Source organism: Tachypleus tridentatus, chromosome 8 (genome assembly GCF_004210375.1).
Source record: "Tachypleus tridentatus isolate NWPU-2018 chromosome 8, ASM421037v1, whole genome shotgun sequence".
NCBI classification, from domain to species: Eukaryota; Metazoa; Arthropoda; class Merostomata; order Xiphosura; family Limulidae; genus Tachypleus; species Tachypleus tridentatus.
In genome coordinates this window covers 941,395-1,013,483 of record NC_134832.1, presented here as the reverse complement: position 1 = coordinate 1,013,483, position 72,089 = coordinate 941,395, and the positions used below count along the sequence as shown (strand labels likewise).

The window sequence follows — 72,089 nt, the reverse complement described above, 5'->3', positions numbered from 1 at the left end:
TCCTTAGGACTCAGCACATGAAACAAAACAAAAACTCAACATACTAAGAAACCAAATAAACACAGCCATAAAACTATGCTCACCAGATAAAATTAACGATGAATTAGACAAAATAAAACAATACTTCACCAACATCAATAAGTTTCCTCCACAAACCGTAGAAAACATTATACGCACACACCTAGACAGAAAGCAAAATCAACCAACTAAAGTAAATACAGCTCACGAATCAAGAAACTACGAAACCATATACTGCTGTATACCATATATTCCGGACATCAGCAAACAAATAACCAACATTTGGCAAAAATTAGTAACAAAATATGACATTCCAATTAATACCAAATTTATTCAAAAACCCGGCACAAAACTGAGGTCTATACTATGTAAAAACTACACTGACAAACACCACACCAACATTATTTATAAAATACAATGTGATAACTGCCACGACTTCTATATTGAGAAACAAGTAGAAAAATGGAAACCAGATTCAAAGAACATAAAAAGTCACCTTCACACGTTTTCGAACACTGCAAGTCAAATAAACACAACATAACCATAGAAAACACTCAAATACTAAATAAAGAAACAAACATAAACAAACGCAAAATTAAAGAAGCCTTACTTATACAACAACTTAAACCCAAAATAAACCAATATAAAGGAACGCCTTTATACCTATATTAATAAAATAAAATAAATAAAATTATATATTCAAACATCTAATACCGCCCTCTACATTTCGACACACAGTTACACAACCCCTTTCAAACATGTGGTCAGCTTCCGGTCAGTTACCTCTTTCTTTGTGAACCTGACGATAACCGAAGAAGGTCGAAACGTTGTTCGCTCTTCTATGTAAAAGTGTTTTCTCAGCCCAAACGAGCCGTTTTTGCATATAAACTGAAAACTTTTAATCTCTCGCGCTATTAACTAAGCATTATGAATCAGAAAATCTAATCTATCCTGCACCCGTGACCACTACTGTTTTACCATGCATCGTTGCAGAGTTCTACTGCTTTATCAAGTTATTTAGTTTAGCAGGTCATTTCAACAATAAAACCTAATCGAGACACCAATAGATAATGATGGAAAATGTCATAGTTTGAAATAATTTTCAAGGTGAATGAATGGAGTAATGAATAACAAACTATTCCTCATGCTACAGAACCAACTTTAACAACATTAAGTAATTTTCTAACAGTCATAACAGCTACAAGGCAGCATTAATGACCGTTTTATTAAATAGATTTGTATCCTTGTATCGCAAGGAAGTTTCTAAAATAAAGATGAAAGAGAAAGGAAGAAACCTCATTAGCCCAACCAATTTATAAATGCCACAGTGGATGAGTATATGCAAATTAGGTTATAGCGAAGCAGATGTAAGTCTTTAAAGGGATCTGTCCAGTTAGCGATGGAACTTGAATCTATCAAAGTTGTAGGCAAAGTACTAAAAGTACCAACCAAATATTAGGGAAACATAAGTTTCCTCTAATGAAATACGAGAAGAGTGAAAGAACTCAGAGGATTAATTAGGCAACTGATTACTCAGAATGAAAGAAATGAAAGCTGATGTTTCAACTTGTACTTAAAGGGACATACTATCATGAAATACAGACAAAATAATTTTTCTTAATAGGTAACAGAAAAGGATCTTATTTGCTTTAAATTTCGCACAAAGCACGATACACAAAGGCTATCTGCACTAGCCATCCCTAATTTAGCAACGATACACTCAACACCACTCGTCGCCAACTCTTGGGCTACTCTTTTGCTAATGAATAGTAGAGTTGACCGTACACAATAACGTTACCAGGGCTGAAAGCGCAAGCATGTTGATGTGACGGGAATTCGAATTCGCGACAGAAAAGGAAAACTGTAATAACTATTGAAAGCGTGGACATTACAAAAAGTGATTATAATCTGAGGAGATGATGCACTGAGGATGAGTTCCAAGAAAGGAATAACAAAATTTTAACCAGATATCGGGAGACAAGAAGTACTGGACTTGAGAAGCCAAGTTTAGATGAGAAAATTCGATCTCTCTCAATAGACATGAAAAGTTGATTATTTAAATGAATAAATCCAATAGTCAAATTGATGGAGAGTCTTGCAACACATTGATTGACAATATTTTTACAGTTACCATTGTTTAATCTAATATGGTAATAAAGTTAAACTTCTAGTAACAAAAAGAATAGTATACCACCAAGAAGTGGAATAAGTATACCATGATTTAATAGAACAACTTTAGATATATTGACTAGAGCATAACAGAACAGTTTAAGCTAACTAATCATGAGAAAAGAGGACTCTGTAGCATCTACATTTTTGTTTGAATATATCTTGGAGCATAGTCCACTTTTTCTGATACCATTTTTACTCCTCACAATGATCTTAACATCCTACAACATTGAATTAAATATAAGAAGATATTAACTCCTCCTCGAATAATTTATAAAAACTTCTAAATGTAAATACATTTAGTAAAAAGATAAGAAAAAATTGTATTGGCATTGAGGCAAATAATAAATTACTCAAGGGATCGAGGTAGTACACAATTGTAGGATGTGTTCATGCTAGAGCTATTTCTATACAACTCACCAGTTAAGTCTCACTATGAATGCCGTGTACAGTTTGGTCTCCTCATCTAAGAAAGGGTATGAACTCTTAACGATGATTAGTAAGATGTTTATGGGTATGAGAAAGTTATCTTACAGAGGTAAATTTAAACATCTCCAGATCTTATTTCTGCTTGTTTATTGGTTGTTAATTGTAAACATACACAAACCGAATGACAAAGAGCTATCTATGTTCTGTCTACTTCAGTTATCGAAACCTCACTTTTCAAGAATTATAAGCTGAAATTCTCAAACAAAACAGTAAAGGTATTGGCCTGGGTTAAGTGGACCTGTTTTGGAAAAGAAAAAAACCTACTTGTAAACATAAAAAACGAAAAGCAGCCCAAAATAATTCCCAGCACTAGTATGCCCTAAAATTGCGTATCCCAAACTTTCTCGGTTCACTTTAGTGTCTCAGCAATTTCTTCACGGCGCCCCTAGGCAAAAAAAAAAACATAACAGTTCCTTTTATTAAATAGTTAGGTCCAAACAACTTACATTTCATAAGTATTTATGCCCTAACAACTTAGTAACCGTTTAAAAGAATAATACATGTCAAGTGAAAGTAAAAACAATATTTTTATTTCATTTTTAAATAATTACAATTACTAATGGGATGTGTGCGCCTGTTGGGCACTGCACAGCTTCTCAAAATTTGGAATCAGATTGAACATTCCCACCGTCATTTCTTGCTCCCCACTGATTTTCGCGCCGTACTTGCTTATTATCACAGCAACCGCCGGAAACCAAGAGATATTACGTCGCAAATGGTATTAGAATTCGCTGAGCTCTAGCACTTAGCAGCGAATATTCATCTTTTACTGATATTCAAAACTCAGTTCCATGTTATCAAAATTTGTTTTAAAAGTATTGTCATAAGACAGCTTAATACGAATTTTCTTCTTCTCCAGAGGTAAATTCAGATTTGACCTTGGCCTTGAATGGGTTTTGGATCCATGCAAACTTCTCCAAATCTTCTGAAAAGTAATTTTTAATCTAGTTCACAGAGCTGTGTTTGGTGCTCCTCAAAAATAGATTTTAGTTCGTGGGTCAAATCAACTTCATTGGATGTAACAAACCGCTGCAACAGGAAGAAACAGTCTTTACCACCATCTTCATTCATTTTTCTTCTCCATATTATTAACTTTTACTAAAGGCTGAAACTTCTCTGCGAGTTTCAGAATATGCGTGTTGCTTCTCTGCAAAGAGAGTTTCAACGCATTCAGTTTCTCAAAAAGATCATACAGGTAAGGTAATTTTGAAAAAAAAAAAAAAAAATCAGTATCCAAGAAGTGTTTAGCATATATTCATATTCTTCTTATTCGACACAGGAGTAGAATTCCTGTCGTAATTCGAACACATGGGACAGTACATTCTCATGGGAGAGCCATCGCGAGCTACAGTAGTACAACAAAGATGTGTGCTCAGATCCCATGTCCTCACACAGTTTTCTAAAAACCTTGCCTTCTGTGGCCGAGTTTTTATAAAGTTTACCATTTTCAACACACTTTCCAGGACTACGTTCAGCGGAGGACTCATGTGCTTGAATGCAAAGGATTATGTGGATTATGCAATGGGTCCAGAGAGCATCAAAAGCTTTCCTTCATATGAATGCTCGCAATCCTCCATAACAGTTAGGCATACAGCTACCACCATCGGTACAGACGCCAAGGCACTTAGTCCAGTCTAAGTTGTTTACATACATAAAAATGTCAAGGATCTCTGACAAGTCTTGAGCCTTTGTACCTGCAATGATACTTAAAGTATAAGTTCCAGTACTCAGTACCAACAGGATTTTATCCCTGCAGGGGACAAACGTGATCTTATTGAAGTTTTCTATTAATTTCTTTTTTCTTTGTGTTGAATTGTGAAAAATGAAGTGAGAACACAAGCATGTAAATGATATCAAAACTCCAGTTAAAGGTTTTGTTTGTCTAACGGGGTGATTAGCTTAAGAAAAGTGTTGTCATGTGCAATAAGTGTAATAGACAGAGCATAGATAGCTTTTTGTGCAGCTTTATGCTTAACAAGATAAAACTTTTTTTTTCTACTGAAGATGGGATATCAACTGATTATGTTCTATCTACATGAAAAACGAAAAGTTAATTATTTATATTACTATTATTTGAGAGACTAAAAGCTGGTGAAAGGGATGATGTATGTAAAAATTGTAATAGTTTAACTTCTTTCCAGAAAGATAATTTTAATCGGCACAATCTAGGTCATTGTATTCTAATTACCTGAAAACATCTTCATGCAATGCAAATTAAATCTCTGGTGTATTTCAAGACACAGCCCCTCGCTAGTACAGCGGTAAGTCTACGGATTTACAAGGGGTTCGATTCCCCTCGGTGGGCTCAGTAGATAGCCTGATGTGGCTTTGCTATAAGAAAAACACACACATTTCAAGACACCGGCCCGGCATAGCGAGGTGGGTTAAGACGTTCGACTCGTAATCCGACGATCGCGGGTACGAATTCCCGTCGCACCAAATGCGCTTGTCCGTTCAGCCGTTGGGGCGTTATAAAGTTACGGTCAATCCCATTATTCGTCGGTAAAATAGTAACCCAAAAGTTAGCGGTGGATGGTGTTGACTAGCTGCCTTCCTTCTACTCTTACACTCCTATATTAGGGACGGCTAGCGCAGATAGCCCTCGAGTAGCTTTGCGCGAAATTCAAAAAATGTATTTCAGGACGGCTGGTATGGGTCCTAAGATAACCGTCCTAAGATACATCTTTATTTCAGGTAGGTTTCTCGTCATCACAAATATCTTTGGTGGTTTTTTTCACATTTCTTTTTGTAAAAGTATAAGAGAAAAGCATTATGACTCAAAATGTTGTATAAATGTTTCAATTATATAATGATTCTTACGATATAGCTGCTAAAACTCTACAATAATAATTAAGATTAATTTTCAATAGGCTTAATTCTGAATAACATGTATTTTGTAAATTAATGATATCAGAAAAACACGTAGGTTAAAGAAGATACAAAAATCCTAAAAATATTCTATGCCTAATCTGCCAAAATCATCAGTTGATTATTTGGGCTTAAAATGGCCAAGTAATTAGGATGCTCTACTTGCAATGTGAAAGTCACGGGTTCGATTCTCCCGTCCCACCAAACATGCTCGATCTTTCAACCCTGGAGACGTTATAATTTGACGGTCATTCGTGATGACGAGATTTACTTGAAGTAAAAATGTAACTCCAAACGGTTGCCATGGGTATCAACACTTTTACTAATAAAGCATAGAACAACGTTTCGACCTTCTTAGGTCATCTTCAGGCTAGCAAAGAAAGAGTTTGCAGCTGACCGTTGCCGGGCGCATGTCTTAGGGACGAGAGTGTAAATGGGTACGGGATTGTAAGGGGCGTTGCAATTAGATGGTAGGTTATTAATTAGTATAGGTATTCCTTTATATATTTGTTAAGGTGTTCCTTTATATTGATTTAATATTGGTTTTAGTTGTTGTATAAGTAGAGCTTCTTTGATTTTGCGTTTGTTTATATTTGTTTCCCTTCTTACTATTTGGGTGTTTTCTATGGTTATGTTGTGTTTATTTGATTTGCAGTGTTCAAAAACGTTTGAAGTTGGTTTGTGTATGTGTGTGTGTGTTTTATTTGAATCTAGTTTCCATTTTTCTGCTTGTTTTTCCAATATAAAAGTCGTGGCAGTTGCAGCATTGTATTTTATAAATTATATTGCTGGTGAGCATAGTTTTGTGGCTGTATTTATTTGGTTTCTTAATATGTTGAGGCTTTGTTTTGTTTCATGTGCTGAGTCCCAGGGAATACATAGTCCATTATGGGTGATTTTTCTGTAGATTTCTGTTTCGAATGATATATCGATTCTTGTAATCTTGAGGTTATGAAATGCTATTTGGTTAATTTTTTTTTCCTGTTCATAGGTGAACTTCATGTTGGGATGTGTAGAGTTGACGTGGTTGAAGAAAACTAAATGTGTGTTCTGTAGATGTGAATCTAGCAGTTGTATCATTAACATACTTGTACCAGCATAGTGATGGATGCAAGGCTGAATTGATTGCTTGAGATACAATATGTCATGAAAATGTTGGCTAGAACTGGTGACATTGTATTCCCCATACTTAAGCAATTTATTTGTAGGTAGTTTTGGTCATTAAACATAAAGTTACTTTTGGTGGTAGTGATTTCCATGAGGATTGCTAATTGGTTGCTGCGGATGTGTATCAATTGGTTGGGGTCTTGGATATAAAGTTCTAAAGCTATCTTGCAGGCTTCAGTGGTTGGGACTTCTGTGAAGAGGGATATTACATCAAAACTGGTCATTAAGGCTTTATGATTTAGTTGATTAAGAATATATTTAAAGTTAGAAAGAGTTTTTAAAAAAGGAGCCGGCTGATGTTACATATTTAGAAAATGCTCACGCTACGTATGTACCGAGGTTGTGGTTAAATGATTCATTGGTCTACATTATAGGTCGTAGTGGACAATCGGGTTTGTGAGATCTGCGAGTTCCTTATAGTTGTACTGTGCATGAGCCGGTCAATCGTAAGTAAGAATAAAGGTTTTCTAATATTGTGTTGGTTTATTCCTTTGTAGTAGTATCTGTATTAATCTAAACTTGTTTACAACTAATAAGATGTTCATATTTTGAATGTATTCACTTTTGTTCTTTATAACTGTAACATTGTCTTTATCTGCTTTTAGAATTTTGATGCTGTTATCTTGTTTTAAGTTGTTTATAGAATTGATATATTTTCTTGTGAGGTTGTTTTTGGTTTTCTTTTTTGTGAAATTATGTTGATAGTTTTGCGTGAAAATTCTTTGAAAAAGTGTTTTAAGATAGTGTTTTGAGGTGTTTCGGGGAAATAGATGTTTTCAGTTCTACCTGGAAAGACAGGTTGTTAGTTGTCGGTGGAATTGTTATCGACGTTGTCTTCTTTCTGGTGGTTGTTTTCCGTTGTTTGCTGGTGTTTTCAGCTTGTGTAGAATGGATCACCAGTCTTCTAGCTAGGTCTTTGAGACAGGCTTCAATTTCGACGGATGGAAGAATATTTCTAGGTGTTACTGCGAAGTTGAGTCCTTTGTTGAGTAGATGTACCTCTTCATTGCTTAATGGTGGGTCGGATCTGTTAATTACGAGATTTGTTGGTGGTTTGTCGTGTTGGCGTCTTTTTTTGTTATTGACACTTTATTTTATCTAGTTACTGTTGCGGCTGACCTTCTTTTTCTTGTCGTTTTTACCATTGATTTGACTGATTTGTTTTGTTTGTTTGTTTATTTGTTTGTTTTTAATTTCGCGCAAAGCTACCTGAAGGCTATCTGCGCTAGCCGTCCCTAACTTAGCAGTGTAAGACTAGAGGGAAAGCAGCTAGTACCACATGGTTAAGAAAAAGTTATCTTTGAACAATGAAAAGTTACTTCTTTTATATGTAATTGTAATTAAGCACAAAGCTATATAATGGGCTATCTATGGTCTGCCCACAATGGATAATAAAACCCGGTTTCTATCTGTTAAGTCTGCAGATATACGCTGTGGTACTGGTAGGCTTCAAGTTTGAAATATGTTGATTCGTAATGAAAACTTTGAGCAGTTTTGGCACTTCCTAAAATCTACTTTAAAAATAAAGATACCACCTATATTTTACTCTGAAAAATCTGATATACAATTATTTTTACTTCAAACTGCTATTATTAATTAGTTTGATTTGTATGTTTGCAGAAATTGGGCTATTTTATCCGCGTTACTCTTTAACTGAATATGGCTTTCAACAATCTTATTTACAAAAATTTGTGACTTTCGTCCAACTTTTGCCCTCAGTTTTAAGTCTGTAGGCTAAAAACGCGAAAGAAAAACAAAACACGGTGGTGGATAAAGTACACACAACCCATTGTGCAACTATGCACTTAACAAAACAACAACCAAAACAAACAAATCAACCAAAATGTTTATACTGGTAATCTTTTTTATTTAACGTCCCGCTGTGGATCAGTGGTACGTCTGAAGATCTGTAATGCTACAATTTGGAATTCTATTCCCACGGTAGACAAAACACAGATAGCTCATTGTAATAATTTGAATAGCTTTGTGCTTAACACCAAAGAAGTTATGTTTTCTTGCAGCAAAGCCACATTGGGCTGTCTGCTGAGTCCACCGGGGGGAAACGTAGCACTGATTTTAGCATTGTAAATCCGCAAACTTACTGCTGTACCAGCGGGGGACAACACCAAAGAAAATCGTTATTTATAATACTGGTTATAAATATTTTCTTGAAACTATTTCAAGTTTTGTGCTGAGAATTTTACACTTAAAATAATTTCGGCTTTCGAAATGTGTAGTGCATACAGGATAGGTTTACACATTTTGATAAAAGGATTAGAAAAATGATCTTTATACTCTTTATACTTTTTATTTTAACCAACATTCCGCCTTTATGGTGTGGTTTGTTGTTAATTTCGCGCAAAGCTACACGAGGGCTATCTGTGCTAGCCGTCCCTAATTTAGCAGTATAAGACTAGAGGGAATGCGACTAGTCGTCACCACCCACCGCCATCTCTTGGGCTACTCTTTTACCAAAGAACAGTGGGATTGACCGTGACAGTGTAACGCCCCCACGCCTGAGAGGGCGAGCGTGTTTGGTGTGAGGGGGATTCGAACTCGCGACCCTAGGAGTCGAGTGCCTTAACTACCTGGCCATCCACCTTTATGGCACCTCAGAGTTGATATATGTAACTGTTTGGTATTAGAAACGTTGGTTGAAATAAAAGTTCTTTTATAATTATTTAGAGTATAAAGATCGTACTTTCTTATCTTCTTATCAAAATTAATTTAATTTTGCTGTAATATGTTTTTTACTCTAATAACCTAACAGTTTGTAGTTGCAATTTTGTTCACACTTTGGGTTGCTATTTTGAATTTTCAAATAATATTTGAAATTAGTTTAGAAATATCGCCCTGTAGGTAAAGCATGTCTGAATAAATTCAGCAAATATTTAATTCATGCTTGATGTTTAAATTTTTAATTGCATGTTTTCTTTCGGTCTTAGGCTTATAGTTGGTAAAAGGTATCTTCGAATACAAGTATGTTTTACTTCTGTATTTGTGTAGAAAGTTTAATAACAAATTACTCCTAGTTAATTTGACCAGAGTCCATTGATGTAGTTATTTTAAATATTCAGATATCAATGATAATGTGTATATATATATATTTATATATTGCTGTTAATAACGTTAGGCTTGTCAGTGTCACTGCACAAGCTAGTGTACGTCAAATGAGTGCTATAAATTAATTACTGCTGTTAAAATTCTCAATAATAAAAAACGAGTTTCAGTACACTTATTAGTGCTTGTTGGTTGCCTCTCTACAAATAACAAATTAAAGTTTATAATTAATTAGACTTTTTTTTTAACAGTTAGATGCTCAAATTGACAGTTTTTATATTTATCATGTTCTTAAAAGCATTTACAGACATTGCCTGTACAATATTTCTATCGTAATTGATTAGTTCATTCCATTTGTTTATTACTCTTGTCTTATTTCCTTCTTACAATATTTTTGTTCATTTATTCCTGGCTCCCTCATTTTAAATAATTCTTTAGCATTTTTTAAATCACATGATAATCTTAAAGGTCTATTATGTCACCTCTATGCCTCCTTTTCTCCAGTGTAGCTAGATTTAATCTCTTCAGTCTCTCTTTGTGTACTTCAGTTTTTTAACTTGGGAACCAGTTTCGTATTTGTTTCTGTTTTTTTTATTATGTTGTTTTTTGTACTATTTCTGTAGCATCTGGCCCGGCATGGTCAGGTGGGTTAAGGCATTCAACTCGTAATCTGAGGGTCACGGGTTTGAATCCCCATCACATGGAATATGCTTGCCCTTTCAGCTGTGGGGCATTATATATGATGGTCAATCCCACTATTTGTTGGTAAAAGAGTGGTCCAAGAGTTGGTGGTGGGTGGTGATGACTAGCTGCCTTCCATCTTGTCTTACACTCCTAAATTAGGGACAGCTAGTGCAGGTAGTCCTCGTGTAGCTTTGTGCAAAAGTTCAAAATAAACAATAGTATCAATATATTCTTTTTGGTATAGTTACGAAGAGTGTACAACATGCTCCAAATATGATTTTATGTAGATTTTATATAATATCAAAAATGTCTCAGCTTCCTGAAATTCAAAGCAAAATCTTATGATTCTGATACTTTGGTTGGCCTCGCTGGACTTTTGAGTCTGAAGAATGTAAATTCTCTAAATCCTTCTCAATATCTGTAACAATTAGCATAACACCATTTGTGAGATAATCTTGCTTGCTATTACTTATTCCTAAGTGCATAACCTTAAACTTTTAATTATTAGTATCCACAACATCCACTCCTTTGACCACTTTGTTGATATCATGAAATCAGACCTGAATTATTCAACCTGCTCTTTAGTTCTTATTCAGTTATATATTGTATATATTTTACAATTGTCAACAAAACGTTTTACATGATGATATTCTTGGGTACATCATTAACAAACAAACAAGATTGGTCTGAGCATCAAGTCCAAGGAAATGCCACTAATAGCCTTCTTCCACCCAAATTTTACTCCAATGACTAAAACACATTGAAAACTAATAATGAGATACACTTAAATTCTATTATATACATTTCCTATAATACCATACTCTTTTAAATTAAGTAGTAAACTTTCATGAGGTACAGAATCAAGAAGTTTACTAAGTCTAAGAACTATGACATTAAATTGTGCATTCATCATATAATGATGTCCAGTCTTATTAAATTAATAAGAAATGATCTTCTCAGTACATAACTATGTTGCAAGTCTGAAATTATGTTTAATCATTCAGGTTGGTCCATTTCCCTACTTTTAATAACTTTCTTCAATAATTTAACCACCTGTGAAGTAAGACAAATTGGTTTATAATTTGGTGTTTCTTGTCTCCCTTTAGATGAATTGCAGTCAAAATAGCAGATCTTCAGCCATACAATTGTTTTATTTAATCTAGATACTTATGAAAAATTATTGTTAAGGGCTATGCTATTTAATCTGCTGTGAATTTTGGTATTTTTCAATGGATATTATCAGGTCCCATGGTTTAGAATTAATTTATCAGCTTCATCATCTGAAACACCTCATCTTTGTTTATGACCAAATCTAAAATATCATTTTGGTTGTAACTGTCATCATTTACATCGTGTCATCAGTTATCCCAAACAAAGACTATGCAGCCTAACTAAAAATTAAAACATCTGCATCCAATTCTTTTTTAAACACAAATATAAAATATTTATTAAACACATGTGCTGTTTCCTCACTATTTTGTGTTCAATCTTTAATAATGTTGACAGGTTTTATGTTTTTTATGTTTACATATTTGTAAAAAATATCTCTGATTAGTCTTTATATCTTTAACAATGTTTTTTTCTTCAAATTTGCATTTTTTTTATTCCTGTAATTCTTGCTGACTTAATTTTCTGTTTTACATTTTCCTTATAGTTTCTTCTAGATTTCTTAAACTTAAATCTTTCCAAGCACAGTTCTTGTCCCTGACAAGCTTTAGCAACCTCTCTTTTGAACCATAGAGGGTTCATTTTTTTCATCATTATTGCAGTTACACTTCAGTACACTTATATTGACACAATTATAATGTTTGTTACTAAAAATAGTCCATGCTTCTTTTATGTTTTTATCTGTAAGCAGTGTATCCCAGTCTAAATCTAGCATTAATTTTATATTATCTTCATTACATTTGTAATAATTTGGTTGTTTATTTGCAGGGATGTCAACTTTAGCCCAACTTATGCCTTAATCAAGAACAGTCATTACATGGTCATTCTCCCTTAAGGGTTTCAAAATATTTAAATTATTTATTTCTGCATAGTTCTTTTGTATCACTAAATCCAGGCTGGGAATATTACTTCCTGAGCTTGTAAAAATTCATGTACATGCTTATACAAATATCCAATGTCCCAGTTTATATTTGGAATGTTAAAGTTTCCAATGGTCATGCATGTTCAGAATTTAAAGATGCCACTTTGTTCATCTGCTCAAACAGTAAGTTACCATCGTCAACTCCATCCAAATCACATCTGTAAATCAAATGAAAGACCACTGTATTACCATCTAAGCTGAGTCCGCCAGAAAGACTCATCAAATAAGGGGTTATTCAAGTAATCAGTTACCTCAAAGCTAATATTCTCTTACATATATAACTAATCACCTACCCATAATTTGGTGCCATCTTTCCACAATACTCAGTTTCATTACAAAAATCTTCAGATTAGATGCATGTCTAGACCTAACCCTAACTGTTTCTCTTCTGTTCTTTCTGTTGTATTCATTACAGAGTTTGTTAGTTAGTCGAGTTTTTTTCTCATTTTTATTGTCTACATTACGCTTCACCATTTTCCCAACATTAGGAAATCAGATAACCTTCAATTCCATGAACCTGGTAACAACAACAATGCCGTAGTAATAGCACAAAACTAAAAACCAACTACAATTATTTATACTATAGTGTAGAATAAGTATTTAGTAAAGAAACTTCAAGGTGATAGTTCTACCAGCAAACATAGTAACAGATAGTCTAGCCTAGCCTTTACTTTTAAACTTATAGTGTCCAAATGAATACAAATACTCAAAGCTTCAACAAGTTAAAAAAAAAAAAGCAGTCTGCAAAGTCAGATTAGAGTTACCAGATGTCTTAATAAAACTAACTGTGACTGTCCTACTTTCTCTGTACTTCAGTATGTGTTTTTAATCTATATGCATGTTAAAATTTTAATATTGTGTGGACTGACCTCTCTTCCATTTTAATTGTATTTGTTAGTTGTAGCATTAATGAAGTAGTATCATTATTTGTCTGTTGCTTTTTATACTTTAGTGAATAGGAAAAGATAATGTTTTGTTTTTTTTATGATTTCAGTTGTTTACAAGAACGATGAAATTTGCTGTACTTCAGCAGGGGCCTGAAGAGAGTCGATTAGGAAACTTAAGTGAATTTTGGAAAGATTCAGAAAAAATTGAAGACTTTGAAACACCTCTCTGTTTGCTTTACTCAAGAGCTGGAAGTATTCCACACTTGACCAATGAAGTGTTGCAGTATTTAAACAAACCAGTAACTCCAGTTGTGTTCCCACTTCCATCAGTAGTTGATTTATTTGAGCCAGTCAAAAAGTATGGGCATGGTATTGGCAAATTTGTAGGACTTGAAGAATACCCCATATGCATATCTGTTCAAGACCCAGTTGAACCAGCACCATCAGGGTACAATGATAAGGCTGGTATTTCAGTATGGAACACTAGGGGAAGAGCTCATCTTGACGTGGACAAGTTTATGGCAGTTGTGGAATCATTTGAGCCTGCTTTCTATCAAGCACTCTGTGATAGCGATACACCACAAGGTTCTTCCAGAAAACGATTGACACATTCTGTGGAAAGGTCACTCATACATTTAGATAAGTGTTTAGAAAAACATCTAACATCTGATAAATTAAAAAATACTGCAATTTTCGGATCTGTGGTTGGAGGATTTTCTCCAGATGCTAGAAAAAGGTCTGCAATGCAAACAGTTTTAAGACCCGTTGATGGTTTTGTTATTGATGGGTTCCACTTGGATAACTCAGACCCAGATCTTTTGAGTACATTCAAACAAATGTTTCCAATATTAAAAGAAACAATTGCTCTTTTACCTTTAGATAAACCTAGAGTTTTACATGGTGCTTTATCACCTGATATGGTCCTCAAAGCAATAAAATGTGGCATTGATCTATTTGATGCATCCTATGCATTTGCTGTGACTGAACAAGGAAGAGCTCTTGTGACCCCTGTCAGTACAGGTAATTCACCTGTAAACATTTTAGTAAAGGATGGCTTGAAGCTGCTGAATTCCCATTTCAAATATGAAATTGATTTGAAAAATGAAATTTATCGAGAAGATTTCTCATCTCTCTTAGAAGGCTGTACATGCTACACGTGCTGTCAGTTCTCCAAGGCTTATATACATCATTTGTTAAATACATCTGAAATGTTGGCATTTGTGTTGCTAATGCTTCACAATTTACATAATTTTTTAAGTTTTTTTTCATTTGCCAGAGAATTAATATCTAAAGGAGAATTAGATAAATTACAGTTTTAAAACTATAGGAGAATTATATAAATTACAGTTTTAAAACAATAGGAGAATTATATAAATTACAGTTTTAAAACTATAGGAGAATTAGATAAATTACATTGTAAACAAGTTTTTATTCCACAGACTTTCATCTTAAATTATCATGTCAAACTATTAATGTAAAAACATAATAAGACAAAATTTTGTTAAAAAATCATTTTAGTACAATCAATGAGAACTCATTGTGGAATGCTTGTGTTTGTTTATTTTCTAAACAAAAACATTCATTTTATGCCATAATCAGTTTAACATCAATATTTTTTTTATTGATTCTACACTATGTGTGTTAGTTGTTTCATTTGCATAATACTTCAGATAAAGAGTAGGACAATTGTTTCTCTGTCAGTCAGCTAAAATGAATTAATTTTTGTTACAATTACAGTAAAAACTTAAGGCCTGATGGTTAAAGCACTCACAATAGGAGGGTCACAAGTTCAAATCCCCATCACCGAACATGTTTGCACTTTTAACTTGGAGGGGGGATATTACAATGTAATGCTCAGTAATATTCACTTTAATTCAAACCATTGAAAATTGAAAAGTATTTATCAATTTCTATTGATTTTGTCTTTAAGTTGAAAAACTTTATTACAAAACAAACAAGAGAAGAAAAACAGTCAGTCTTATGCTTTGATGGTAAAAGAGTAGCTCAAGAATTGGAGATTTATGATAACCAGCTGCTGATTTAGGAATGGCTAAGCTAAAACAGATACCCTTTGAGTAGCTTTTGAAGAAATTTGAAACAAACCAATTAACCAATACTAATATATTTTTCAAGCTTGAAGATCAAAATATTACAGTAATCAAAGAGTTAAAATTTCTATCTCAAAACTTTAAATCACTTTCATTTTTTTCATTTGCTTTTTCAGTTTATTTTTACTTGAGAGATTTTTCTCCTTAAATCAAATCCTTATGCATTGTTTTAATATTCCATTTACTCTACGAGCCCGGCATGGCCAAGCGTGTTAAGGCATGCGACTCGTAATCCGAGGGTCGCGGGTTTGCATCCCCGTCGCACCAAACATGCTCGCCCTTTCAGCCGTGGGGGCATTATAATGTGACGGTCAATCACACTATATGTTGGTAAAAGAGTAGCCCAAGAGTTGGCGGTGGGTAGTAATGACTAGTTGCTTTCCCTCTAGTCTTACACTACTAAATTAAGGATGACTAGCCCAGATAGCCCTCGAATAACTTTGTGCGAAATTCAAAAAACAAACAAAACAAACAGCTATCATAGTTGTAAAAGACAACTTTCTCTTCACATCAAAAGTTAAGATTAATAAAAACAGTTGTCTGCTGAGATATTATTCTTTTTTCATCCTAACTGATTTATTAAGGGACTTGCACTTCTAAATTAGGGACGGCTAGCACAGATACCCTCGAGTAGCTTTGTGTGAAATTTCAAAAAACAAACAAACCATTTACTCTACAGTTTGTTATTTACATTACTAATGTTTTAAATTTCACTCACTACACCTCATCTGTTTCTGAATCTATAAGTTGTACAGTTGTCACTTTATGTGAATAATGTTGATCTTAAGTGACATTGTATGTTCTTTTAAATCTTTTCAAATCATATTTTCCCCTTTTTTTATATATTGAATAAAACCCCACTTTCCAAAAGTATGTAATATAGAACTCAAGCAAAGATGGCATAATACATGTATATTTATGATGTTAGGGGCAAACCAGGAATTCATATGCTTCATGCACATCAAATTTATCTATTCCACATTCTGTGTAGTTGTGCAATACACAGTGATTAGAAAGAACTCATACATTCTAGTTGCATGGAAAGGTTGCCCTCTGGTTTTCTGTCTTCTAAGCACACCTTTCAAGTTTTAAATAAGGAACATTATTTAAAATATAAAGTTTAAATTTTTAAGTGTGTAAAAGTTACATTGAAATAAAGAAAAATGTTGTATTACTAAATTATTTTTCAAGATCACAGAAAGGAATGCAGTTCATGAACTCTGGACAGTTTTATAGGATATTTAACTCGGTTTTTAAAGGAAGGTGTGTGAAATTTCAAAACTTTAAATCTAATGTACTGTAACAACCAAAGGAAGCATATAATTAGCCTTGTATAATTTAAGCCTAATCTTTCCTAGGTGGCTTAACCAAGCAGTATGAAACCCATCACTAGGCAAATATTTTATACCAAGAAGTTATCAGTGGTTTACAGAAGAAACTAACTGGTTGGTTCAGTTATTGATCTGACTTTGATAAGTTTATTTACAAACTCATGAGATGGTGGAGATAAGGAAACAGTATCCAAAGCCACTTCCTATTTGGCTTTTTTGTCAGCTGTTTCACAGCTAGGGTTTCCTGATAATCTGAAATCCTCATTACCCACTTTCAAAAATACCTTAACCTAACAAATGTATTTAAAAACTGCAATGCACAAAAAATCAAAACTTTGCACAGTTAGCATAAACCTTGTCTATTATGTAATAGTCAAAAATAGCTCAGTAGCGACAACCTGAATTTACAGACTTTCACATAATTGTGAAACTGAAAACTGTTGTGTGGTTTCACAATTATAGCTACACCTAAACTACTACCAGTTGGATCATATAATCCATTTTTAGAAGATGTGGATAGAATTAGGTAAGGCCAAGTGTTTTCACTCAAGAAAAACAGACAAAATTGGAAAGTTGACAAAGGAGGAATAAAGAAACTAAGACAACAAAAAAACTTTGAGAAGCAAGTTGGGTTGTATGGGAAAGTTAATGGAATCAAATTGAAATAGTATTGATTTCCTAAAAATAATGAAACACCATACTTTTAAGTCATAGTGTGATATCCCATAATCCTTAATTCACATAAATCAAAAACTATTCCAAATAACATGAAAAAGGCAAAGAACCCCCTTCTCATATAAGTATCTTTGTCATTCATTGATGTGCGATTACACCACTTAAAGGACTAATTGTGGCCAAGGTGGTACAGTTTCTATGGGTCAGTCACTATAGTATGTAACCATTACCTAAACACGAGTTTTAAGTTCATTTTCGTCCTTTGTACACCAGATTTATAAAGAAGTTATTAATTTAATGTTGAATACCTGCATGAAAATTTTTCTAAACATAGTTGAATAAGGAGATATTCTACAATCTCGGCCATTCTTCAGGTAGGTGGCAGAGAGGGTCAAATGCATGTTCAAAAGAAAAGGATTTATTTTTGTTGGTCAAACAAAGGTGTAAAATACCATAAGAATGTACAGAAAGAGGGTTAGTGAAGCACCACATTTAATTGAAAAAGGTTATCATTGCTCACACACAAAATTATGGCCAATAACATCTAACAAGTTCATAATGTGTAAACAATATTATTTAAAAGAAGTGGCCCAAGACACATTTTTCAGTGTAACTGTACATATATATATGTTTCCTTATACCAGGACATCTAAGATGTTTACACTTCCTGCATAGGAAGTTAAATAACTTAAACTCCTGTATCTATATATAAATGTACTGCTATACTTTAAATACAAATAGGTAGATACAGGAGTTTAAGTTATTTAACTTCCTATGCAGGAAGTGTAAACATCCTGGATGTCCTGGTATAAGGAAACATAAAACCAAAAAGTTCTTAAGAAGGGGTTAGAAAAATATATACATCAAAGATGATTATTAAAAATTTGAAACAAATGTGTACCCCAAAAATATGTGAAATGAATGGTCCACTGTCTACACTAGTTAAAGAATATGATGATTTTTATTGCACTGACAGCCTTTTCTACTTTACCTGTGATTGTTCTATGGATATAAATATCTGCTGATTTCAATAAGAGCAAGTTCCATCTTTTTCTCTCTTCAACTGTTATTTAGATATTAAAACAAATGATCATGTTGTTCCTGTTAGATGCTCTAGGTTTCAGTCACTTGATCTTTGAGGAACTATTGTCACTTCCCCTTTTTTTAAAAAAAAATCTGGACACATTTTACATAAAATTTAAGGACACAAGAAAGCTGTTGATTCATCTAGATCATTCCATCTACTAATTTAAACTTTAAAAAATAAAAAGCTACTCCTTTATTGTTCAAATATTTATTGAGCCTACCATACAATTTACTGCTTTTACCACATCTAAAGGCAACCCATTACAAAAACCAACCACCTGTTGGAAAATAACTTATTTTTTGTCTTCTACCATTAAACTGAAAAAATATGACTTATTGATACAGACAATTTGATTAACAATCTTAAACATTCAGTTAGATTCCCTCTAAATGTTTACAAACTACAGTGTTAAAAATATATATAATAGGCCAAATAATAATGTAGTATGACAAGTACAGTTAATTATAATCATGCTTTGCCAGTTTGGAAAGGGTGTTGGCATCATAAAAAAATTATCTTTACTATTTAATGAGTTCCAAGACATTTACAGAAATGTCTCTTAAGTAGCATTGCATATAACAAATATCTCGATATGAATCCTTCTTTATCTGAGATGTATCATTTGTTTTTGCACAATATGCTATTTTTAAAAATGAGTTTATCAAAAACATAGCTGAAGAATGAGTTCATTAAACTTGTTTAAAAAAATATTAACTTGGGGATACTTCATTTTTAGGTGACCTTAAAGAGTCAAGTTTGTGTATATATATATATGTGTGTGTGTGTGATAATGTAGGCTACTGAAATGTTATGGAAGATGGTTAATATCTGTTCTGGTAAAAGTTATTAAATAACATTTTTATTTGGCATTTTTTAAAATCTTGAAATAAAAGATACTCTTTGGTATTTGGTTCAAATCTATTTGTACTAACACTAACTTAAGACTGGTGATTGTATCAGCCACATCTTAGAAATGTATGCATATGGATTAATGATTGTAAGAGTGTACTCTGTTTTGGAGATGCTTCAGACTGTAGTAATAAAACATTTATGTATTTCTTACTTTTTTCACCTTTTTCTTTCTTATATTAGTAAATTACTAATTTTTCATTTCCATGTAGTAACAGTTTCACTTACATTTTATTTGACCCAGCTACACTGTTTGATTTTGTACAAGTAGAAAATGAAAAATAGAAAAACAAATAATCATGGTAAAAGTAAGTTTAAACTATAGGTAATTTGATGACAATATATACAGTACTTATCATACATCTGATATACAACATTTCAAGCAAATGGCCATCCTTAGGTAAAAGTCAGTAATTAGTACTCAGAATCTAACTGTTTTGTTCATATGTAACTGACTTTGTTATATTAATATTCCTCAGTTTTACTCATAAATTCAGCTTCTTTTTTAAATATAAATCTGATTTAATTCAGTCTAATGTTCTGACAATGGTATACCTGAAAATCGGTCACAACACAATTAATCATTTGAGGGTTACATTGACTGTGTACAAAAATGTATGACTCTTACACTATTACCAAAATCTGTGTGATTGTAACTTTCTTGCTCATAAGACATATGAATGGTATATGCTGTGAAATTTGTAATATTTATAACAGAGATAGTAAATAATCTATAACAATGTATGATATTGAAGAGAAAAGTGAACACTTATTTTGGAAGAGTGTAATAAATATTGAAATTTTTATTGTAATATTTTTCATGTTCTTTATAGGGTCTCCCACATATTCTCACATGAATTTAGGAAAAAAGTCACAACTTGAAATATTTATGTTCATAATTTTTTAAGTTTATTTAATTATTCCACTTGTTTATGTTAAGGTTAATTTCATATATGTCTGAAAAGTGTGCATGATTGCATTATATATAAATATACATGTCAAGTTAACAGACTACTAGTAGAGTGCTCTTTAACCAAAAACCATAACATTGTGAATCTTAATGAAGAAAGAAATGTTCAGATGGTGTGTCAGTAAATTCAATTTATAATATATAAAATGTCAGAGTTGACATCCAGGATCATAACCTGGACTTAGCTCACATGTGGATAGGCACCATGTTCCTCAAGTCAGATGTAAGACTGTATCTCAGGGCAGCTGGTATGGGTATTAACACTTTTGCTAATAAAGCAGAGAACAATGTTTCAACCTTCTTAGGTCATCTTCAGGTTAACAAACATCACAAAATGTGAGGCTGTGTTTTTCAGGTAATGGGAAGCCAGACAAGTAGCATTGTTCCTTCTTTTCTTTTATATATATATTTCCCTGTACAACAGTTATGTAAGTTGTGTTAATTGTGTGTGTATGTCATGTAATTTCATCTAGTGTTACCTGTCATACATCATATATTTGTTGTGTTACTTTACATTATATTTGAGTATTTAAAACATTTGTGACTTTATTTCCAGCCACCAGTAAAGTAGAACTAAACTTTAAATGGTTCATTAGACGATTAGGGGTAGATACATAATGGTCTAATTTAAATTTAAACATCAGTCTTCTCATATAGATGCACATTTAAATGCTTCATATGTTTTTAATATTCACTTCCCTCTTTCTCTTTACAACAGCCTTACCAACAAGAAATTTTCAGATTGTGTACCGTATGTTAACTACCTTCTCAATACTGAAACTTTTGCTTTGTTCCTAGCATGATTTAAGAACCTTCTCTTCATCTTCTGCTTTTCCCAATAATTATGTGTTAAGCAAGTTTGTGTGAGAAACTCATAACTCTCATTTATCCACTTAAAAACTGTCACCCTCTGCTTTCAATGGGTAAACCTGTTTTCTAATCAATTTCAATAAAACCATATCATTCCAAGCATAGAGATCTTGTTGTTAATTAACATTTCTATAGTACTATCTCAAACACAAAACAGTTAACAAAACAACTGAGTATGTGGAAGATATACTTTATCTTCTGCATCAAGTGGTGGATCTCTTCTTTAAATTTGGGCTTTTCACCTTAAATTGGCTTTTCCATCAGTTATTGATAATATTCTAGTGTCACAACTAAAATAAGAACAAGAAAAGTATGTAGAAACCAAGTTTTTATGTTTTGTAAACATTTGCCAGTAATGTTCACTTTAATTCAAACCATTAGAAACTGAAAAATATTTATCAATTTCTATTGATTTTTTGTCTTTAAGTTGAAAAACTTTATTACAAGACAAAAAAATCAAAGGTTGAAAGACACTGGCATATGGATAACAAAAATACTTACATTTGAAAGATTTATCCATAATATAATATTTAACTGATATGAATTTAGTTAATAAAATTTAAGGATGAAAAATAAACTTGTGGGTAACAAAGGCAGTTTAAAAGAATTTATTTCCTGTGATTTTATGACCTTATTAATTAACAACTCATATTTGTTTTATTTCTTTTAAAAAGTAATGAAAAATTTAGAAGTTAACTGATTTTGTGTAGTTCATTAGAAATAAATTGAAGGAATTTTCCAAATTAAAAATTTAACAAGAACAATATTAATTCATGTTTATTTTTAATAGACTATATTCTAAGATTGTAGCACACAGTTTATAATAATTGAAGCATTATTTTGAAAATCTTACTAGAATTCTTGCATGTATTTTATTCATAAAGATTCTTTTAAGGACCCATTCTTAATAATTTTGAATAAAATCCTGGTACAAATAATCACGAGTAAATTTGACGAGTTCATAATGTGACTATGATATTTGAAGATAAAAAAAATATTACATCAAATGCAAGCCATATATTTTTGCTTATGAGTTTAATTTTTTTTTAGGTTAGCAACTAGTATTTTTAGAATTAGGAAAGTTTAGCCTATCATCACTCTGACTGTTGATCAGAGATTTTGTAATTCATTAGAAGAAGCAAAAAAAAAATGTTTATGAACTTTTCAAATGTTGCCAGTCAACAGAAGAGAAACTGAAACAAAAAAAACTCTTTTGTCTGGATTATCCTTCGCTACTGGAGATTATGTGAAAATGAAAGATATAGAAAACAAGGTGTGATATATTGAAACTTATCAATAAAGACAAGGATGAAAAAAAATGACATTTACACCAACAGGTAAAAGAGAGTCAAAAAGGTATTTTGTTAAACAGCTAAGCCTCTTCTTGAAACAATTTAAACCGAGTTAATAATTAAGCTGTTAGTAATACAGTTTTCTATTCAATGGCTTCCCATTATTGTTCAACACTTGCTATTAAACCTTACTGTTCTGTTTATTCTTTCTTGTTATTTGTTTGTTTTGTACATGTACACATATTTATATATATATATATATATTTTTTTTTTTAGCCTATGTATGTAATTTTCTTTCTCTTTTTTTACCCTTGTTTTTATTACTGCTACATAAGATGTGCTATAAGTAATCAAAATACAAAGGTTATAATGAAGAAATATATCTGTCTGACAATTTTAAATGGTTATGAGATTAGACATGAATGTATCTTTGTCTTTTCATTGGTGGCAGTTTCATTGTTGTGTATATACTTAATTATAAGTACAATAATTCATTAAAGGAAAATAAACATTTATGTTATTCTGTTGGTTTTAACATATTTGGATAAAGGCTAATTGTTATTTTGCCTAAAATATAAGTAATGTTAATCTTGGAGTTAGTAAATTATCTTTCTTCCATTTTTAACACTTTTCAACTTACGTCCACTTAATCGTATGGGTTGTTTGTATGATAAAAAGGCATAAAACCTAGCAACCAGTAATCACTCATAAAATGGATACATTTTTGCTCAGTTTTCAAAATTTGAGTAAAACAAGTATAAATGAGTGAGACAAATTAATTAGCATATACAACTGCTAAATTAAGGTTAACACTCTGAGATTTCAACTGTTATATCAATAGTTGATAAGAGACAAAGTTATGTGTAAAGAAAACATATTCAGCATCTGGTTCTTCCAAAAGAAATGTTGCTGCCTTTGATACAGAAAAGAGGATTTAAAACTAAGGAAGATACTGATGGAGTTTCTTTATTTTATGAGCTGTTGCCATACTCTTACCCATCACAATCATGTGTATGTGTTGGGAAGAACCAGTTTATAACCTTAAAACACTAAACAATTGCTAATGGTAGAAGTGATAAGTATGTGAAATAATAAAAAAGTCGAGAGAAATATCAGTACTGGATATTTTAGCATTGTAATAGGTACGTGTATAACATTTTTCCATAGGAACTGTTGTTCGCTTTATACTATGAATTTTTCCTTCTGACAACTGTGTAAATTTATTTGTTTTGTACATGTAGGCATCAGTTCACATATAAACTAGAATTTGGCAGTTAATGTTTTTTTGTGAATTGATTGTGCTGTTAATTGCCTACATTTGATTATTTATCAATTAGAACAGTGTTTCTTGAATCATAGTATGTTAAAAGGGCAGGTATGGTATCTAGGTGTCTGTTCATTACTTTTGTAAAGAACCAGTATTGTTAAAAATCCAGGTATTTTACTGCTTTTATAAAGAATTGATATTTTCAAATAAGGGACTTATAATTTTCAGCTGGCTGTTCACTGTTATTGTAAAGAACCAGTATTGTAAAAAGCTAGATATGGTATCCATAGCTTCTGGAAATAGCTAGTGTTGTTAAAGTCCTGGAACAAGTATCTAAACATCATTCAAAATATGCTTGGAACAAAAAATAATCCACTGCTGAATCTTTATATTACAAGCTTACAAGACATCAGTAGACAGCACATGTACAGCTTTCCACTACAAACAACTATAGTTAAGTAATATTCTGTTATCTGTAATAAAGGTTTAGAGTGTATATGATACTTGACACCTCTCCATGATAAAAGGAATAACACATGTTGTTGAATGTATTGGTAATAGATGTTAATGCATATTTTATTTAAAAAGTAAAGCACTTTATACAGTATAACATTTTTGATGAAAGGTGTTTGATAAATGTAAACTTGTTACTTTGTGAAATGCTTTATTAAAGGCATTTAAGTTTTTAAGTAGGACAGTAGTATGCAGTACTAATATAAAATGTCCTATGAAACATGGTTTTTTTCACTGTATATAATGTATGTTTTTATTTATATGCAGGAGGAGTATAATATCTGAGTATTTTCTGGGACTGATGGAAGTATACTCAGATTCTACTATTTATGAATGAGATATTTAACTACAAGGATTCTACAGGTAAAAATACTGAATTCAGGGTTAATATTAATAGTCTTTTATTACTAAATGATTTCATTTCACCCTTTGTACATGTGTTTATTGGTGACCAACTTACTTCAATAAGTCTAATTATAAATTTGTTTTGTACAGAAAAAAACATTTGTTTCAAATCATTTTGGTGGGTAACAAATTACATATAATTTAACAACTAATCACCACTTGAAACTGTTGTATATTAGTCAATTTAATGTGTCATTGAGGATATTTTTGTATGTGTCAAGGCCAACACATACACATTGAATGTGTTTTTAAAGGCTCACTGGACAATGATATCTTTGTATAATTGCATTAAACACAGAACATAATCTTTTTCATAATGATTTTATAATAAAGTATGTTTTTCCTTGAAAGTTTCTACAAGGCTGCTAATTGTAGATAATGAAAATCACATTTTGTTACTATACTGAGAGAAAAAGTTTCTTCTTAAAAGTAAACCAAAAACATAAACTGAACTTATTATCTTGTATCTGATTTTTTTTCTTAATATAATTTTTTTTTCCACCAAAACGTTAATCATGGGTGAAACATTGGTACCACTGGCACTGGACATATAGAAAGGTTAGTGACCTAATGAAGCATTGGACCCATAGAAAGAAAAATATCAAGTTTGTTTTCAACTGAAAGGTATAGTTGAAGCAATGTCTACATTACCATAAGAAAAAAGAATAAAAATGTCAGTAATAAAGTAATTTATATCAGAAATAATAAACTGTCTTTGTGAGTATTGAGTTACTAATGTAACAGATAATGGTTTGTTTAATTATAGAACTACAAATTAGTCATAGAATTTATTAATACATTTAACAGTACTTCCACAGGTCAGACACCCAAGGTTGTGCAAAACCTAATTTTTCAAGTCACTCTTGATTATTTGTTTATCGGCTAACATTTTTTACGAAAATCTGATTAACAAAGAGCAGGTGATTGCCACACCCTTTGTGAAAACCAGATTCATGGTTGGCTATAAAACAGATATTAACTTTCAGTAAGTGTACTGATATTGTAATAATAAAGCAAAGTTAATACAGGAAAAGAAGTAAATGGCTTGTAAGTGCAAAATGCATGTGTGTGGTACTTGTTAGAAATGCCCTCAATGTCAGTATGGATGCAGTGATTTAGACCCAGAGGTCAAAAAAGGCACATAAAGGTAGGAAACAGCCACAGAGCAAGTTAAAGGCATGAAGAAGAAAAAAGACAAAGGGGGGTGATTACACTATTCCATTGAAGAGTGGTGAAGATGAAATGTCTAGCAATACTTCTGAGGATCCCTTGAATTTCATGACAATACCCAAGAAATGACATAGATAATCAAAGAACTCAAGGCATTCAAGACGTTGTATTACTCTGACAGTATGCTAGAATGATGTCTATTCAATTTAGCATTTCATTGGTATCAAGTCCACAATGGCATCAGACTTTCCAAATGAAGAAACTCAACAGAAGGCATCAAGTTTCAGTGATCTTAGCAAGAACAATCAACTGGTTGCATTCTGCATGCAAGGATTCTATGCACCATGTTTCTCCCAGGAGATCCAGATGGTCTCATGAACGTGATTGGAAACGACATTTGTAAGAAATCTGATGAATACAAAACTATTCTCATCTGCTAATGATGTGCAACAATATCTGCCCAAGAAAAGTATTCAAATAAAAGTTGTACTTGCACTTCTACATTAATCCCTGACACTCAGAGAAGTGAAAGAGATATTGAAGATTGGAGAACAAGCTACTGAAGTAGCAAGATGGCACTTTCATCGTCTGAAATCTGGGTCTCCACTAGAATCTATAATACGATCGTACGAGCATTACTGTAAGCAAGCTACACTAAAAACGATAGAGTTGCATTGATCATAATGATGAGAACTATTCCACTGATGCTGAGGTCAAGGTCTTTTTATTTATTCTGAAAACAAAGAACGAGAACAAATAGACAAGAACACAACAAACTGTACATGGCCTTAGCTAAGAAGCACCATTCGTGCATCTTCTAAATTTACTACTGTGTACTATGGAAGTCAAAAACTTGTAATAGGATCACTAAACTTTTCATAAAACTTTGTGTGAAATTTTAGGTCAACCTCAAAATGTTAAAAACAAAGTTTTAGCTCATACCAGAATTATGTTATATGTTAAGGTCTGCCATATAGTCCATTATAGGATAGTAGTAGCTTTGTCTAAATCTTAACTCTACTTGCTCTGATGGGCTAGAAAGGTTGCTTCTGCTTCTTTCTTATGTTTTAATATCATCATCCGTATTACCGTGCTATATTTCTCTATTTAATGCATCACATTTCAATTATCCAACAGCTTTTCTTTCAATCTGAAAACAAAAAACCACCACCACCCTTAAACTCAGTACTGGAATAATTTAGTGTGGTGATGTTCAGCTTACTTATAAGAATATCTCACTCCACTAACAAAAAAAACCAGCTTTGCCACAAACAGTTGAGAGTCAGGTGTGTAAAGTTTGTGCTACATACTCAGCAAGACATGCATAAGATTTGATCATTTGTTTAACCTACAGTTTTGTCAATAAAGACATCACTTTTTGGTACAAAGAACAAAAATACCAATTAACTTTCCCAGTTTAAGAATTTCAGTGACATGCCTTTAATTCTTTATGTATGTTATTTCTGTTTCATGAGGTAAGTGATACAAGTTTGATCAAACTGAAAATAATTTAACCAAGTTATATCTTTGAATGCATAAAAACATTTAGAGATTTAAAAACTGATTGGAAATTGCTTGCTCACTGATAAGTTAAGACTTATTATTTGGTTGTATTTATACACATTGAAAGTAAAATGATGTGTATCACTAAAAAATGTTTCTTTAACTGTAAATAGTTTATGGATGTGGTACAGAAAAATGCTGTTGACTGTAACTGTTCAGAGCAAAATCTTTAATTACCCATCACTTCACAGCTTTAATAATGTTTAACTCACAGTTTTAATCTACTTAAAGTTCTTAAGCCAGCAGTAATAGTTTTAAGTATATGGCAGATCTGCCCTTAGAATAAGAAACCTTTCAAATATGTCTTAAAATTTGTTTTACAATGGTTTTTGTAAAATGTAGTCCAGATTCACTAGATGAATGTAGCAACTTGTTTGTGAAAAGCTCTTACAAGTCACTATGAATAATGCCAAGTAAACTACACTTAATAATAGCAAGAAATTAGCATTATTTGGTATGGAATTTTACATACTAAGTATCACTATCAGTCTAGAAGCCAATTTGACTGTTATGTAGTCTTGCAAAATGGTGGATATCTCTTAAATTATGTTTAAATATACAATATGTATCAAAACTTAAAAATGCAAGTTCAAGTAATTTTTAACATTTTACAAAATAAAATATTTGATAATAATTTTGATAACAAATCCCAATATTATTTTTTTAGTACACATGGTAGTTTCAATTTTTAATACAGTTATTTCGTCTTTAGAGATTAATTACAAACAAATGTATTTCTTTAGGTTAATACTTGTTTGGAAAACATTTATAGTATAAAAACAGAGAATGTTCCTTGTCACAACTGAGATAATTTCAAATATGGCTTCATCAGATGCACCAAGTTTTATATCTGGGGTGCTTGATTGAAAACAAGTTCTTATGTAAGGGTACTGGTTTCAATTGTAGAGCTTAGGGAAGTACATTGTCCTCTCTCAGAAATTTCTGTTTCTGGCTCCGGTTGTGGGGATAAAGAGATACAACATCGTCTCTCAGACATTTTTGGAACTTATGATCGAGATTAGAGCTATTCTGATCTATGGTTGTGAGGATTGAAGAAGTACACTGTTCTCCCCCAGAAGTTTTTGGAACTGGTAGTGGAGATAAAAAATTTATGCTGACAAACCATGATCCATCTTCAGAACCTTTATTTGGGTAAAATTGTTCAAAAATGCTCAGAGTAATAGCAGTTAGTGCATGCTCAGATAACATAGACACTGACTATAATCAGACTATACCACCAATCATATAAGTTACACAAAAATATTCAGTATTGTAGGTTTACCTATTACTCTTGGACTGGTTGGTTGTTGGAATAAACACTGACCACATGATGATGGCTATGGAATCAGAGGAAGTTTTTTGGAAATTGGATATATCCAAGGTGCCCAAACTGATAAAACAGTGTTTTATGATTACAATAAAATGAGAATGTAAGAACAATTTATTTATTTAGATGTTTTTATTGATCAAAACTAAATATCAGGATTTGACATCTAAAAACATTACCAGTATGAAGAATGCAAATTTAGAAAAAAATTGGTAATTCTATATTATCTTTTGTGTTCTTTAAAACATTATGAAATAAACTGATTTTCTTGTGGTGAACTAGTATTACTCTAGTTTAAAATAACATCTTGGAGAATATGAAGTTTAATCTTTTGACCTGACATTAGAATTTAAAGTTAATTATGTATTTGAAAATACCATTTTTAATTTTACTATTCCTTATTCACTTCTCTTCAAATATTAAAAAAAAAATTCATAATACATTTGTAAGAATGGAATGTTTTGATTGCTGTAAATTATAATTTTTTTGTTATATAAGACAAAACAGTTTGAGAATAACAGAACGTTTGAGTCTTAAATTTTTTATGCTACACTTGCAGTGTAAAACCATGAGTGTTAATCATTTTTGATTGCTTAAAATAATTTACATTCAATTATTCAAATTTTCCAAACTGCAGTTTTTAGAGTTTACCATAAATAAACTGTAGGTTTGTTTCAAATTGAGATTATAGATTTTTGATACTATTACATCTCGTGTTATTCAAAGGTTTAATGCACTAATTTAAAATGTTTTCATTAGAATAGCACCAAGAGCTTAACAAAAGGGGTCAAATCACTCTCATTTAAAGTTACTTTTGAGCATAAAGCCATACTCAGTACTTACTTCTCAACATACAGGAGGGTAAATACTGAAATTACTTTAAATGCATTTCTCTTCTGAGTATAAATGTTTATGGCAAAATATATCATTAACAGAAAGGGTACCCAACTTATGAAAAAAGTGCATTTTAATCTTTACAAGTGAAAACATAACAGTATATTTAATTAGCTGATCACATTTCTGAGCATATTTATGGTTCAGATCAATATAGATAGCTTGCTTTAATCAAAAGTTGACATTAACAGGTACTAGTTGAATAGATTTTTAATAATTCTAGAGAAAACATTTTCCCACACTTCTATTATTCACTATTACTGATCAGTCAGTTAAAGTAGTTTTTAATTGGTCTTGTATTTTGTGAAAATGTAATCTTAAAATGAGAAAATATATATCTGGAATTGTAGGTGCAGTAGCATATTATGTTTCTGACAGAAAACCAACGACATCTATACATAGTCATTCAAGATGTTTCAACTTAAATATTTGACAATTTTCCACATTTTCAAAAGAAAACCATGGGACAATCATGGAACCAAAATTATTTGAAAATTGTAGAGTTTGAAAAAAAAACAACCTCTGTATTGTCAGTCCTTACCATTCCTTAATATTAAAGTTAGATAAATTTAAGTAACTGAGAACTTTGAGTTTTGTCTTAATTAATTGTCAGACAATCTACTTGTACATTTAATGAAGACAACAAAATATATGAATGAACTGTTTATCAGTAAATCTAAGTTTTTTTGTATTATTTTGAATATTCTTTTATGGCTTCATCACTGTCAAATAATAAAAAATTAAATTTTACTATCTCTGTAGTACCTTACAGTGTATCACAATGCACACATATTACTTCTTTATTAAATTCCTTAACTTTAAACAGAAACACCTGAAAGTTCCTGACAATAAAACTCATCAACAAAGCTGCAATGAAGTTCAGTTACAAGATTTATGAAATAATGAATTGATTTTTATATTCAATAAAAATTATTAGTAAAACTAGAATTTTTTTCAAAATACTATGTACCTATTAAAAGTGAGTCACTAGAATGTTGGTTTTATGGTCAAGTTATGAAATGTAATTCTACATTGGAGAAACAAGTAGAAAAATGGAAACCAGATTCAAAGAACACAAAAAGTCACCTTCACACATTTTCAAACACTGCAAATCAAATAAACACAACATAACCATAGAAAACACCCAAACACTAAATAAAGAAACAATCATAAACAAACGCAAATATAAAGAAGCCTTATTTATACAACAACTCAAGCCCAAAATAAACCAATACAATGGAACACCTTTATACCTATATTAATAAATATAATCAAACATCTAAGCATGCCGCATTCCTACACTCAGTTACACAACCCCTTCAAACATGTGGTCAGCTATTGGTGAGTTACCTCTTTCTTTCTTTGTGAATCTGACGATGACCGAAGAAGGTAGAAACATTGTTCGCTCCTCTGGATAAAAAATTTTCTCAACCCAAACCAGCCGTTTTTACATATACATTTTTCTCTACAAGTAGGTTTTCTCATCATCACTGAAATATAATTCAAATCTCCAAAGTTTCAATTCATGTTTCTGTATTGTTTTGAGAAAAACATGGTTTATTAGTTTCTATCTTTAATTATTGTTTATTTATTGCAACTTGTGTGCATGTAAAGTACTGAACTCAAGCTAGTGGTTCTAGAATGGTTCGTTTTTTCCCAGCAAGTATGTATGGAAAAAGAGTACTATTTTTTTTCAAACTATTGTACACACTGTCTACAGGCTTTACATTTCCTAATGTTTATATCTTGAGTTGTGCATTAAGTGGCCCACAGGCTAGATCTTGCTTATCATTACTAGTTGGGCAGTGGATTAAAATGTCCATAGACTGCACATTTTCTGTTATTATTAGTTGAGCTGTGGATTAAAGTGTCCACAGCCTGGACATTGCTTGGTATTAGTGTGTATTCAAGTGTCCACAGGTACTACAAAATTGGTCTTCTTCCATAGAATAAAATGACTAGTTCAGTTTAAATATAAATGACAAATTTTTAGATGAACAGACTGAACTTAGTGGTTAGTGTGCTTATACTGTGAATCTGATTATTTACTTCCTATTACCATACAAAGAAAAAACTATTTTCGGCCATGAGTATGCTACGAAAGTGATGGTTAAATCCTACTGTTCAATCATACAAGAGTAGCCCATGTCTTGGTAGTAGATTATATTGTCTGGGTGCTTTTCCCCTAGTCCATTCTTTTAAAATTTGGCCATGAGGACGGAATTTCCATGAATGATTTTAAAAAAAAAAACATATTTTAACATACCCCAAAACTCCAGCTTTTCTTCTATTATTCTTCAAAAGTAAAAACAAAAATCAAAATTTGGGAGTGTCATCCAACCACTACTCTTTGTGTAAAACTTCTGAAACAAGCATTTCGTAAATTGAAGCCTTGTAGGATTAAAACATAAATACAGTTTTAAAAAAATCCAATAGCTCGAATTCGTTTGAAACATAAGCCTTTCATATTCAGAAATGTAAAGAAATAAGTATAAAAACGTTAACACTGTCATTGTAAGTAACTTACACGACAGCCCTTCCTGAGAATGTAGATAATTTGATTTTGAAAGAATGCTTGTTGGTAAATGCCATTAAATGTACAAGTTCGAATAGACGTATTCTTTGGTATATTACTTGTGCAAAAAAATAGTTCATCTATTTTCAATTTATTATATCGTAGTAATTTACTTGGCTTGTACGTAAGTAATGCTCGACACAAGTGAATTAGTTATTCACGACGTCAATGTTTTGATAGCCTTTATATTTTCATTTTAAACATTACTTAAAAGTTTTAATTTATTATATTTATTTGAATAGAATTTTGTTAAATGGCATTCACATTTTGGGATATTCAGTGCCAGTACAAAATACCTATTACCAATTTCACCAAAGGAAGTTAAACGTAGTATCGTCTTTTCAATTAGCGTAAATCGATCACAAACTATCTTCAGTTTTAAACATGTCATGAAAACGTTTTAATACCATGATAATAGTATGTGCTATAAAATCAATATAACGGTTATTATCACAGAACAGAATAATATCTGTTATAAACTTTGTTTAACAGGAAAAAAGAAGAAGAACCGAAAAAATACAGATTTTATAAACATACTTTACATTAACACAACTAATTTGTGCTTCTTTTACTTCCTCTTTCTCATTTTAATTAACTACACTGCATGATCTTTATAGTCACTTTGTAATGACGACCTTCCCTATTTTTTAACCTCTAAACTCACTAGATAGCTTTATTGTAACTACTAGGCCTGGCATGGCCGAGCGCGATAAGGCAAGCGCTCGGAATCTGAGGGTCGCGGGTTCGCATCCGAGTCGCGCTAAACATGCTCGCCCTCCCAGCCGTGGGGGCGTTATAATGTGACGGTCAATCCCACTTTTCGTTGGTAAAAGAGTAGCCCAAGAGTTGGCGGTGGGTGGTGATGACTAGCTGCCTTCCCTCTAGTCTTACACTACTAAGTTAGGGACGGCTAGCACAGATAGCCCTCGAGTAGCTTTGTGCGAATTTCAAAACAAACGAAAAACAATGTAACTACTCATTCAAAATCATACAAAATTGCTTGCGAAAGACATGATTTATTTATTCATAAACTAGAAATATCATAGTTCTCTTATGTCAGTAATATTTTTGCAGATACTAAAAAAATTACTTTCTCAGTAGTATTAACAAAAATTGTTATTATTCAACACTTATTTTCAACAGTACTAACGAAGAATATAGAAAAAGTATTTGTTTTCTCAGAATCATTAACACAGTTTTTCTCGGTAATGTTGGCAGAGACATTAGGGTCAATTCTGGATGTTCAATAGGTATAACAGCACCTCCCATTTTTGTCTTGCAGGTGCGAATTATTTTTGGCGCTTCCAGTATTTCAATTGTATCCGTAGGAATTTCTGGTTGGTAGTAGGCTCACCCCACCCCATAAGAATGCCCTACAGTTCCTCCATCTTACATTAGATTGACCAGTATTTGACGAAGCAGTTTCAGAGCAGAAATTTAGACTACTGAAATAATAAGTCACAAATAATTATTACACATCTTAAACCAATAAAATCCTGACAGATTGCACCGGGTAACAACAACAAAAATGTCCGGTACTAGAAAAAATGCAACTGTTTCTGAGTAATTTTACAATACTGATTCTAAAAACTCGTGTTTAAATTACTAATCACTTATAGTTTTCGAGTTATGATGGATTTACTCAAAATATTTTTATATATTGTGAAAATAAAGTTTTATTCAGTAACATTATTTATTCATTGAAAATTGCATTTAGGAATATTAGAAATATATATATTATAGCAATATCTTTTTTTTTAAAAAAAAAGCCATGAGTATCATGAAATTATATACCGAAAATACATTAATGCTCTGTTTAAAACTTTTATCATGGGATTACTTTTTGTTACAAAATATCTGCTGAACTTGTTATGCCTTTTGTGTATATCCTCAGTTTCATGCTGTAAAAACCAACAGCATTCTCCCATCATTGCAGGAATTCATCGTCTTTAATGCCACTGCTCCATTGTAGAAGTATCTTGGTGGAAGTGCTCATCGCTCATTGCACCTATAGCATTTGGAAAGAATTATGAATGGGAATGTCAGAAACGAGTCTTCAGTGACAACGTATACCTCATTTTCCAGTAGTTCTCGAGTCTATCATCATGGCATATTTCTCATCACTTAATAATTGTTTGACAGTCAGTTTGAATTATTTCCAAGCATCAAGTTCTTTTTGATTGAGTACTGTTTAAAATTCAGAATCCATCAGCATTTCCGAAATCTGTGGCCCAAGAAACGTAGCACGTGATTCTCTGTTGCAGCAGGTAAGCACGGGAATGAATCAAAAATGGTACAGCTTCTCTACAATTATATCGAGAAAAAACAGCATATGTGAACAATATATTTGGGATTTTACACCAATACATACAGCCATTGTTAGAATTTATCAAAGCTGTATGGTTTATACCCATTAAACAGTCCATGTAAACTAAATTTCACAACATAAATTTATTGCACTAAGTTGGTGGCCTGGCATGGCCAGGTGGTGAGAGCACTCGACTCATAATCTGAGGGTCGTGGGTTCGAATCCCCGACACAACAAACATGTTCGTCCTTTCAGCCGTAGTGGCATAATAAGGTGACTGTCAATCCCAGTATTCTTTGGTAAAGGAGTTTGTTTGTTTGTTTTTTGAATTTCGCACAAAGCTACTTGAGGGCTATCTGTGCTAGCCGTCCCTAATTTACCAGTGTAAAACTAGAGGGAAGGCAGCTAGTCATCACCACCCACCGCCAACTCTTGGGTTACTCTTTTACCAACCAATAGTGGGATTGACTGTCACATTATAACGCTCCCACGGCTGAAAGGGCAAGCATGTTTGGCGCGACGAGGATGCGAATCCGCGACCCTCAGATTACGAGTCGCACGCCTTAACACGCTTGGCCATGCCGGGTTTTTTAAAAATGTCATCATCACCCGGTATTCCCAGGTGGTCACCCTCCTAAGTATTAACGGGGCCCGACGTTGCTTAGCGTCGGTGATCGAACGATAACCGGTGCTTTCAACGTGGTATGAACAATTACAGGTAAAAGAGTAGCCCGAGAGTTGGCGGTGAATGGTGATGACTAGCTGTCTTCTCTCTATTTTCAGGCCCGGCATGGCGAGATGGTTAAGGCACTTGACTCGTAATTCGAGGGTCGCGGGTCGAATCCCTGTCACACCAAACATGCTCGCCCCTTTTAGCCGTCGGGGCGTTATAATGTTACGGTCAATCTCACTATTTGTTGGTAAAAGAGTTGGCGGTGGATGGTAATGACTAGCTGTCTTCCCTCTGGTCTTACACTGCTAAATTAGGAACAGCTAGCGCAGATAGCCTTCGCGTTGCTTTGCACGAAATTCAAAACAAACCAAACCCTCTAGTCTTACACTGCTAAATTAGAAACTGCAAGCATAGACAGCTTTGCGCGAAATTCATAAAACAAATGTACTGAACTGACTGCATGGTATTTTATGTAGTGCTGATAAAATATGGAGATATTACAATAACTCAACATTTAGAGGTGATAGACAAATCCTGACTGCAATTTTGAAGTAAGCACATCAAACTCCCCCCGAATCACTTGAATTTTCTACAGTAGCAATTTTGTGTTGTTGTTCAGTGTTGTCATACCAGAAGCGGCGAGTAATTTAGGATCTGTATAATCTTAGAATAATTCATGCATTTCTATCGTGCTAGCAATTACCTCTCCTATCCGCTAGGAATTTATTTAAATAAGTAGTGTTTAAATTAAAACATATTAAACTTTGAATTATTAACAACATTTTAATGTCAAGTTTATTGAGACACACTTGAATAAGGTTATTCAATTTAATTTTTAATATAACTCTGTAAAAAGCCTTGGCATTTGCATATTTACCAACCTATGTTCATAGAGTTAAGTTATATGCCGTGACAAATAGTTCTACAGTGCCGCTTTCGAGACTATAAACAATAACTTTTGTATGCATTTGAAGAGAATTTTCAACAAAAAAAGTAGGCACGAAAATATAATGAATATTCAGAGAAAGAAATTGCACAAATTATTGTGGGAGGAACAACTGATAGAATTGTTATCAGCAAAGGAAAAAAAAAAAAAAAGGTGCTCGAACCGTCATCAACAAACCCAACTAAAACAGCCTCAAAACAGTGAAAAGACAACCATAAACAGGTTTCAGATTCTTCGTATTCAACTCTAAGGTCCATTTCCAGTAATAAATAAAAGTAAATTTCAAGAAATATCAACTAGAACAAATGAAGCTTTCTCAAAAATAACGTTAAATCTTATATTAAAGCCACTGAATTGATGCAAGGCCAGGAGAAAGCTCAGACTCACAAAGATGAATTGTACAAGCTAAAATGTGTGGTTTTCAATAGAAACATTCTATCTTAGCTTCGTGTCCACCATCAAACAAAATGCGTTACTGAAATTTTTGCAACATTCTAATATGTAACTAGATACGGCATTGCCATCCATGGACGTTACAATGATGTTTCTAACTTCAAGCAACTGCTGAAACTCAAGACAAGAGACAATTCCGAGTTGTCCAACTGGTTAGAACTTAAAACAACATAAAAGGAAATCTAGAACAATTTTTTCTACTTGTATCAAATTCACTCCTGCAAAAATTATCGTATTTGGTGGTGAGAATGCACAAATCTCACCAACCGAGTTTCTATGCATTATCATACAAACAATGTCGGGCATATTGCAAACAGAAGGAATAGTTATCGGTTGACTGCTGTGATGTAGAAATTATCTAAAACATCATTATAAGCGCCTTGAAAAGGTTTAATTTAGATGTACTCATTATCAGAAGACAGTGTTACAATGGGCTGCAGCTATGAGCAGACAACGTTCTCGAGTTGCTGCATTTTTGTGCTGAATTTAAAGTCAGAATGTGTACGTTTATTGTCAGGTGCATAATCTTAATCTAATCACAGAAGAGAGTGCACGTTGGTAGATCTCATGTCACATTTCTCCAAAACGATGCAACATCATATAGTTAATTCTATTCGCTCTGTGTACAAAGCATACTAAACTTGATAACTTCAATTCTATCTGCACTTAATGAGATAGAAAAAGGCGCAAAATACATCAACGTGAGATCCACTATAAGAGGATTTTTATGGCATTTAAATGACTGTGAGTTCAAGCATTGTTTTATTCAATCTCATAACACACTTAAAGTTACAAAATGCCTAAGCAGACAGCTACATAGCTATACAAGTTAATGAAGGCAAGCATAGCTAAAATGTCCCCCCAGCCACAGTGGTATGTTTACGGACTTGTACTGCTAGAAATAAGTTTTCGGTAGTTTACTGTGAATAGCTTTGTGCATAATAACAAAACAAACAAACAAACAGCTAAAATGAGGAAAAGGTATTACTCTGACATTTTGTGGGATCAGGCCACCAATCTGGCAGATCCACTGTATACCAATCCTTTAAAATAACCAAGGCCAAGAAAGAGACCATAAGATGTAAAGGCTCCAGTTATTGGTTTATCAAACCAAAATATTGCCATCGGTTGATTTTTTTCACAGTATCAATGGTGCCACTGGATGCTTAACGATAAGGCTGCATCGATTGTGTCATCTATCAAGCATCTTTTATCCACTGCATAGGCTGACAAAAGTATCTGAAGCTAATCTGTAAACGTACAGGTTGAGTTAATTATTACACTGGAAAACCTACAAAAAGAGGATGGTCCATTTGATGCAGCAGATAAAGCAAATAATTAGATGAAGACCACTTAAAAAAGATGGTACCATAAATGATGTGACTGGTCACCTTGTACGGAATAAGTCCTGTTTCCAAAGCAACATGTGAACGGTCGTTTTTTTCAACCGAGATGCTTGGAGACGTAGAATAATGGCACAGAAGAAACTAAAAGATCCTATGTTGGCAAAGTTCAAGTAAAAAGTATACACATTTGGTATTTTGGATTTGGTAGGGTTGTTGCTTTCTGTATAATTTCCAAATCTAAAACATAAAGTTGAAGTACCAGCCAAAACATAAATCTTATGAATCGTGAGAGTTCTGCAGTTGAATGACCAATATGACAATACAATCTACTTATAAATCTAGATATAGCATGAATACTGTTTGCACTTCAGAAACCCGAAAACAAATCTTCACACATTGGTGAACATAACGCAGAAAAAAAAAATGTAGCTTTTGTAGTGAAATGCTATAAAATATAGTAGTTTGCAAAAGTGTTACGACAGAGTCAAAAATTAGATTTTAGGCTACTTTCAAAGAGCATTGAAAAGTAAATAACAAGTAAAACGTCAGAATTTTGTTAAGTTTAGTATTTAATACAACAAATACTGAGTGAAGGTGCTTGAATTCAGTAAACAGTTAATATTTTGTGTGTCACCCTTTTACTTTAACCTACGCTTTGAACTAAAAAACCTCAAACTTGGACTCATCCCTTTTCCAATAATCAACAATCCAGTTTATGTATTTTTTAGCAGCTTTTATTTTATCGTCAATATTTGGAAATCGAACTAAATGGTTTAAACTGCTACACGACCAAATATTCCATCATATTTAAGTCTTCTTGATATTGTAGATGTGGACACTTTTCTCATTTGGTACATGGTCGTTTATCTCATGCTTGAGATCAATAACAGTCTTCTTCTTGTCCTTAGGCTGCATAAACGATGATACTTATCATCAGTATCATTGAGTGCAGGTGTTTTGTCTCTTCCTTTCCTATTTCAAAGTTACCTATCTCGGTCTCACGATTTAGGGTGTACTTGACAGTGTTTGGAGAGCACTTCAACTCTGCAGCAATTTATCAGAGTTCAACCAGCATCATGTAAAGCTTTTATGTAAACTTTCTGCTCTACTGTCAATTTTCTACGTTCTTTTTTGGCCGTGACATGATAACAAAACTAAATATATAGTGTTAAACATTGTTTTTACCAAGATTTATTTGCGGAGTACAATTAAACTGATTTTTTTCTAGCATATACTGGTATATATCATATGCTAGCTCCTTCTATATAGTTAAGACACTACCTAGGGTACAATGGTTGTTATTTTAGGTCCTAAATTTTAGCAGTGTGTTCGTTGAAGTAGAACCCTTATAATATGTCCTTGGTACAGGTATATGGAAATTCTGAATAGTGATAAGTATTTTCACGCTAACTCATTCAGTTGAAACAGGGATCAGTGAAGCATTACCAAAATTTTAAAATTTCATTCTATAATTGCATGGAAGAATTAGCCTCATAAAATGGAAAGAATGATAAAATATTCCCTTGTTCTAAACTTTTTGAACAGTACTGTATATAAGAAGATAAGGCTTTATTGATGCCAATTTTAATTGTAGGTTACTCAGTTACACAATAATCATTTTTCTCAAATTCGTCAGTCTGCAAGTAAAAAATTGATAAATTAATAATCGTGTCCTTAATAAGTTAAGAATCGCATAGAGGTATATTATTCCTTTACTTAATGACTTAATTTTCTAGTATATGAAACGCAATATAATTAGCTCAGCATTTGTATTCTCAAGATAGCTGGTATGGGTATTAGAACTTTAATTAAAATAAAGTACAGAATAATCTTTCGATCTTCTTAGGTTATCTCTAAGTTAACGAAGAACATCTTTGCTAACCTGAAGACGACCTAAAAAGGTCGAAGCGTTGTTCTGTACTTTATTTTAATTTAAGATTTAATACCCGTACCAGCTGTCTTGAGAATACATTTTGACTACAAGTAGGTTTCTCGTCATCATGAATAACTCACTTACACGGATGTGTATTAAGTTATTCCTTGGTGCTAAAAAGTTTCTTCTTTCCAGTTTATTCACATTGGGATGGATCAGTCAACATTTTCATTATATTGTACACCGGCTATAAAAACGCTTTAGAAGTTACAAAAGGTGTAGCTTATATTGCCTTTGACTTTTATATTTGACCCCCATTAGCACAGCTGTAAGTCTCCGGAATTACAACGCTAAAATCAGGGGTTCGATTCCCCTCGGTGAACTCAGAAGATGTGGCTTTGCTATAAGAAAACACACACGACTTTTATATTTAATATTTTACAGTTCTTTCACCTCATCACAGTTATGTCCTACATGATTACCCAAAACAAAAGTACCGAAACAGCATCGACCACAATGTGAATAAAAGTCAAATTAAATTTAAATGACGTGAAAAGTATATGGAAAGTAATTCTTATTAATATTTGTATATTTTCGAATGAGAAAAAACAAATAAACAAGATTTTGGTTTTCTTCTCTTTTCTTATGTGAATAAAGAGTTTGTAAAAACATCTGAGTACCCTGTGTGTTTTATTGAAAAATACTGAATTCTCACGTAGAATAACAGTAAACACAATAATACAGTATGCTTCAAACGTTCTTTCTCACACATACGCAATCCCGCCCGTCGAGGCGCCAATGATAATATGACCATTTGACCATATATTATGGTGACATCACGCATGGATATACATCACTGTTTTTTGTTGCTTGTTTTTTTTTTAATTATGAAACAAGTATACTTCAGCATCATCAGGAAAGATGCATGATAAAACCCCTCTTGGGCCTGCATGGCCAGATGGGTTAAGGCGTTCGACTCGTAATCCGAGGGTCGCGAGTTCGAATCCCCGTCGCACCAAACATGCTCGCCCTTTCATCCGTGGGGGCGTTATAATGTGACGGTCAATCCCACTATTCATTGGTAAAAGAGTAGCCCAAGAGTTGACGTTGAATGATGATGACTAGCTGCCTTCCCTCTAGTCTTACACTGCTAAAGTAGGGACGGCTAGCGCAGATAGCCCTCGTGTAGCTTTGCGCGAAATTCAAAAAACAAACAAACAGAATCCCTCTACATTTATTCATCTTAAACTAGGACACTAATTGAATAGTAAAGCGATAGTTCGAAAAAAACAAAACGTTAGAGCTATATCTTATAATATTGAAGAAGAGGCTGATAGTAACTGTTAATTTTAAAAAATCTGATTATCAAATTACCCATTAGATTTTGTATACCGTTTAAAAGATTATGATTATTTCAAGGCTGCTTCCTGTGCTATTCATAGCAAAAAATAATCTTCTATATAATCAGTTAAAATACTTATATACCAACAGAAAATTTAATATTTGTTTACTAAAATATTTTCTTTCCAAAATGTAGTTTACAACGACAGAGAGACTCTGGTTATCTTGATGTTATGAGCACTCGCCCCACGTTCAAAGGTTTTAATTAGTTATTTGTTTTAAATTTCTTGCAAAGCTACTCGAGGGCTATCTGCGCTAGCCGTCCCTAATTTAGCAGTGTAAGACTAGGGGGAAAGCAGCTAGTCATCATCACTCAACGCTAACTCTTGGGCTATTCTTTTACCAACGAATAGTGGGATTGACCGTCACATTATACACCCCCACAGCTGGGAGGGCGAGCATGTTTAGTGCGACGCGGGCGCGAACCCGCGACCCTCGGATTACGAGTCGCACGCCTTACGCGCTTGGCCATGCCAGCCCGTAAACTCATTTGAAAGACAGAAACAAAACCACTGATTTAAATGAAATCTCTCAAGAAATTTCTCAAAATCAGAGGGTTATCTTAGTAATTTTACACAAAGCAACACAATGGTTATCTAGGCTAGCCTCCCCTAGTTTCAAAGTACTAGAGGAAAAGCAATTAGTCAAAACAACTCACCGCCAACTCTTGGGTTACTTTTGTTAAATCGAACAATAGGATTTTACCATCATCCACCCACGATCCCTAAGTATGGAGCGCGACTTTTCTTATCTTTTGTTTGGGGGAAGGGGTAGCAGGGCGCAAACATAGAACCTAATTTCCATAAACCAGCATACTAACCACTGGCGGCACTCGGACCTCATATAAATCTAGTAACTTACAACATGAGTTATTAAATCAAAGAGTTGAACAAATAAGCAAGTTCTCATAAATTCAATATAGTTCACAATATCAACAAAAATTGATAATTAGAATATTGACTTGGGTTTCAGTACACGTGGTAGATGTGTGAGTGTATGTGTACTTTTTTCTTCTTATCAAAGCTATGTCCTTGCTACTATGAGGTTACACCAAGGCCACGAATTTTTTTTAAGTGTTATTTCCCCAGTCCTGCAATATCACGTGGGCTTGGCTGTCTTTGCTTAACGAAGGTCGCAGACTTTCTACATTTCTTAAAATCAGAACTGCTCTGTCAGTAGAATAATCTTAAGTAAGATTTCGTCACAAGAACTGGTAAAGGTGACAGCTTGTTTGTAGTTAGGCTTGTAAAAACAGTTTCGTCATGACGTTAAATAATAGCGTATAGAAGACAAGTATACATGACTGATTTATGTATTACCGAAACAATGTCTCAGCTTTAAGAAAATCTATATGTAAAATCTGTAATTCTGTGTTTTAATGATTCTGTAGTCCGAAAACAAATATATAAACTTTTTTTCGTTATTGTGTCAAACCCCTCAAGTATAAGGAAAACACTACATATGTTATTTGAAAAATGCGAAACGTTTCTTTCACTTTTAGTTTAGAATGGTGAGCATTTATTGTTCATAGTTTGGTGCATTGGTGCCTCAAACATACCAAGGCCTTTTTCTTTTTTAACTTGTTCAGAATCTCGAACATTTCTTGTTAATCAAAATCTACAAAATCTTTCTCATTGATATCTTATTAAGATATAACTGGTTTTGTACCATATTGCCCTTATTCTTGTGCTAATTATAATTCACTCTTAGTACTTCTAGATTTTCTCACAGAATCTTTCGTTGGAAAATTAATTTAGGCTTCTGTTAATACATTCTCTGGTCTTCCATCAGTTGTGCAAAGGCTTAGAAATGCTTGAATACTTTGTCTAATTTATTCTGTTAATGACGTGACCAAGTGACATGAATATGGCTCTCACCACATCAGCCATCCATACCGATAAACATAGCCCTCACCAGATCAGAGTAGCACACACACAGACCTCCGGTAGGTCACTTGATATTAAAATTTAACACCACTGAGTACATCATTTCTAACGTGATTTTATTATTCTTATACTCAAGTAAAATGTCAAAAGGTTGTATTACCTGTTGAGAAGTTTTAAAAAGTGTAATTTTATTTTACCATGTTTTGTAAATAATTAATAAATTTGAAGTACAAAAAATTACGTAGTTATTCACATACACAGTTTTAAACGTAAATCTGACGTGCTAGAAAGTCTAAGGATAAGCCGATGCTTTGTACAGCAACAAATTATGTTATACAATGTAGACGTTGCCACGTGTGTGTATGCAGAAGTTACGGCAACTGATTTCTTACGTGTTTGAAAATATGTAATCCATGTAATCATATACAACGATAAAAGGTAGTAGTGTCAAAAGTATAACTGTAAAACCATGAATGATGCATCTTTCTTAAAGCTTCAAAGTGCTTGAAATGTAAAGATTAAAGATACTGTCCTGTTATACTTCGCACAAGGTTACTATATTTTTGCTATATGTCCTCAACATGTGTGTGAAGTATTTACAATTAATGATCTTTTTATGATGTGTTTTGTCAAAGTTTGGCTTGTTTTGAATTTTGTGCAAATATATGAGCTAGCCGTTCCCAATTTAGCAATGATAAATAAGGGAGAAGGCTGGTCAACACCATCCACCGCCAACTCTTGAGCTACTCTTTGACCAACGACTATTAAGATTGATCAATACATTAAAATGCCCCCACGGCTGACAGAACAAGTATGTTCGGGAATGAGGATTCGATCCTCCAACTCTCAGATTGCGAGTTGAGCATCTTAATCACCAGATTATGCCACGTCTTAATGTATTGCTTTCAGATACATGATGTTATTCAAGTAAATTTATTGTTAAAGTGAACATGGCACGCACAACGTGGCATTTATGTTAGAATGTCATTTGCAAACATGACCTATAAACTACAAAGTTTGCAAGCCCATAAAAAAAACGTTAAGAAATAAATAAATCACATTAATATTGTTACAGGGACTGGTGCCTGATTCCTTTTTACCAGATAATTTAAAAGAGCACCACTGCAAACAAAAAAAAACAAAAAACGCTTTAATAGTATCTTAAAATCAATAAGTGTTAAAAGGAAAAATTTAGAATGAATATTTGCTGGTCACTTTTGTACAGACATATATATATATTATCTAATTTTGGGAACTTTGTCCTTAGCTTGTAAGGAAATTAAATATTTCATTTTTTATAACTCATTTTGCATATTTATTGCTTTCCCTAAACTCGACTCTCATGGGTGCTTACGGTATAGGAATGTATCAATATTCGTGCTTATGAGAAAAATGAAAATGTGGTTGGATAATGCTAGGTAATGAAAGTGTGATAACAAAGAACTGACAGTAAATTCCTTACTGTATCACTTTATTCATTATTCTCCTGTCAAAAACAAAACAAGATGTGTCCATAGTTTATCTATTTAAGAATTATTTAGGCCTTAATAAGCCTCAAAACAGTAATGGAGTCTATTAGAATCATAAAATTGGATTTTATAGTAAAAACTGTGGATAAAGAAGTATATTTTTAATTTAGTTTTCTTCACCCAGCCAGAGAAAAGTCTCACTACACATAAGAGTAAAAGATAATTATCAAATACGAATGTCACTTTACCAAATACTGGAAACTCGGCGCATCTTTTTAACTGTTTAAGTGTTGTGACATAGGAAACTGTTCAGCTGATGTAAGGATATGATACAACAAATACACCGTTTCGCTCGTGGGCGACATCCTTACTTTTATTAAAATTAATTTTTAAAGTTAGAGAAGTTTGTGGGATTGTAATTAAGCACAAAGTTACACAATGGGTTATACTATGTAACACAAATTTTGTTCGTGGATAGAATGTGTTATTTCTTAATTGCTTATGTTGTAAAAGTACAGAAAATGGCCATAATTCCCTTTAAACTTTGCTTTTGTGACCTGGATAATGAAATTTAAAAATTAACCTATTTTCTACGTAAAAATGGGCAAATTTGCACATTTTCCTATACATAAGGTCTGAATAAAAGAACATATGAATCAAGATTTACATGTATTTATACTAAGTTATACAAAAATGTTTAGAAGTGAGTAGTTTGTCGTGATTTACGACTGTAATGTAAATCACTTTCACGTATCAGCCCCCAAATATAGTCTCCCATCATGTTATCGTTGTACGCTTTTTGGTAGCGGTGTTCAAAGTCCAGTATATCTTGGTGGAAGCGCTCGCCTTGCTCCTCTGAGTATGCTCCCATGTTCTCCTTGAATTTATCAAGATGAGCGTCAAGCATATGGATTTTTGCAGCCCATTTTGCCGTAGTTCTTCACCAGAGCCTCAACCAATTCCACATAATTTTCAACCTTGTGATTGCCTAAGAAGCCCTGAACCACTGGGACAAAGCTGCTCCAAGATTTTTTCCTTCCTAATGAGCTTCTTGGGGAATTCTGTGCAGTCCAGGATCTTCTTTATTTGTAGTCCAACGAAAACACCAGCTTTTACCTTTGCCTCAGACAGTTTAGGGAAGAAGTCTCGAAGGTACTTAAAAGCTGCAGACTCCTTATCAAGAGCTGTGGCAAATTGTTTCATAAGACCCAATTTTATGTGCAATGGTGGGAACAACATCTTTTGGAGGTCCACTAGTGGCTCACACTTGACATTGTGCTTCCCCCCTAAAGAACTCGGTCCGTTGCGGCCAGTGCTTCCTCTTGTAGTGTGTTGCGGTGTCCCTGTTGTTCCAAAAAGCAAAGATAACAGGACTACTTGGTAAAGCCTCCTTGGAGACCCATCAAGAATGCCATCATTTTGAAGTCTCTGATAACTTCCAAGCCATACTCATCATGCTTCAAGGTTTCTAGTAAGGTCTTGACGCTGTTGTATTCCTCTCTGATGTGCGCTGAATGAGCCAGGGGAAGAGATGGATACTTATTTCAGTTATGGAGCAGCACAGCTTTGAGGCTTCTGGATGAGTTATCAATGAAGAGGCGCCACTCGTTCGGGTTACAGGCAATTCCAATTGCCTCACACAGACAGGATACATTGTGGCAGAAGCAGAGCCCATCTTGACGAGTGAAGAAGCTTGAAAATGTTGGTGATGCTTTCTCTGACTTACGACTTGCACACTTACATCTAACAAATCACACTCCTTGAACCTAGATGTCAAAAGCTCGGCATCCGACTTTGTTAGACCACGATCTCTGATCAAGTCGTTGAGGTCTCTCTGGTTGGAGTAGTATGGGTTTCTCTCACCAGCTGCAACTCTGAAATTGTAATCTGGATCTTCAACGTCTACTTCCTCTTCTGACTTGCTGCTCTCTTCTGAGGATGGTTGCTTTCTCTCTGGCGAAGTGAGTACAGGGAGCTCAGAACAGTGTGGAACTGGGTCGATGGATGATGGAAGGTCCGTATACATGATAGCAGATGCATTCTTGCCAGCCTGACGTTTGTAAGGGTCCACCATGCAGAAGTAGCTCTCTTTTCCCCTCTGTACCATTCTACAAAAGAGCAAAATAAAATTGTTATTATGAAGAATAAATTTACTTCATCCACAACTAATGTGTAAGAGGTTCATGCAAAATATTTTATGTGTGATCTTTTTTCTACACTATTGGAAATTTAAAAAAATTAAAAGATATTTAAATTTTAAAAGGTCTAAAATTTGTATAATATAAAATCTTACTATTCAAGCAAGGAAAAATTGTCTGTTTTAGTTTTTAGAATTTTTTTGCAGTGCTCGCAGGTAAAATGAGGTGCCCAGGGTTTGTCTTGATCCCCAACAGGCATGTTGAAATTTGCCTTGTAGGCTTCACACACTTTAGCAGATGCTGTCACAGAGTACTTTTTCGCTCTTGTCTTGATAAATTGGCCACATACATAGCAGAATGCGTCTGGAGAATGCTTGCAGCTTCTTGATGCCATCTCTGATAAAATCAAATTGGTCTGCGTGTGCACGTAGGCAGCTAAAACTAAATTGAAGTGGTGAGTGGTGGGCCCCTGTATATATATTACTATGGAAAGTTCTAGAAAATTCTAAAAGGTTATTTTCCATTTACGTTAGGCATAAGCATTTGGGAAATAACACTTTCAGCCCAGTAACAAGAAAAAGTAAAAATTTTGTTACCTAATGTTATCTGTGTTCTGCCCACCAGGGATATCGAAATTCGGTTTCTAGCGATGTAACTCTGCAGTTAGAGAAGATATGCTGGCCCGAAAGTAACAGAAAGAAGGGAGTTGGTTAGAAAAATAACAGTTATTTCATTTCATTTTAGTTCAGAAATATAAGTATTTACTAATTCACGAATATTTTTCATATTTAAGCGTGAGGGCACGTGTGTGACGATATAGCACATGCACAATGTGTAGAAAAAATCAGTCTTGAACTGTGTTGACCTTATTCTTATTGTAGTCACGTCGTCTCCAAGATCACTTTTTTCTTTGGTATGTTTAGATGTCTTTTTCAAAATAATTATTTGGGTCTTTTTCTAATGAGTTTTCTGGATATTAAAGTGCAAAGGGCTTTGTGGATCCTAACTACGAAAGGTAGGTTCCCTAAATCAACGTAGTTTTTTTTTAACATTTTATGTGGGCAACTAAGATTACTGTTTGTTTTTGTGTATCAGAACGTTATTGTCTAACCCTATCTCTTGCTGCAATTGTGTCAATTCAGATAAGACTTCGAAAATTATTTCTCACAAACCTGTATGTATTTGTACTCACTTATCTTACTGGTCATTTATCATATAGCCAGTCACATTACAGTATATTTAGTTGTATTAGTATTCCCATATTTTACCCTTCTTAACTAGTATAAATTATATATTTTTGTGACGTTGTTTTCTTAAATTTTCATGCAGGTGTTCTCGTATTTATTAAGTCTCCTAACAAACTGAAGTGGTAAACATACAGCAGTCTTCTTGTTCAGGTAAGGGTTACATCAAACAATAAATAACATAACGACTTGAAGTCGCTGAAAGTGGCATTTTTCAAGGGTTATTGCTTGTTTGTTTGTTTTTGAATTTCGCACAAAGCTACTCGAGGGCTATCTGTGCTAGCCGTCCCTAATTTAGCAGTGTAAAACTAGAGGGAAGGCAGCTAATCATCACCACCCACCGCCAACTCTTGAGCTACTCTTTTACCAACGAATAGTGGGATAGACCGTCACATTATAACGCCCCCACGGCTGAAAAGGCGAGCATGTTTGGCGCGACGGGGATGCGAACCCGCGACCCTCAGATTACGAGTCGCACGCCTTAACTCGCTTGGCCATGCCGGGCCTTCAAGGGTTATATAGACACTTGTAAACTTAGTATGAGCATGGGATTCTCCCTATTAAATATATCTGTGAGGAATGATCGCTGACAAAGTAATATGAGGGATTGTAGAATACAGCACTGGTACTTCCGTTGACGTAACAGTGGAGTTTCTCTTGTCGTCTTTTTGTCACAAAACCATTTTATTTCGTGATGCGTTCTATCGCATCTGGTGTAAACGTCTGAAGCATTCTCTACGCTGAAGTCATATACTGTAAAATAAAAATAAGTGTATTATTTGTGTGTAGCAAGTGAAAGCTTGTTTGTATGTAGAATTGTATATTTGCATTTCCTTTGTTCTGAGTGTTTGAAATATTACTCTGTATACCATTCCAGAAACACATATTTCGCGGATAGCTAACTTCTTTCTGGTGAATATCAAAAAATTCTCGAGTTTATTCTCGTAAGGTTTTTATAATTGTAATAGCAATCTTCTTGAATGTTAGTGTTTGACCTATTATATATCGTTTAAAAAAACACGTATGTCTCATAACCTTTCGTTTCAAGGACACTTCAAACCTTAAATAAAGTACTGTTCACTAGTTTCAGTTCATAACTTTTGTTTATTTTACTCACAACGTTTTACCGGTATCATCAGGTTGGATACAAGAACTGAGGGTAACACAACTTAATTTAAAAAAAGGAATCACCTAAATCTGTTTTTTTATTAATTTCGCGCAAAAATACACGAGAGCTATCTGCGCTAGCCGTCCCTAATTTATCAGTGAAAGACAAGAGAGAAAGCAGCTAGTCATCACCACCCACCGCCAATTTTTTGCTATTCTTTTACTAACGAATAGTGGGACTTACCATAACATTATAACGCTCCCACGACTGAAAGAATGATGTTGGTGTGTCTGAGCTTCGAACCCCCTATTAATCCCACTATTCGTTGTTAAAAGAGAGTTTGTGGTGGGTAGTGATGACTAGCTGCCTTCCCTCTGTCCTTGCGCAGATAGCCTTCGTGAAGCTTTGCGTGAAATTCAAAAACAAGCAACACTCTCACCAGACTATGGGGCCCATTGTTGATCACTAGGTTTTGTCTTGTCTGATCTGTTTTTATCCGTGATGCTCGGCCCCATGTTTCGAAATAAAATATACGAAAGTATATTACGTGTCATAATCAGATGCATACATACAAGCGGTGCTATGTATTTACACAGTAATGAAATCATTTGATCTAAAAAGAACATAAAAAATAAGTTACATAGTTTCAGGTTATTGACCTCCACACATTTTATTGACTCTGAGTCATTTTTTCTTTCTGTTTTACTTATTTACTTACACAGAGAAATGGTACTACTCATTTTTTTCAGTTACAGAGGGAGAAAATCTTGTGATCTCAGTGTGACCTGTATCGAGTGACATATTCATCGAACTCACGCAATACCTTCGTTTAATGTACAGATAGTGAAGAACGAAATGTAAAAGCAGTAAATATTTATCAGTTATCAAAACAAACATATATTTTACGAAAGTCAGTATCTAAAAAAATGTAATATTGTCTAGCAGATGGTCCTAGATTTTCTGAAGTATGTTGCTTGTTTTTTATCCCCGGAAAAACTATAGTAACGAAAACAAAGACGGAGTTAATGTCTTATTGTGAAACCCAAACTTTTAACATCGTATATTTAGCTAAATGGTCACTAATTCGTGTACGTTAATCACGAATGTTTAAGCATGAAAATAGTAAAACACAAAAACAATAACTTACTTCCACGAGTTACACCATGAAAAATAGGGAACTGGGAGAAAAAAGAGAAACACATATTCTTTATATTCTGTGTTATTAAAGGTGAATTTTACAGAAAAAAAGAAAACTTTGCAGTCAAAAGAACTACTCATACTGAATAATTTTGCATAAATAATAAATGTGCTAATAAATGAAACATAGAACCTGGTGCAGAAAGAGCCTTTTCCGAGCGGCAATCCGAACGTTTTAGTTTTTACGTTTGCCGCTAGGAAAAGTACTGTGACGTAATAGTTGCCAAACAAACCACCAACGCCAGCACGTTGAATGCAAGTAAACATGACCAGTGCATACGAAGAAACAGAGCCCGAGTCTGTTTTGACTTTGTGTTCTGCAGTGTCGAGTAGCGCCATATCAATTCGAACCTACTCTGAACGAACCTAGAACAGTTACTTTTGACACAGATCTGACAAGTTCTAGTGATGAGGACAGTTCCACGAGCGAGAGTAGTGGAACTGTGAGTGATACTAATAGCGTTCAGGCCGGTTGCGAGTCGGTCATTCCTCCAGTGGAAGAATGGTAAGCCTAAGTCATGATGACAACAAATATGGTCTGTATTATTTCACGTGCAATTTTAAGCATCTCGAAACCTGTCCGGTGTTTATAAATTATTGGTATCACAGACTGGGTTTTTTGGTGTTTATACTTTGCCGACTATGGTAACTAATACTTGGTCCTTCCACAATCATTGTACTGGGTATTTATGACTTGTAACAAAATGAATTTCAATTATACATCATAATTCTGTCTATAAAATCAAATTAGATGTAGCAATCTGAATAGTTAATTTATCTTGAAATGTTAAATTTGAAAAATGGAATTCTTAAAACTTTTCCATATTTAAAAATGGTACAAAAACATCTACAGAATGATCTACCAGCTTTTAAACTTGGAATATATTCTATTTGAGATAGATTTGTCCACTGTCTAGACTAGAAAATCAAGGTTTCACTGACTTTCAGGTGCCACAAATGCAAAACATGCTCATGAATGTGAAGTGTGTATGTCAAGTTACATTCTTCAAAAACTTGTACTTTTTAAATTAATATATTATACTAGTTATTGTTTATCGCTTTATTCTGCACACATACCTTTAAGTTTGTTATTTTCGTGATGGCAAGGGATGGCTTCAGAGGGGTGGAACCTGCAGGCTGAGATCAGTCCTCAGCTCTACACGAGGAAAGAGGGTTGAGACGATCCTGTCTACCGCCGATGGTTTTTTCAGTCTCAACCTGTCTGGCTTGAAACCCACGGAATCCAAAACAGTTGGATCCGACACAAAACATCCGACACTGGACTCCTTCATACCATGCAAAACTTTGTTAAGGTCACTTTGCATGGTATGAAGGAGTCCAGTTCTTCCTATTGACCATCCGCACCCACTGTCGCCACCTTGCCGGTTCCTTCTTCTTGCACGGAAGCGAAAAGAAGCTTTTGCCCAATGCCGAACCGTTTTTACAACCATAAGCAACACAGTAAACCATGTTATCATAAAACAAACATAAAGTAGCAATATCAAGACAAAAAATAGTCTCACAAAGCATGTAATCCAAAAAAAAGCACCGATAGATTTACATAAAACACTAGCACTGAAAGGAACACAATGATCGGCGCGCAACGAAGCGTGTTTGGCAACTATTACGTCATAGTTGTAAAACGTCACGGAAACAGACGAACGACCGAGAGGAACTTGAGTTCGAGGATCCGCATATTTTGTTTCATTTTTAACTCAAAAACTAAAGTGTTTAAAAATATGGCAACCACACAGGAATTATACCTAACCAAAGTACAGTTTCTAAGGCAATTATTAAATTTGTTGAAAATGCACCTTTAAGCACAAAGCTAAAATATAAGTCATCTGTGTTGTGCTCGTCGCGATTTCAAAACCTAAGATTTAGTGTTATATGCCCTCACACTTGCCGCTGAGTCACGGGGAATCATAAAAGATAAACCTGTAAATACAATGAATCTCGATGAAATGTTCAAGTTGTGTAGTTTTTTCGTATTGGTTTATTTTGAATTTCACTCAAAGCTATACCAGAGCTATCTGCGCAAGCCATCCCTAATTTAGCAGTGTAACACTAGAGGGAAGACAACTAGTTGTCAACACCCACAGTTAACTCTTGCGCTATTCCTTTATCAACGAATAGTGGGATTGATCGTCACCGTAGAACGATTCCACAGCTGTAAAAGCGAGCATGTGTGGTGAATGAGAGTCGAACACGCGACCCAAGGTACTGAGTCGAGCGTTCTAACCACCGGATCTATTTCTTCATATATTTTTTTTACTTTCATCTATTATCGGAACTCTTAGTTAGGATTTTTTATGTCAGATAGTATTGGATCATTAAATTCAGTTTAATTAACGACACTTAATTTGTGGTAACTCCGCTTCCGTGTCTCCCATCAACGAGATTGTTGTTGGGACGTCTCATAAATCAGGCGAGAGCTCTTCAAACAGACATACAAATTTAACTCATTAAAAATTTAAACTACTACATTCTTCACTTCTTACACATACAAAACATCCTTCGACCTGTCTGGAAATCGTGGGTTGAATACTATATCTAAAGTTTTCTCAGCAATAATTACATTTTTCATTTCTCTCGCAAGTGGGGGGGTAGGGCCTGGCATGGCCTAGCGCGTTAAGGCGTGCGCTTCGTAATCTGAGGGTCGCGGGTTCACGCCCGAGTCGCGCCAAACATGCTCGCCCTCCCAGCCGTGGGGGCGTTATAATGTGACGGTCAATCCCACTTTTCGTTGGTAAAAGAGTAACCCAAAAGTTGGCGGTGGGTGGTGATGACTAGCTGCCTTCCCTCTAGTCTTACACTGCTAAATTAGGGACGGCTAGCACAGATAGCCCTCGAGTTGCTTTGTGCGAAATTCCAAAACAAACAAATCTCGCAAATGGGACAGATAAGAACAGTGCTCCACCAACGGCTACCCTACTAGAAATTATTAAAGCATTTTTAACAACTTAAACTACTACATACGAAGGTGCGGTTTCTAATTTTATTCGTTTAATTTAAACGGTTTATTATAACACCCAACGGCTGAAAATGCGAGCATATTTGGTGCGATGGGGATGCGAACCCGCGCCCCTCAGAGTACGAGTCGCATGCCTTAACCCACCTGGCCATGCCAGGCCTTTTCGATTTCTAACAAATTCAAACTCAATGATAAAACGCGTGATTTTGATCGTACATTTATTACAGATTAAAATACGGTTACATTGTAGTTTTACTAACAGAAATTCCTCAGTGGGACAACGATAACTTTACAGACTTAGAACACTAAAATACCGGAATTCGGTTGCTCACGGTGGACAGAGGAGATAGCCCAATATGTGTTTGCTTTATAATACCATTCAATAAATACTAACAAATATTCTTTATTCAAAAGCTCCTGTACAACTTATTAACAGTATTTTCCTAACCATTGGCTAATTAACTAAATAGCGCAGTGCCCACTTTAACAAATGTGTGTTATTGATTTTAATGTGTGAAATTTTTTTCTTAAATTATGTTTGTATGTTGCGAACTTGGTATTTAATTGAAGCGTACGTTGTTCTCGCGTGAACTGTGGGGAAGCACAACTTCATTAAAACATGTGTTAATCTTGCATGAAGCGAAGGAGACCACATCTGAATTGAAACATACGTCATTCTCTTGGGAACTGTAGGGGACCACCACTTAATTAAAACATAGGTCATTATCTTGGGAACTGTAAGGGGCCACCACTTAAATGAGAGAGAAATTCTTCTTACGTGAACTATGTTAATAGTGCAAATTTTAAAGGAGTTGTGTTTCTACCACTCAAAAGTAACCTTGGCAGAATGTCCTATAAAGTACGACTTCGTAAATCTGTAAATTGCATATTGTTTAAAGACGTAATAAAAACTAATCAATGCGTGAAACGATGGCGTTGCTAATATCTATATATATATTGTGTATTTAAGGTAAATTTACTATAGTTATCCGCTGCCTTCTCCAATTTTGAGCTACTGACCTGTAGGAAAGCACCCAGTCATCGACACTCACCATAGATGTTAAGCGATACACTGTCCCATTTATAATGCATTCAAGAGTTAAAATATGCGAGATATTTTGTAGTATAGAGCGGATTCGAACACGGTTTACTGGCTCCGAAATCTGGAGGCCAAAATACTTTTATTGAAATAAACTGATATCTAGATGCATGACAATTTATTTTTATTTTCTATAAACCGTATATAAAGATTAACAATATTACATGTACTTCCTTCGAAACGTTCATGTATTGAACGACTATATTCGCCTATGATGTGGTTTAACACTGTGAGCATGTCATTTTATACACAGTATTTGTTAGTGTGAGGAACTTCTGTAAGTCATTGTTCTTAGCAAAACACTTTTTATACAAGGCTGAGCAAGTATTGTTGTTTAAAGATGAACAAGTAAGTACAGAAGTAATGAAATACTTTTCAAAGGTTTTTGAATTTTCGCGCAAAGATATACAAGGGCTATCTGTGCTAGCAGACCGTAATTTAGCAATGAAAGAGTAGAGAGAAGGCAGCTAGTCATTACCACCGACCGTCAACTCTTGGGTTATTCTTTTCACCAACGAATAGTGGGATTGAGCGTAACTTTAAAACGTTCCCCCGGCCTAAAAAGTGAGCATGTTTGTTGGGACAAAGTTTCAAGCCCACGCCCCGCAGATTGCGAGTCGAGCGCCCTAACCACCTGGCCATGTCAGGCCTTTCTGTAATATGAATATGTCCTACCTTCCATAAGGTTAATTTGAAAGCTAAAACGGGGCTAAATATTGAATGAGAATTATACTTTTGTACTGACGTTTAGTTCTCGTAACACCTCTTAATATTCAATTAAAATTCTACGTGTATTCTTGCGCATTAGAGAACAAAATTTGTGCTGATTTAGTTTTAACACGGAAAAGCGAGAAACAAACAAACAGTTATTGTCTTAATACTAGAGATGCTCGTGAAGTAATATAATTTACTCCATGTAGATGTATGCATGAAAGTAGGATATCTAACCCCAGGTTATAATATTGTGTAATTTTTCAGAAGGACGTAAATCAAAACTTAGTTACCTCATTAAACGAATGATAAACTATTGAACTTTCGATAATTGCGCCAGTCGTAACCATGGGAAAATACACCATTTTAATAATTCCATTACCTGAAAAATGTGTCTTTATCCAAAATAACAAGTTCTTATGTCGAAAACGCTAGTTGTTTTACATATGAGTGTGTGTGTGATTTACAAACCTTTTTTGTCCTATATGATTTTTAATTAACATAAATAACGTTTAGTTGTGATATTTGTTTTTAACAAAAACTTCTTAACTGTTGTCATTTGATGGATACACTAATTTATTCATTTTATGGATTATTTAGATTATTTCTAAAGTTTATTCAGAACTAGTGAAAGTGTGAGGGGTTTGTCAGTAGAGAGCTTTACGTTGCTTCTTGTCAGAAAATCATTCTATTTTTTAATGCGTACTATCGTATGTAGTATATGCTCGTGAAATGTATTCGATAATATTTCGAGTACATCTTCACCTTACTTGATTCATGCCCAAAGTTGTTAGTTCTTCTGGCTCATATTCACTTACAGTTCAAGGGAAATGAACATTTAAAATCCAATAATAATAAACAAAAAGGACTTTGTCACTGCTTGGGGCGTCACCGTGTGGCAACCTTGAAAGAAACCCCTTGTCGATGCTACGTCACATACGAAACTGAGAATAAAGTCGTATCAGCGCGAGAGTTCATGCATAAATATGAATGGATGAAGAGTATCTATTGGGAATAAAGAATACAATAGTAGTATGTTGTTCTGAACTCGTAGTGAATTGTCTGTGTGTTAGTAACGGTAAGTATTACCAGTGTCTTGTATTAGTAAAATTTATTTAGTTTTAAGAGCACATCCATGAAAAAACAGTTTATATAATTAGAACTCTCGAGGAATGAAAATAGATATGTGGTAGTGAGCCAGCAACTTCCCTTAGTAACTGTTTATTTTTTGTTTTCCAAAGTTGCACATCTTTAGTGCATTTGTTGTTGTGTTGTTTTGTTTTTTTTTGTTTATGAATATTTCTTTTCAAATTTCCGAGGCTTTCATTGTGTTTTGGAGTACGTTAATCAATAAAACGTCGAGAAACTTTATTCTATAGTAGTATTCGATGCGGTCTAAAATTTGAATTAAAAAGTTCACGCGGTATTCTGATAAAACAGGCGTAACTGTACGGAGCTCTCAACGTTAAAACTGAAGACTCTATTTCCTGAAGTGGCCACAGGAGATAGTTTTAATGTAGTCTCACTGTAAAGCAATAGAATCCTTTCCTTGGTTCAAATTTACAAAGTAAACTGCAGAACATAAAACGTTCTATAGTTATGTATTTTGTACGCTTTCCATGTACTGAGTCTTGCTAGTTGTACAGCAAATGTACAGTAAACTTTTTCTTTTCTTTTTTTAACGTAAAAGTAGGGCTACTTCAAAAGAATTCCTGCGTACTACCATTAATTTTCATCTCTGCAGATGATGGTACTTTTTTTAAATAAAATCTCTGCTTCTTTTTTTTTTTTTTCTTCTTCAAATTAAGAACATTCAGCGATACTCTGTTTTGTATTATAGTACAAGGCGGTGTACCTTAAGTAGCTTATTTCCACATCATGTACATACTGCTTACATTCATTCAAATTGTATTCGCACTAAGATGATAATAAAGAATTCGTTAAATCGCTCGACACTGTGCGGTGTTCAGTAATCGTTCATCGAAATAACGTATTTTATTACATTCCTACGGCCGTGTACATTCGCAAAAACCGTATTATAATTGTTTTAAAACTCTCTTAAACTTGATGCACGTTATACTAGTATCAAAATTTTCTTGTCGGAGGGTAGACAAAAAAGAGGGGGTTGAGACCCTGTGTTGGAAGGGGTGAAGGTTTATGCCTTGAAATGGAGCATTAATATGTAACACTTTAATGATGATAATAATAATAATAATTGCAGTCCTCCCTAGGACCAGCACGTGGTTAAATCGGATTAATTATACCAAGAATTTCCTGTAATCGATAACTGAGTGTTAAAAGTTAAAATAATGATAAATAATTGCCATTTGATATCAACTTATAATTCGGTCACGATAAAAGTGTTTTTTTAACTTCTTCACATGTAGTTCATGCTCTTAATTGTTATTATTTCCTATTATATTTTGGATTTGGCATGGGGTAGGGACTTTCTCACACACACACACACACACACACACACACACACACACACACACGTCTGAAAGGGGTAAACTTTCACATTTCTTTCATTTAAATGTCTTCGGTTACACCTCCTTCGCTGACGAATTTTACAAGAGGTTTGTTTAACTATGAGACCGTTATATCAGTTAAACTTTAAACATCTAAGATAACAATTTATCTATGAAGTGTTTAACTTCAGTACTAATACTGTCTAACAACTACGTCACGGCTCCTAAAAAAACTAAAAACAAGTTTGTTTTTTTTTCTGTTGTTGTCTAAAAGCATCTTATGTTGTGGATATTCCACTTTTAAGTCGAGCAAGTTAAAACTATTTGGAATGACTGAGACAAGGCGTTGGTTGTTATATCGGACATAACACTTGGCTATTGTTAAATAGTGCCTGTATTCGGAGGTTCGAATCCGGGTAAATCCACAAAAAGCTTTCTGGTTGTGGTGTGTATCTGAGTAAACCTGTAAGGCGTTTGTAGGGTCTGTGACACCACCGAAAATATATCTCTTTTGGGAACGGTATATGACCTATGTCGACGCATTGTCGGTAAGTACACTCGAATGTCTGATCATTAAAGATTTAGCAGGATCGGAAATTTAGCATTTCTACGATGGATGTCTCTTTCACTTAATACCATTAGAAGAGTAAAATAATATAAATGAACTCGTAGAAGCAGAACCAATAGAGGGGAAAGAAAGAGAGAAACAAACAAAAACCTGCAATAAATCGTGCTCTACCCGTGATAAGCAATATAGTCAGTGGGGGTAAAAGCCATACACATATTCAAAGCAACAGTACGCAATTACATAGACAAAAAGAATATCGGTCAAGAAAATGGCTCAGTTCACCCGCCACGAATCAATTCAACTGCCGTGCACCTCTCAGATTTACAGAATGAAACAGAAATTCACATTTTTACGTACGAAAATATTTGTAAAGTTGTCTGACCATATTTTTGAAATGGTTGCTGCAAACTGTCGTCCTCGTAAATTAGAGTATTATTGAAAGTGAAGTGTAGGAGTGATGTACTTTGGACAGGATAATCTTGTATCAAATTACTTCCTGGATCGATTTTAAAGTCAAGTCTTATTTACTCAAAAAACTAAGTATTTCTAAGGTTTTTGTATCTACTTTCGCGCATGCATGACGAGATTTGAAATGTATTCAATTCCTTCATAAAACTGATCTAATACAAATACATTGTTGGTATCTAACATAATGTTGGTTAATATTATGGGACTAATTATAAACAAAATGCTCTTCATTGTGCAAATATATTTCGGAATTTATAGCTTTTATTTCTTTTTTAAAAACGTAACTAGTTTCTCTTAATATCTCAATTGATTTGTTTTATGTCTAAATTTTAACTTTGATACCAAACCACTGTGGACTCGTAAGAAAACGAAATTACTTCAAATATGCTGCACTTAAAAACAATTCCAACTCTACAGAAGCTTTTACTCTGTAGTCATTTTATTTCTGTTAACATATAACACGCGCTATTAATCTACATGCCACTTGCATTCATTCTGAGACTTCCGTATGCGAAATCAGCTTTTCGAATTTTTTTTTCCCCCCCAAAATGGCAACCAAACAAAAACATTTTGGACAATCTTGTTACGCAAACTGCGCCGTAAATATGGGTTAACTGGGAAAACAGCTTGAATAATAGTAAAACGTAGATTAAAGATGCTAACGGTTCAATTATTATGACAGTATCATTGGAACTGCAGTAGTAGCCACATTAGCCCTTCCATAGTTTAGAATCCTCATGGCGCAGATAGCCTCGTGTAGCTTTGCGCGAAATTCAAAACAAACAAAGAATCCTCGTGTACCTTCTTCGATGTCCATGAAAATATTTAAATTTTGTAATTAAAATGGTCAAGACGCGGATGTTTTTAAGGGGTGCTCGGATGTAATTCTTAACTAGCGTTTGTTAATCGCTAATCTTTTTTATTTTTCTGTATAGCCTTTCAACGATGTTGAAAACTCGCAGATTTTCTGATGGTAGCCCTCTGGTGGCTTCATATTTGCAAGATAGAATTTCTAAAGATGTAGTCAATGTGGACAAATCTAAGCTACCGTATCTAGAAACTGCATCCAGATACTCCATGGTTCTACCAGAGGATGCTGCAGTGGGTCGCCATGGTAGCAATTCTTTGGAACAAGATCCTTATCTCATTGACCGTCGGATGAAAATAACCCTAGAAGAATCCAGGGTCATAAACTGGTGTCCAGGAATAAGACTTTTGATACCATTGTCTGTTCCGCGTAAGTGTTTAATATGTTGGTAACATAATGGCTAGCAGTTTGTAAGTGTTCATTTTTCAACTTAAATTTTGAACAATTCCTACAAGTGACTTTTACAGTTCTTGTAAAGATAATCGCTGAAAAAAAAACATGCCAAACATCTAGCACTCTGACTACATTGTCATATTTTTATATCTTGATGCAAATAAACACTCTTGTATTCCTCTTTACCAAATTATATTGCACCTAGAATAAAGAGGCAGATTTTAAAGATTTTATCTTCTGTTGCCCTTTTCCTTTTTTCTGTGATTTTTTTTTTTTTTAATATTTCAGCTACCGAGTTTACCATCCACTCTAAAAATACAAATATGAACACGTCACCGAAATGCATACTACTTCTGTATATTAGCAAAAGCAGACGTAAAAATTAATGCGATATCCTTTATATTTCTACAGCAAATTCAGCTATAGTAGGTTCAATAATAGTTTTGTATTTATATTACCTTTTACAGATCATAAACGTAAGCTTTTATTATAATATACTATTATACAAAGTACAGCGCATATATAAGGACTTGTATGTATCTCGCAGTTCCCAATTAACCAAACCCTTATTATCGCTCACATATTTTAGTTTTATAATTGCAGTCACTTAAACTAAAACCACAATCACTCTCACCATTTTAGTCATACATACCTGTTATGTAATCGTACTTTCAGGGATTTTTCTTTATAGGAAATCAGTGTATTTGTGATCTTAACACGTTACAAATACACATTACCCTAATCATCTGCACCCGCTAAAAACTAAATATGGCGAGGAAAATAATTATACTCGTATATTCCCCTATGAAGAAAAACTTAATTTCATGTTCAGTAAATTTTATTCGAGCATACAATTTACTCTTACCTTTTTCAATTATAAATAAGAAACGTCTTCGCTGTTGTGTATACTAATATTACAAAATGGCATAATTCGAGTATCTACAATAATATGCGTAAAGTATATCGCAAGCTTTATTTAAAAAATAAAAAAACAAAAATTGTAAGCTCCAAATGGACGTACTCAAACTCCTAATATTATGTGTTTAGGGTACAATCAAATCATGTACTTCCCGGATCGATTTTAAAGTTTAAATATTTTTATTTACTTAACCTATTTCTGAGGTTTCCTAGAAACATTTTAACCCAACTCAACATAAACGACGGACAGGGCCTTCTAAACATATCATTTTTAAACTGTTTTAAGTTACGTACTCGGATAAATTTGCCCCAGAACACCTGCAGCATCAAATTGGGCACTTCAAGCGTGGCCCATAATATTGTTTGTTCATTATATTTCCCTTCTATACGAAAGTATAGAATTATAAAAATGGCGTTTTATAAATTGACATTTTAACGTCTTTTATGTTCTTTATGATTCCTTTCAAAGAGGACGTGTACGTGATGTTTTTCTTTTTCTTTTTTTTCTTTTTTTAAACCTTTTTTTGTAATAATACTAATTCGGTAGTTATTTATTCAAGCTTTGCATGGCCAGGTAATTAAGGCACACGACTCATTATCTGAGGGTCGCAGGTTCGAATCCCCCGTCACACCAAACATCCCCACCCTTTCAGCCATGGGGAGCATTATAATGTGACGGTCAGTCCGACTATTCGTTGTTAAAAGAGAATTTCAAGACTTTCTTGTGGGTAGTGATGATTAGCTGCCTTCCCTCTTGTCTTGCATCCCTAAATTATGGATAGCTAGCGCAGATGGCATTCGTGTAGCTTTGCGCCAAATTCAAACCAGTCTTATTCGTGAATAGAATGTATCGCGTGGAACTTGAATATCAAAATAACCTATCTTTTATAGGTAATAATAGTATTTTTAAACCTTTCATATTTTGTGCCTCATTTTAATAAATTGATATTCCTCAGTTTCTTCTTACAAATTTTATTATGATGTACAAATTTCTTTTAAAAATTCGTTCTAGCGAAACATTGGGGAATAGTCATTTTCAGCACTTTTTTTAAAATCGTTTATTACATCATCCCCTAAACTTAAACGTTTTGTTTTTCCTTTTTGTTCTTTGTGGTCGTGATATAATACTTTTTAGTTTAATTATTATACGAACGGGCAAAATACAACACGCGCATCTGTATCGGTATTATATGAACTAAAGACTAATAGTACATAAGTAGTACTTCTAAATTCTTCAAAGTAAACAACTCTTAATAAACTCGTACAATTATTATTCCACGACTTGGATTGTATTTTTGACATTATATTCTTTAATTATTCTTGGGTGTTTTTTGTGTTTTTTTTTGTACAGCATTTTAATAACATTCATAGTCATCTTTTTCAATTTGAAAACTTTTACATTCTTTTTGTACCATGTTGACGTAATAACTTAGTTGCCTTGCGCTACAAAACGCCAAACCAATGTACTACGTTGGAAGTACACAGTCACGTGCAACTATTTCAAGGTTAATCGTGCGTTCATGGATTATGACATCGGTGATTTTATAATCGCATCATCGTTGTGACAATTACACCTTCGTCAGTTTTTATATATATAGCAGAAACACAACTCTAGCAGAGTAAAATTAATTTCTTAACGATAAACCTATGTTTATAAGATACTTTTCCGATGTAACAACGACACAATACAGCATAAAAATACGACTCTCTGAATTTTCATTGTTTAAACAATTACATAACACAGAAGAAAATATTAACACATTGAGGGAGGGGGTGAATTATGTAACAAAACCTAAACAAGCTGCAAAGTAGTTTTCTCTCTCGGGTTTTAGATATCAAGGAGGGTCACGTGCTCTTTAACCTCTTCCTCCTTCCTTTACTTGTATAATCGTGCAGTGTTGGTTGTTGTTACTGCTTTAGGGTCAGAGTGGGCTCAATTGCTCCGACCCTTTTCAGGGCAATGTCCATGTACTGGTATACATTTACAGATGTATTCTTTTCCTCTCAGTAGGAAATCTAGTATGCGGTACTTGTCTAATTCGTATAATTCATTTTCATCCAGTTTTTATTAAAATACGTTATTCTACTAAGTAGAAGTCTATCTACTATGGTTAGTATGTTCGAATATTTGTGTATGAAATTAGATGATGTGGTTCTGGTTAACTCTATGCTGTTGTGAGGAGTGTGTTTGTTTTTGTATTGTTTGTAGCTTGGTTTTAATTGTTTTGTCACTTACGGTAATCCAAGCTGCAGCTGCACATCACTTACTGGTCTATTGTGTATTTTGTGAATTTTTAGTATGTTGGCTGATACTCTATTATTGCCAGTTAGACTCCTAGCATAGTTGGTTTCTCGCCAGACTTTACTTTTAATTTCATTTAAGTAGTTAATCCATGTTTATTTTTGAGTCTTAAGTTAGACCTAAAAATTTTGCCAATGTCTGAAGTAGGGTTCCATTCATGTATATTTTTGTATTTTGTCAATTTTGTAAAGACGAGCTGCGTTTTTGGTGTATACTTTTATTCTGTATTTTTGACAATAGCAGCCACAAACATACAACTGAATAGAATAAGCGAATATTGTCAAAAATACAGAATAAAAAAAAAAAATACACCAAAAACGCAGCTCGTCTTTACAAAATGGCATATTGTTTACATACATGATGAAGAGTATAGGTTAACCACCCCTCCCTGATGGACACCAGCTTCTGGAGTAAAGTACTCGGAAAAGATACCCTCTACATTTTATAGTTTTCAAAAAGTTGGATAACCAGCGAATAATTCCACGCGGTAGTCTCATTTCATTCATACGGAACCGTAGACCATCGTGCCATGCAGTGTCGAATGCTTTCTCGATATCGAGGAAACAAGCAACAATGCATTCTTTTTTATTGAAGCTGTTTGTTGTCGTTTTATTTAATATAATTAAATGATCTGTCATTTGTCTAAATTTCCTGAATCCATTTTATTCTCCTGGCAATGTTGATGTTATCTCCAGGAATGTGGAGAGTATATTACTGATTATTCTTTCAAGAATTTTACCAACACAGCTGGTCAGCCTGATTGGTCAGTAGCTATTATGTTTATTTGCTGGCTTTCCTTCCTTATGCAACATTAAAATATTAGCAAGCTTTCTAGAAACTGATATGTATCCTGAGGGTAGTGATAAGTTAAAAAGTACTTTTAGGTGGTCAAACAATTTCGGAGTGCCCTTTTTTTGGAGGATGGCTTGTATCTCATCTTCACCCGGAGATTTGTTTTTTTTAATTGCTGGAAGATCATGTATAGATATTTCTTTCGTTAAGTTCGTGTCTTCATAGTTTATTGCATCTTGTGTTTGTTTCGGATATACTTGTTGGAAAAATTGGTTCAAATTGTTCTTTATTGTTTAGTATATAATTTGTGACTTTGTTGTAGAAATATGTATTCGTATCTGGATCAGAATGAGTTTTAAATGTATTCTGTAGTTGGGCTTTGAAAGCTTCGGCTTTTTCTTTTGTATGTGCTATTGTATTATGTTGAAGTGTAGGATATTTCTTTGCGGCTGAATTGTCATTGGTGCGTTGTCTAAGGTGTATCCAGAATTTTCTCGTATCAATTTTATCACTTAATTTTGAGCAAAACTTCTCCCCATCTATCTTGTCTTAGTAGTTTCATTTGTGCTCTAATGTGATTTTTCTTTATTGTTTTTGGTTTCTCTCTCTTGTTACCATGAATTGTCTTAATTGTCAAAGTAGTAGTCTGCACCAATATTAAACTTAAAGCGCGTTTTATGATTATTTTTAAAAATTGACTAGTGTGTAATTGTCTTGGCTTCCAAGTTTCGTATTTATTTTTAGATTGTCGTATCTTTTAGCCTTAATCTGATCTGTTTAGCAGTGAACAGTCCACGGTTTTTCAATTTCCCAATGATTATCGCGGGTTTTACCAAATGCTAATATAACCATTAACCCTCACGTTACCAATTATGGCTTAATGTGCTCGCCCCTTTCAGGCGTGGTATCTTATATGACGGACACTCCCATTGTTCGTTGATAAAAGTAGCCTAAAATTTAGCAGTGGGTGGTGATCATTAGCTCCCTTCCCTTTTAGTCTTTCGCTACTAAATTGAGAAAGATTAGCTAGGGTAACCATTGTTTCTTTGCACAAAATTCAAAAGCAAAACCCCCTTCCCCTATCCCCTTCTGAATCGCCGATTATGCTTACTCTGTCGTTCCTGACTGGGCTGGCAACCAAAGTGTATAAATTCTTAACGTACAAAAAATACGACTTATCCTAAACTACACTACTGTACAAAAGTTTAGAACAAAGTCAAAATCTGAGTTCAGGCTACTTTTGAAAGAAGAGTTGAAAGTAAATCCCCCGTGAAATATTGAACTTTTCATTAATATTCATATTTAGTTCAACAAACTGTGTAAGTGCTTGAGTTCAGCAAACTGTTTATCTTGCTTGAACAGCTGTGGTGTTTTTAAGCATTATTGTAACATAATCAGTAGAATCTTACTCTCTCTAACGCGCTTCCATAAAGTTTCTTTTGGAAGTAACATTTTATCAAGTTTTTGATCTACCAAATCCCACATCTGCTCAACTGGGTTGAGATCTGTTATCTTTTGGGGACATTGCATCATTTGAATGACTCTAGTAGCTTCTTTCTTAGCTAAGTAATTTCTGCATAGGTTGGATGAGTGTTTATGGTCACTATCTACTTGGTAGTACAATCCTTTATTAGTAATACGTAAATCAGTGGATATACCATGATGGATCAGTAACAGATGGTACTTATGCTGGTACATTATTCTATCTATTCTGTAAATATCTCCTATTGCCTCAGCAGCAAATAACCATCCAAACTATCGTACTGCCTCTACCATGCTTCATGATAGGTGCTATGCATTAAGTGCAGCCTACATCTTAGACCAAATAGTTTTGAACTTGTACTCTTAGTCTGTGACACACTTTTCAATTATCAGTAGTCCAGTTTTTGTGGTAAATTAAGCTTACAGAATGACACTTCTCAGGATTGATTTCCCTATTAAAAACGTACCAATTCCATTTCGCGACATATTTTTAGAGATTTGTCATGTTTTAACAGATGACGGAAACAGCCTGTGTCATTCTGCATCTGTCGCCATGTGGGCAATAGAAGATCATAATCTCGTCCTCAGAAAACTTGTCTTTAACGCCCTAGAAAGCGACTGCCAAACTGAACTCAAAGGACGTTGGGTTTACGACAGACGAAAACAACGTATAAAGGCTGGAATCGCTGAAGAACAAGAAATGGTAATTGATCAGTTAAACGATGCTTATGTTAGAACCATGCCTTTTTTCCTTCATTTTTGTAAGAAGGATTTTATATCTTCTACATAGGTCAACGCTACCATTTGATGTTAAAATGTTGACCAATGATCGCTTATAAGAAACTGTTCTAACATTTCTCTTTCATGTCAACATTCCATATTTTTAATCTCTATAAAGATCGTCATAGAGCTTAATTAACTGAACTGATCCCGTTATGACTTTCTTCTCCCCCCCATATTAATCTGGTTAATCTGTTTTTCTCCTTAATAGCAGCTTTCCTTCAGTATAGGGAAATGAATGTGTTGTAGTAGCTCATTTTTCACAATTTGAACAGAAATTAGTTCCTAATTGTGGCGAAGAAGTTTCATACATGACCGAGTTCATTCTATTGGAATAAGCGAGACCTGATGATTTCTTCTAGTAAAGAAAGGACTACAATCAGTATTATGTTCATAAACTGTGTTGGACAACGCGATAATTGGGATTTGTTTTGTTTTTTTCCAATATGGTCTTAGAAAGGCCTTTTGTACATCAATGTTTAATTCCATCCGTAAGAAATTGGTTTAATCAATAATGTTTGTCTGTTAACCCCAAATATAATTTGCCCTTCTAAACATTCATTGAATCATCTCCATATAATTTCTTTTTCCTTACTATACAATCTAATAAGCAGTGCTTTTGTCCACCTTACTATCACTTAACACTTAAAGCAAAATTTCCTGTTTGTATTTGGTCTTAATTTGCCATAAGTTTCAATATCCTTCAATGATTTTGTTGAAGGTAGCCCTCATCACTTTTAGTCGATCCAATTAATTTTGTTCAGAACAAAACTGTTAACTTCCACTATTAAATTACATTTTTGTTGCGTCCATTGCTAGCTGTTAAAGCAAGGATTTTTTTCCTTTCTGTAGAAGACTCTTCTCGTGTCATTTGGTTGCGATACTAAACTGACAATTACTTTATATAATTTTTTTACAGAAAATGACCTTGTTAATAACGCCACTCCTATATAAGTGCACACCCACTATCATACCCCTTCTGAAATCTTTAAAAACTGGTGCTATTATTCATTACCTTGCAAATTAGATGTACGGTGACTATTTTTGCATTTTATAAATCTCAAGCTGTCATTTGACTTATTTTTCCTCCCTCCCTCCAAACTATATTTACTGTTTGTCATAAAAAAACAAAAGTTTGTTAATAACGTTTTCTATTTATGTATACGAGCATTAGCTTTCAACGCGTATTGTCTATATCGATTACCCATTGAAACAATTATGTAGTCAGTTGGCGCTTCTTTTAACTCAGAACTCGGTCAATGCACTTTTATTGTGCTATTTATCTTCTAATAAATGTTGCACCAAACAAGTTATTGTAGTATAGTAAAGCTTTTGTTTTTTTTCAAGCCTGTTTAAAAGATGAATTATTTTTGCAAATTTTTTATATATATATATATATATAATACAGTAAATCCTACCTAACCACTTCCTAAAAGTTACATTTTAATGTCATTTGGTTTTATTCGCGCGCGCACACTTGATTTATCTTATAGGTGGAGAACGAAGAATGGGAAGTTCAGTTACAATTAGCTAAAGACGCAAACAAATCGTCGAGACCAACTCACCCGATTTTTGAGCCACTGGAAGAGTTTCATGTTTTCGTTCTTGCCAATACACTTCGTCGTCCAATCGTTGTCTTGTCTGATTGTGATCCAAATTACGAAGCTGTGTGTGCTACGTCAGATGGATTTTCGGGAATATATTTGCCCGTTTTATGGAAGTCATCGGAATGTGTTCACTCTCCCCTAATTCTTGGGTACAGTGATGGCTCTTTCAGTCCCCTTGTGAGCTGGGGTGGAAGTCATATTCCTGAGGAAGCACCTCCAGATGTTATTCCTCTAGTTCTGGAAGATCAGAAATCGCTACAGGTTCGCTATTTAACAAAGGAAGAGGAAATGTATCGTGCGCAGCTTCTGAAAGACTACTTAGTAGTAACTGAGATAGAATACCTAAAGCCAAATAAAGGAGCAGTTATGATCGCGGCTGCCCAGTTCATCATTAAGACATTAGATGAGACAATTCGTCTGTTGCACGAGTTTTTCCAGTTACGAAAAAAATCAAGAGCATCTGTTGCTAAAACTTCATCAAATACCCTCAACACCCAGACTAATCGAAAGGTTTCCAGATTTCGCTGTGGTAATAAGGAGTGTATCAATCTTATTGAAAAGGATCATACGTTTCCATACTGTACTGAGTGCTACGAAATGAAGAGTGTTGAAGCAGCTAAAAATACTCCTATTCGTCGAAAAGTCAACTATGCACCTCCTCCTTCACCGCTGACCCAATTAGATATTGACTGTGCCATGCCTGGTTGCCCTTATTTTGCTTCTGTAAACACCTTTCCATTCTGCAAACGATGCGACGATTCTTCTAACAAGAAACCAAGCCCAGGAAAAACCACAGATGAAGTGGTTCCAGAGAAGGAAATATCTGTGGAAGATAAATGGGGTAAGCTAGCTATGGGTGTGTACGATGCTGATCTCGTTGGTGGAAAACTAGGGGAAAGTGGTGCGACAGAAGGCGCCACTTATTCTACCACGGAAAGAATACCCGTTGTTCAAGAGGAATTCGCACTGTGCGCGGCTTCATCAGAGGAGCCAATAGCTCAGTCTAAGCCTTTACCACGTAGAAAGATATCGGCAACAGGTAATCGCAGCATTCTCACGGGCGCTTTTCAAGAACCACCTCGACGAAAGACTTCTGCAAGTGGAGCCAGAAGTCTCATAACTCCTCAAAGACGAATATCCAGGGAACAACTTGATCACGCCAGAAATGTAATCGTCGTCGGAACCAACCAGTGGATCCCTGTAGACACCAATAATGAACAGCCACCAAGGCGGAAAGTTTCGGCTACTGGTATGCGAAGCCTTAGTATTCCTTGCAGAAAGCAATGTACCGAAGAAAAGCAAACTGGTGACTGGCGCCGGAAAGTGTCGTGGATTAATCAGCCCTGTGCACAGTGGGGCTGCTCGTATTTTGCTTCTACTCGCACATATCCGTATTGTAACCAATGTGCCTCACAGCGGGAAAATGCTAGTTATGAAACCAGTACGCAGGAAGACAAATGTACGACTAAATTTAATCCATAGTCGTAATCGTTGAAAACTCTACTTTTTTTTTTTCATTCCCCAAAGATTAGGAAATATTTTAACCGTATATAATCTTTTATTGTTGGAATACTTGTATTGCTTGTCTTACTTAACATACAAGAAACAAATCGAATTTTGAACTCGTAACTACCCGGTTTTATAAAAGACCTAGTAGGTTAATTAGTGTATTTTGTATTTTTTGCGAAGTTTATATTTTCAAGATGTCAAGATTCACTCTCCTCTTGAACAATGCCCAAATAAACTGTCCTTCAAAAAAATCCAAGAAATGTTTTGTAGCCATAGTAACTTTCTCGTTTACCATAAAATAATGAATCGGTTGTTTTGTCATTACTATAATAGCCAATAGGTTTGAAGAACATAAATAATAGTATGTTATATTAAAGTAGATAAATTTGATTTCGCTTTCTTCGTCGTTTTCCAATAGTAAATTCACTTTTTGTCAAATCGTGTAGTCATCAGAACTAACAGGGTGAAAATTAAAACTAGTTATAATTCGTAAATGTTTCGCGTGTACATCAGCTAAACCCTAAAGGATCCAATTCTAAAGTTGTTTTAGAAAGTTACTAAGCAGTTGTGACTTTTTAAGAACCATAGGAGGATGTATAAAAAACCACAAATCATTGGTTTTTCGAAAACTCAATACGAACATTTAATACCGTGATTTTTATTGGCATCGGTTGGTATAATAACTAAAGAATCGCTTATTAACCAATAAAATTGACGTCCGGCAATGCCATCTTAACAACTAAAGGTGTATAGCAAAATATCAACTGGGTCTGGTATCGCGTATCGACTAAAACGCAATGATTTTATGCTAGATTTATGGTGCATATTAATTCCTAACTTTCAGTGCACTTCAGTTAAATAGACAGATAAACTGTTAATCAAAATGCACATTCGTGAAATATGATCAGGTCTGAAGACTGAAGGTAATGTTACTTAAATGTTATTAAAACATGTAATTCATCTTAATCATAACTACTCTTTCAACATATAAATTACTAAAAAGTAAAAGCAATAATTTATGCACTATTACTTCGTATTTTCTCAATTTTACGATCTCTAATCGCAGCCCATCATTGGACAGACGGTCTCTTGCATCCGTAAGAACGTAATAACGTCCAGTCAATTCCACTATTCATTGATAAAGAGTAAGTTGGAGGTAGCGTTCATTAGGTGCCATCCATCTAAACTATCGCTCCAAAAGTAAAAGTGGTTAGCACGGAAATCATTGCAGTAGATTTACCTGAAGTACAAAAAAAAAAAAAAAAAAAAAAGGGGGAAACGAACATTAAAGAGTTAGTTAGTAGACGGATCGATCCACTTTTGTAATGTCGGCTACGGCAGGAGACAAGAACCAGAGTTCAGAGTGATTTTTCTACAGGAGCCGACATTATACCTAGTTATTGTTTTATACTTTTTAAAATTTAGGTGTTAATCTAAAGTGATCATCTGGTCTGTCGGCGGAGAGTTTACAGATATATATATATATATATATATATATATATATATATATATACAACACTACAATCTGGGACTGAATCACTGGTGGTGGAGAAAATGTAATTGGCCCTTTGTATATCTTTCCATTCTAACAAATAATAACGTAAAAACTAAACTAAAATGAATAACGACACTAGTAGTTAGTGCTGCGTATGATATAAAAGTATTTTAAAAGCTGAAAAATAAGTTCGTAACAATAAATTACATTCGCTCTACAAAAAAAAAAAAAAAAAAAAAAAGGTTGCGCTACCAAAACGTGGATTGTTAAATTGTGAGAGGCTACATACAATGCGTGTATGAGGGCGTTATGCAAAGTGGGACAAATAAACTATTAGAAAAACGTTAGCGGCATACAAACAGCTTGATCACAAATATTAGGCAACTAAAAAGTTCAATACAATTTTCTATGTGAGTGTCTGAATGTTGAGGAGGTATAAAAGATAAAGGGTTACATCCCCCCAGATGTTGCACCTAAAAAGGGGGTCTGTGTGTAATAAAGAACAATAAATAAAAAAAAAAATTATGGTGCAAGGATATGGCCAAGATGCATGGGTGTCAAATAGAGCATGGTTGAAGGACAGGGTGAGGCTCTAAAACTGTTTTAACACATCAAGCCTAATTTCATTACAATGTTATAGTGATTGTTATTATTCACATTTAACTGTTGTAGCTGATACTTTGTTAAATATGTTCAGTGAATAACAAATTATTCTTTCGTCACGCTTTTCTTAAGTTATTGATGTTTAGTTTAATAAAAACTCTTTCATCAAAGAGAGAGAGACGGACTACAGCTGTTTCAAAGACTGCTCGTATTTTCTTTTGGCTATGCGATAGAAATGTTATTACCTATTATGGAACATCATGCATGATTTTGAATGTCATATACTAAAGTGCTTCTAAAGTTGAGGGACGTGAAGCTTTCTGTGGGGAGCCGCCAAAGAATGGGCCGGAAACAGATGTTAAGTTAACATCAAATAAACAGTAAGCCGATAAAGTTATGCTGAATTAATTAAATCATACAGTATGTCAAAAGATGTTTTTACTATGACACTGTTTTTCAATCGCGATAATAAAGTTAGATATTTTTTTTAGTCACATCAAGAAAGCCACGGACTGAAAGTGTGGGAACTACTGATTTACAACACAATAGTAGTTAAAAAGAATGAAATTTAAAATGGCCCATCTATTAAAATAAAGTAAGTATAATCTGCATTTTCTGCTATA

At 33.9% G+C, this 72,089-nt stretch overlaps 3 protein-coding genes, 1 long non-coding RNA gene and 1 pseudogene across 10 annotated transcripts; 2 read left to right on the top strand and 3 right to left on the bottom strand.

Moving 5' to 3' along the window:
* The first annotated feature begins 9,067 nt into the window (after positions 1-9,067).
* LOC143258406 (queuine tRNA-ribosyltransferase accessory subunit 2) lies at positions 9,068-19,693 on the top strand. 5 transcript variants are annotated; one of them, XM_076517302.1, is made up of 2 exons: positions 9,068-9,360; positions 13,539-19,693. In XM_076517302.1, exon 2 carries the CDS (start codon positions 13,554-13,556, stop codon positions 14,748-14,750), a length of 1,197 nt encoding a protein of 398 aa, XP_076373417.1. In that variant the 5' UTR covers positions 9,068-9,360; positions 13,539-13,553; the 3' UTR covers positions 14,751-19,693. The 5 variants fall into 5 exon arrangements, with proteins under 5 accessions (XP_076373417.1, XP_076373418.1, XP_076373419.1 ...); XM_076517303.1 differs by having other exon boundaries at positions 9,088-9,338; XM_076517304.1 differs by having other exon boundaries at positions 9,088-9,349.
* A 6,796-nt stretch (positions 19,694-26,489) lies between these two features.
* On the bottom strand, positions 26,490-32,505 carry LOC143258407 (uncharacterized). Of its 3 annotated transcripts, none has more exons than XR_013032266.1 (2): positions 32,340-32,505; positions 26,490-28,733 (listed from the first exon to the last, which is right to left on the bottom strand). It is a non-coding gene; the product is annotated as an uncharacterized LOC143258407 (long non-coding RNA). The 3 variants fall into 3 exon arrangements; XR_013032265.1 differs by lacking the exon at positions 32,340-32,505 and adding an exon at positions 32,079-32,333; XR_013032264.1 differs by lacking the exon at positions 32,340-32,505 and adding an exon at positions 31,163-32,068.
* Positions 32,506-35,292: 2,787 nt separating this feature from the next.
* LOC143224362 (5S ribosomal RNA) lies at positions 35,293-35,411 on the bottom strand (annotated as a pseudogene).
* Positions 35,412-45,051: 9,640 nt separating this feature from the next.
* LOC143224076 (uncharacterized) lies at positions 45,052-47,637 on the bottom strand. Its single transcript, XM_076452539.1, has 2 exons — positions 47,477-47,637; positions 45,052-46,850 (listed from the first exon to the last, which is right to left on the bottom strand). The coding sequence occupies exon 2, from the start codon at positions 46,847-46,849 to the stop codon at positions 46,211-46,213; it is 639 nt and encodes a 212-aa protein (XP_076308654.1). The 5' UTR covers position 46,850; positions 47,477-47,637; the 3' UTR covers positions 45,052-46,210.
* An 8,495-nt stretch (positions 47,638-56,132) lies between these two features.
* Positions 56,133-69,758, top strand: LOC143258405 (tumor necrosis factor alpha-induced protein 3-like). The gene is made up of 4 exons (XM_076517300.1): positions 56,133-56,291; positions 59,653-59,954; positions 65,988-66,175; positions 67,746-69,758. The coding sequence occupies exons 2-4, from the start codon at positions 59,663-59,665 to the stop codon at positions 69,339-69,341; spliced, it is 2,076 nt and encodes a 691-aa protein (XP_076373415.1). The 5' UTR covers positions 56,133-56,291; positions 59,653-59,662; the 3' UTR covers positions 69,342-69,758.
* Positions 69,759-72,089: the final 2,331 nt, after the last annotated feature.

Bases quoted from the DNA above. Each gene is read 5' to 3' on its own strand.
- LOC143224076 (XM_076452539.1), bottom strand. From the start codon at position 46,849: ATGGTACAGAGGGGAAAAGAGAGCTACTTCTGCATGGTGGACCCTTAC.
- LOC143258406 (XM_076517301.1), top strand. From the start codon at position 9,637: ATGTTTTCTTTCGGTCTTAGGCTTATAGTTGGTAAAAGGTATCTTCGA. The intron at 9,691-13,538 runs GTATGTTTTACT...TTATGATTTCAG, and splicing joins AAAGGTATCTTCGAATACAA to TTGTTTACAAGAACGATGAA.
- LOC143258405 (XM_076517300.1), top strand. From the start codon at position 59,663: ATGTTGAAAACTCGCAGATTTTCTGATGGTAGCCCTCTGGTGGCTTCA. The intron at 59,955-65,987 runs GTAAGTGTTTAA...ATGTTTTAACAG, and splicing joins GATACCATTGTCTGTTCCGC to ATGACGGAAACAGCCTGTGT. The intron at 66,176-67,745 runs GTAATTGATCAG...TTTATCTTATAG, and splicing joins TCGCTGAAGAACAAGAAATG to GTGGAGAACGAAGAATGGGA.